Raw genomic sequence first — 68,244 nt, forward strand, 5'->3', positions numbered from 1 at the left:
ATGGTGAGCCCTGGCTCCTGGGGATGTAGGGAACGATAGAAGAGCCTGCATTTATTCACCTGCTTTCTTCCTCATTACACACACATGCCAGTCGCCTAATAACAATACTAATGCTGCCACCACCAACCATGATTAACAAAACCAGTTAGAAATGCGTGCATATGCTCTCCCCACTCACCATCCATTTTTAATCCTTTAATCTGCGCTGGCAGAGTAAATACCACTGCAGCTCATGCCCATTCCCCTTCACTCTTATTAGTTTGGGTTCCACAAGTAAGTGTACATTTAATACTCACTTCCAGTTTTCATTGCAATGTCTTTCTGAAATTGTGATTTTTATTTTCTAAAGCCTATTTTCTAAAAGATTTCTTAGAAAGGACTCAGGAGAAAAATGTTCCATGAGTTCTTGCATGTCCGTGTCGATAAAAGTTAGTCTGTGTTTTAGGATTAAGTCATTATTGTTAGATGAAAGATGTTTGGCTTATGTTTTCTTTTCTTAAGAACATAAGCTTAAATATGTTACTCCATTTTTTCTGGCATAAAGAGTTGCTGTCTGATGATAAACTAATTTTATTTCTTCCATGGTCTACATTGTCCTTTTGCTCAGTCATTTGGCAAAGCATTATTTTCTTTTTCTTTCATATAGAGTAATTTCAGAAGACAATGCCTTTGGTTCATTATTCTAGGTCACAATCTCAGGAGTATGGTGTGCTCTTTCAATAAGTAGTTTCAAAACTTTTTTCTTCTGTTTCAGGAGCCTTTTCCTGAAGTGTAGTTTTCAGTATCGTTACGAGTCTTTGCTTAGGTTGTTGCTTTGTTGTCCTTTTAATTCAGAGATACTCATTATCAGTCTACTGGGTCATCTTTACCAACCGGCATTGTCAGTTTCTCACAAATCTTTTTCATCTCTTTTTCTGCTTTTTAAATTTTTAAAGCTTTTTTCTTTCAACTTTTTGTTGTTTTCTGAGGCATTCTTTGTTGAGTTTGTTTACTCTTGTGTTTTTTTAGTTTAGTCTTCATTTCAGAAATGATTGTTTTCTTTAATTCTAATATTCTCTTGAATTCTGTCACTTCATTTCTGTGTGTTTTCATTAGGATTTATGTTGTTCTTTTATGTTTTGTATCATTCTCTCTTTTTTTTTTTTTGAGATGGAATCTCGCTTTGTCGTCCATGCTGGAGTGCAGTGGCGCAATCTCGGCTCACTGCAAGCTCTGCCTCCTGGGTTCACGCCATTCTCCTGCCTCAGCCTCCCGAGTAGCTGGGACTACAGGCACCCGCCACCATGTCCGGCTAATTTTTTGTAGTTTTTTTAGTAGAGATGGGGTTTCACCGTGTTGGCCAGGATGGTCTCGATCTCCTGACCTCGTGATCCGCCCGCCTTAGCCTCCCAAAGTGCTGGGATTACAGACGTGAGCCACCACGCCCAGCCTATGTTTTGTATCATTCTCTTCATGTCTTTTAACTCATTTTTAAGTAGCAGGCTACAATTCTCAGCTGTCTATGGGGATGTTTGTCTGTTGCGTCTTGATTGTCTATAGGGATATTATTCTCCTTTGCATCACAATTCCTTTCTGCTACTGTTTTCTTGTAGTGTTCAAGGTGTGATGCTTACTTGATGAGATTCCCAGGCTCTGCTTCCCTCTCCTCTTCAGCTCTGACGCTTCCAGGCTACTCAAGTTAATTCCACTCTTGGCAGTCTTTTCTCAGGATGGGATCTGCCCTGGCCAGTTGTTTCCGAGAGTTTCTGCAGGCAAGACCTCTCTAGCTTCTTCCTCCCTCATCTTGGACCCTTTGCATGACCCAATATCAGAGTAGGCAAAATCTCACCCAATCTCAGCTGCTGCTCTTAAATTAACCCACGCTTTTTAATGAATGTTTGTTTGTTGGCTACCTGGGGATTCTCCTATTCTTGAGTTTTTCAGATGTGGCCTTGCTTCCTGCCATCTCTTCTCCCACAAACTCCAGCATCGGCTACATCTTGGGGCTGTTGCTGGTTTGTCCTCACTGTTTCATACTTTAGGATCTGAAGTGATGTCTTGTCACCCGCGGTTCTGTGTATAATATCCACAGAGTTTGCTTTTGCAATCTAGTTTCTCTGTGTTTTATGTCAGCAGTGTGTTTCTATTATTATTATTTTAATGCCTGCATAGTGTAGACAGTATCCTGGAATTTAGCTTTGTTGTTCTGTTGAGTAACTGAGGTGATCATTTGTAATGGTCAAACTGCCCATGCACAATTGCATGATCCCTGTGTGCTCCAGATATGGGAATCCAAGAAAAATTCTCAGACCTCATGTAACCACAATTCAGGAAAACCTTTGAAAAAGATGCTCAAGGATTTCCAGTTAAGTACAAAGAAAGAACATGTGTGGTTATTTCTGATCGCACTTAAAAATCACACAAAAATGGCAGTAAGGGGATCATTAGCCAAAGGAGCAAAGCCAGAAGGATGAAGGGAATGAGAGCAGAGGCTCCAGCAGACAGGAGACCAAAGGATGGAGACCAAAAATAGATTCCCTCCAGAGATCAGGGAAACCTGAGAACAAGGTTTGCAGGTTTGCAGGCAGGGCTGGGAAAAAGAGAGGCAGAGAGTCAAGAAGAAATGAACCACTTTGTGCCTCAGTGCATCAGTAAGGTCCAGGAATCAAAGGTCTCTGGGACCTCTGCAGGGGGCGTGGATGGAGCCAAACCCAGCAGGGCTGGTTCGAGTGGGGGTAGGTATGGCCGAGAAGCAGTGAGGAGACTAGATCTCCTCCACCAAACCCCATGTCCCCCAACACCACACCCCATGTGCCCCCACCACCCCAGCACATGACCAAGGAACACCACACCCCATGACCCACCCCCACACCACACCCCATGTCCCCCTCACACCATACCCCATGTCCCCCCGACACCACACCCCGTGTCCCCCCCGACACCACACCCCGTGTCCCCCCCACACCACACCCCATGTCCCCCCACCATCCCAGCACATGACCAGGGAACACCCTGGAGAACATCCAGAGAACATCTGGAGATGCTGGGCCAGAGGAAGTCATCAAGTTCCTATGTAAAGACCCTGCACCCATCCTGGTTGTTTTAGTCTGTTTTCGCGCTGCTGATAAAGACATACCCGAGACTGGGTAATTTGTAAAGAAAAAGAGGTTTAATGGACTCACAGTTCCATGTGGCTGGGAAGGCCTCACAATCATGATGAAAGACAAAAAGTGCATCTTACATGGTGGCAGACAAAAGAGAAGGAGAGCCAAGAAAAGCGGAAACCCCATATAAAGTCATCAGACCTGGTGAGACTTATTCACTACCATGAGAACAGTATGATTTAATCATCTCCCACTGGGTCCCTCCCACAGCACGTGGGAATTATGGGAGCTACAATTCCAGAGGAGATTTGGGTGGGGACACAGCCAAACCATGTCACCAAGGTTAAGGTGTCATACTGTAAACAGAGATATTTGGTAAAAGACTATATACATATAGGTTTATAGACCTATATAGATTGTATATAAATGTAAAATAAATTTAATATCTCTATATAAGTATTAAATCATTTGTATAGAATTTATATATAAATTAGGGTGTGTGTGTGTCTGTGTGTGTAGGGTGTATATGTGTGGGGGGTGTGTATTAAATGGCAAGGTGTCTGGCTTCCGCCCACTACCTGAACCTCATTTTTTCATCTGTAAAATGGCGTTGTTGGCAGAAACCAACTCACAGGCTCACTGCAGGACTGAGTGAGTCAGTGTGGGAAAAGGGCTGGCATCTTCTGGGCGCTCAGTAAGGGGAGGCTGTCAGGTCAGGGTCCAGGCAGAGGTGCCATGGGGCCCCCAGGAAGAGCAGGGCACCTGCTCACCTGCTCAGGGTCACCCACAGCTCACTGGGTGAAGTTACTCCTGGGAACCACATTAGCTGACTGAGTTCATCAAAAGAACAGTTTTCTGGGATAATTTGGTTTGGAGCTGAGGCAGGAAAGAGGCCCGGCCTGCTGCTGTGTGGGGTCCACCCTGGAGGAAGCAATGGGAGCAGCTGCTATCCCCATGGTGGGGCAGGGGCTGTCAGGACCAGGGCTTAGAGCAGAGCAGTCAGGGGATGGTATAATTTGGATGTTTGTCCCCTCCAAAACTCATGTTGAAATGTAATCCCAATCATTGGGGATCACACTGGTTTGAATCATGGGGGTAGATTCCTCCTGAATGGCTTGGACCATCCCCATGGTGATGAGGGAGTGCTCACTGAGTTCTCCTGAGAGCTGGTCATTTAAAGGTGTGGCATCACCTCCTCTCGCCCCCAAACTCTCTTGCTCACTCCTGCATTTGCCATGTGACGTCCCTCTTCCCTCTTCGCCTTCTGCCATGATTGGAAGCTTCCTGAGGCCTCCCTAGAAACCAAGCAGATGGCAGCACCTTGCTCCCTGTGAAGCCTGCAGAGCTGTGAGCCAATCAAATCTCTTTGCTTTATAAATTACACAGTCTCAGGTGTTTTTTATAGCAGCACAAGAATGGCCTAATACAGAGGAGACATAGGAGACCTGGAAGAGGCTGATCCTGTGTTGGGGCAAGTGAGTGGCCTGGCTACACAACACGTGTGGATGGCAGGCTGCAGTGGATTGAACAGAGACCCACCCCAAAATATATGGCCAGGTCTTAACTCCTTAAACCTGTGCGTGTGACCGTATTTGGAGTAAGAGTCTTTGCAGATATAATTATGATCAGGATCTCAAGATGAGATCACCCTGGATTTAGGATGGGACCCAAATCCAATGACTGAGGTCCTTATGAGAGAAAGGAGAGGAGATTTGACGGTCTGACACACACAGGGGAAAAGGCCATGTGAAGAGGAGGCTGAGGTTGGAGTGATGCGGCCACAAGCCCAGGAAGCCAGGGGCCACCAGACACTGGAGGAGGCAGGAAGGATCCTCCTTTGGAGGGTACAAGATTTCTCCACCTTTGAGGCTGAAATATTGGCGAGGCTTCCTTGGGTTAGGGCCCATTTTAGCCCAAGGAAGGAGGGGTAAACCTCCAAGGCGGATTCCACAGATGCGCAATGGGGTCGCTAGCTGAGCAGCTCCTGAGGGGGATGCATCAAACCTGTTCGTGCCTTCAGCCCCTCTGCCTCTTCTCACAGGTCGCCTTGGCCCAGGTAGAGGCAGCTGTCTTGGTCAGAGTGTGTGTCCGTGCACCCATGAACACCCTCCTGGTCTCCCCTGTGTGCAGGAGGAGCCTCCATCCATTCAGCAATGACTGGCTGCCTCAAGAGCCAGAGTCTGGCAGTGAACAGGGAAGGGCCTGGTCACTGGCACCCACGCTCCTGGTCCGGGGTCTTCAGGTTGGGAGTGGCTACCTTCCAACACAGCTGGGAGACTTTGACACTGGCTGCCCAGCCCCTTGCTTCTTCCCTTTGGCCACGCAGCTTCCCATTCCAGAAGCAGGGCCACAGCCAGCTTCCAGAGCCAGGATTCTGTAGAGTACCCATTTCCCAGGCAGCATCTGCCCACCAGGGTCCTGAGTCTGGTGAGAGGGGCCTCCTGGTCAGCCTTCCCCACTCAGAAGCCAGGGATGTTGCCACGAGATGCCCTTTCCTGGGCGGGTGCCAGCCCCGCCGAGTGGGGGAGGGTGCTGCACAGAGCGGGGCCTGGGATGAATGGGGCTCTGTGTGGGGCAGCCCTGCGGCGGCAGCAGGGCCCGGCCCCCTCCCCACTCCATGCCTCAAAGGCAAGCGTGGCCTTCCAGTGTCTGCCCGGGATGGAGGAGGCCTTTCCCATGGCCAGTGGCGGGATAAGAGAGCGCTACATCTGCCGCTTCCTGCCCGAGGCCTCCAGCAACAGGCGCGGTGGGGCTGGGACATGGGTGCTGGCTCTGGAGGCCCAGAGGAGCCGCTCATGCCCATGGCTGGGTCCGGCTGTCAGGACAGGCCTGTCTTGGTGGCATACAGCCTGGAACCAGGAGGGAGGAGGCTGTCTGCCCCTACAGCAAGGGCCAAACCCACAGGGCTGGGTCCCCACTGCATGCACTACCCACTTCCACGAGCCCGGGGTGCCGCAGGGAAGGATACCCCAGGAGGCAGGGCCAGGGGTCCTCATCTACCTCTAGGCAGGAGACAAGGGGACGCCGGGCGCTGTGGGCGCCAGAGTGCAGCTGGTGAGGGGCAGGCAGGCCCGAGGGAGGCCAGTCCTGCATGTGGGGTTTCTCGAATCCCTTGAAGCTGGCTTTGCTCCCCGGAAGGGGACAGGCCAGCCTCACCGAGCCCTGGCATTGTCCAAGTCCTCCTGTGTGCCCAGCATGAATCCCTCCTAGAATCCAGAGAGGCTCCTGCTATCCCAGGTGACAGAAACAGAGGCCTGGGGCAGGGCAGGAGCCGCAGGAGCCAGGGCCCCACCCTGCGGAGTCGCTCTTGGGTCTACCCACCTGCCTGGGACATGCTGCCACCCTTCTTGTTAACCTGCTGTGATTTCTGATTATTAAAACAACTCTGAACATGGTTTAAAATTCCCTGCTGTTCTCATGGAGCTTCCCCAATCCCCTTATCAAAGCACAAGCCTCCAGGAGTCTCAATTCCCGGTGTCCCAGTCCCTGTCTGGTTCTCGGGGAGGACTGGCCAGAAGCCACAGTTGGGAGAGACCCGGGAAGCAGTAAGGAAGTTCTACCCCTGCACTTCTCATCCCAGCGTCAGGCTGTGGACCACCCAGACACAGGGCTTCTGACCCCAGAGGCGGGTTTGCCGGGGGAGCCTCTGCTCCACACCCCCTCGGGCAGGTAGCCTTCCAGGAGCCACTTGGGGTTTGCCTGCCAGCCCTGGCTGTTCTCTCTGGCTGGGTTCTGACCCTGGGCCCCGCCCAGGCCCTCAGAGCTTCCATCTGCTCTCACGTCTGTGTGAGGCCAAGCCCTGGCTAAGCCCCTGTTTCCTCTAGGATCCTAAAGCATCCACTTCACTGAGGGACTCCCAGAGCACTCGGAGAATGTGGAGACCCGGAGCAGAGTCCTGCACCAAGAAGGCAGCTCCTGTCTGTAGACTGTGCAGCCAAAGCCTCTGGCATCTCGGGAAGAGGGACAGGGCGTGTTTTTTCCCCTTTGGTGAAGGGTGCTTGGGAGGAAGCACCCAGGGAGTAGGTGCCGCCTTACAAAACCCTTTAGCTAAGTCATGTTTGCAATTTTATTTTCTTTCTTCTGAGGGTCCTCAAATTTAGCTTGAGACCTCTCAAAATCCAGATCCCAGGAAGATCACTTGAGCCCAGGAGTTCAAAACCAGCCTGGGTAACATAACAAGACTTCATCTCTAAAAATTAATTAATTAACTACAGCAAGTTTTAGAAGCCAGATCCACCCCTGCCTTTCACAGCCTTCAAGGGATTGCTCCCTTAAGACCTCCCAGATCACCAGGACGAAAGAAGAATATTACCCAGGACTCTGAGTGTTGCAGGAAACTGCAAACACACCTGCAACTCACGGAAGCACACGAGAAATATTGACCCTGTAGCTGAAAATTCCAAAAGGACGTTAAGCTTCAGGCATGGGTTGTACAGGGCTCTTTCTTGACTTCTCAGACATTCTTTCTGCTCTGTTCCTGACTTTGTAACAGCTTCATCTTTGGGTTGGCTTCCTGGGGACTTGAGACCAGCCCTCAGGTCTTGACCCCATCCCATCCAAAGCTGCACTGTCCAATAGGGTGGTCTTTGGCTTCCTGTGACTCTTGGGCACTTGAAATGTGTGTCGTCCACACTGAGAAGAGCTGGAAGCTAAATGCACAACTGATTTAGAAGACAGCGTAAAAAAAAAAACAGCGTACGCCGGGCGCGGTGGCTCATGCTTGTAGTCCCAGTACTTTGGGAGGCCGAGGCTGGTGGATCACCTGAGGTCAGGAGTTCAAGACCAGCATGGCCTACACAGTGAAACCCCATCTCTACTAAAAATACAAAAATTAGCCAGGCGTGGTGGTGCATGCCTGTAATCCCAGCTACTTGGGAGGCTGAGAAGGGGGACAGGAGAATCACTTGAACCCAGGAGGTGGAGGTTGCAGTGAGCTGAGATTGCACCATTGCACTCCAGCCTGGGCAACAAGAGCAAAATTCCATCTCAAAAAAAAAAAAAAGTGTAAAGCTTTTTAGTAGTAATTTTTTAATTGATGACACGTTGAAATCATAATATTTTGGGTATATTCAGTTAAATAAAATATTAAAATTAATATTATTTTTACTTGTTTTAATATGACTACTTGAAAATTATACATATGGCTTCCATTATGTTTCTATTGGGCAGCACTGGTCTAAGTCAAGAGAAGGAGGGTTCCTCTCCTCCAATCATAAACTCGGGCCATGCACTGAAAAGTCCAACCTCAACCACTTAGACTGTGGCTGAGGGAATTATGTGATGTGATTGGTTTAGGCCTTTGTTGCCCATCCCTGATCCAATCACTGTGTCAAGGACTAAAAGAGTATGCGGAGTGGCCTTCACCAATCAGAGCACACATCTGGAATGGGAGGTGGGTTGTCCCTGCCCACCTTCCATGATATATAAGATGAGGCAAAGTGTAGAACCCTGAAATGGACTGGGAGGTGTGGTAGATTCAAGGTACCTGCAAATTCTCTGACACTCTTCTTCTTGAGAGTTGGGTCTCAATGCCCTGCCATTGAGTCTGAGCTGGCCTTCATGACCCATCTGATCAACAGAATGAAGCAGAAGAGATGACCTGGGACTCCCCAGCCTAGGCCATGAGAAGTCTTGCAGCTTCCACCCAGGACACCAAGAACACCCATGCTTGGAGCCCACCAACTTGGCCAAGAAACCCAGGGGAGTCCGGCCATCCAGGTAATCCCCTGAGGCACCACACATGGGACTGGAACCGTCTTGCCCACACAGCCCACCTGGGCTTTCAGATGGCTCCTGGCCTAGCTGCTGCCTGATCACAACCGAATGAGAAGATCCCCAAGACAGAACTTCTGAGCTGAGTCTGAGTCACTCACAGAACCCCCAGAGACAATAAATTGTTGCTTTAAGCAACTGAATATTATAGAAGTTGGGACCAGAAGTGGGATGCAGCCATAAGAGCCATGGGGAATGGGCTTTGAACCAGGTGGCAGATGGAAGTTGAGAGAACCTTGGGGAAGACTTCCAGAGGAAGCTGGGGGGACAAGGAGGAAATTGTGATTACAGGCTAGAAAAACCAAGGATCTTGTTATGCAGAAAAGTTTGGCAACACTGACCCCTGTAGTAACGTAGAAAACAGAAAATAAACTTAATGAATTACTTGATTTGATTGAGGACATTTCCAGGAAGAGTGTTGAATAGTCCAACTAGCTTCTTTTAGCTACATAGTGTAAGATAGAGAAGAGCTAAAATCAAAATATTTCATTTACAATAAATTCAGAAAAAAATTCTAAATAACAGAATTTGCTGGATTTAGAATTAAGTTTCTTCTTCATTCCCATGCCCTTCAGATGGCAAATGCTCTCAAAATAAAAAATATAATCTTCAGAGTAAAGAATATCTAATGGGTATGGCTATAAGACCCTGTATTGAGACTTCAGAAGATGTAAGGGTGCGACTCATAGGCTCTCTCAGTAGTTCTAAGAATCTCAGGGCATGTGAAACAGCTACCTGATGCTCAGCCCAGGAGAGAGAGGCCTGTGTTGGAGAGAACCGTGAGGATAGTTTTTGCCTGATGATGTGAATCCCAAAAATATTCACAGGAAGTCCTCCTAGGAAGTACAAAGAGATTTACTCTCCAGAAGCTATGTCCATTTAAGGATACAGTAGGCCTCCTGGTCCACAGAGGAATACGTACCAAGACCTCCAATGGATGCCTGAAACCATGGCTAGTGTAGAACCCAGTTCCTGTGGATCAGAACATGACTCTGCTCAAGTCTTTCACCCACAAATTCAATGCCTTTTCCATCTTAACTAAGCACGTATCACACACTGTGGCTGTACCTGTATCATGCAGTGTGAGGTGTGAAAACAAAACTGTACAAATTTCTTTTTTCTGCTTCACAATATCCCAGATAAGAGATGCTTTTACTGTAGATCTTAGCAACCTTAGCCTACAATATTTTTTTCTTTTCTTATTACGTTGAGAACTTCCGTCTTCTCCCTTAAAGGAAGCACTTTATGGCTTCTCTTTGGCATGTCAGAATTGCCAGCATCACCACCATGCTGCTTTGGGGCCATTATTAAGTCAAATAAGAGTTACTGGAACCCAAGTACTGGGATGCCACGAGAATCCATCTGAAAACCTAGAAGGCTGCTGAGTGACCAATGTTCAGGGAGCATATACAGCGTGGATCCTCTAGACAAGGGAGTGATTCACATCCCAGGCAGGATGGGGTGGGATGGCTAGAGATTCCACCACACTACCCAGAATGACCTGTGTTAAAACAGGAAGCATTTATTTCCAGAGTTTTCCATTTACTATTTTCAGACCGTGATGAACTATGGGTAAGAGAAAGTAGGCTGCTCCACTGTGAAAGTGGGATGACTTAGAGGGTTGGACCAGGAACCCAGCAGGTGGAGCTGAGCACCACAGAATCATTCCTGGGGAACAGCAGGACATGGCCGTAATCAAAGACTCTGGATTTCAGAATTGCTATGGACCAGTGACTGCTATGGGCCTCCCACTTCTCTCTTGTTGGCCAGGGTAATTGATCACAGTTTTCCCTTGCCTGTGTCACCGGTGCATGTCAGGTGCATGAGTCTTCAGACTGAGGGGATCATACTCAAAAAACTACCCCTGAAGGTGATGGCATACCCAAATAGCCTCGTCTGCACCTGGACTTGATTTCTGTGACAAGATCCTGGACCTGAGAGTCTTTCTGAGCCTACTCTGGCTTGGGAGGCTGCCCGATTTAAGGACCTCAAGCCTAAGCCTGATGCCATAATGGGATGAGACTTTGGGCATCTTGGCAGGAAGGGTGAATGGTACTTCATGTGGTAGGAATGTAAATAATTTGTGCCGGGGTGGACTGTGGCAGTTTAAGGATAACCAGGAACACTTCAAGACTCCTCCTATCAAGAGACAGGGGCTTAGACCTGTCCCCTTGAATCCAGACTGGCCTTCAGGGATTATTTGACCACCCACAGTTCTACTTTCTGCCTTCTGATTCTAGGGACCTCAGATAAGTGGAATCACGCAGTGTCTGTCTTTTGGGGACTGGCTGTGTCAGAATTGGGGTGTGGGCAGGGCTGGTTCCTCCTGGGGGCTGTGGGGAAGATCTGTCTCTGCCTCTGACAGCTTTGCAGCACCCATTAGCGCTCCTCGCCTTGTGACGCCTCCTCTGGGCTCTGACTCCTCATCACGCAGCCGCTTCCCGTGTGTCTCCATGTCCCCTTTTCCACTTACACAGTCACCAGTCATTGGATCCAGGGCCCACCCTACACTCAGGGTGATCTCATCTTAAGATCCTTGCCTTATTATGTCTACAAAGACCCTGTTTCCAGGTAAGGTCCCATTCTAAGGTGCCATGTGGACATGAATTTGGGGTATACCTCACCTTGCTGTAAGCACCCACCACGCCCCACCCTTCCTTCTTCTATCGACCCTCCCATGTGGGAAGATTGGCACCATCCACCCCACTTTACAGATGGAGAAGTCAGGGGCAGGGAGGTGGGGGGGACCTGGCCGGGTCACTCCACAAGCAAGTGACTGAGGCAGGCACAGAGCCCCGGCAGCCAGGCCATGCAGTTCCAGCACTTCCCGGCCTCACGGCCGTTGGCTGGGCTCTGCTGGTGACCCCGAGTGCCGTTTCATGCTGGGCCCAACAGCCTGTGCCACAGCTGGACACCCCTCGGAGTCCAGGCCCTTGGCCACCACTCGAGTCCAGAGCAGGGCTGGGTGGCCCCTGCTTCTGGACACAGGAAAACGGACTCAGATTCAGACAGCCCTGGGTCATCTCTGACCCTCTTCTTCACCGCCACCTCCTCCCTCCTGTCTTCCTCCTCTCTGGGCACTCACGAGCTCAAGGAGTATGTGTGGTATACACATGAGATGTGCACACACACATCACACTGCACAGACCCCACAGGCCCCACACACATGCTGCATACACGCCGTGCAACCCACAGTCCTGAACATGCCCCCACACACAGGTCCCAGGTAACCCCCCACAGCCCTGCACATACAGGCTCCCCACACACACAGACCCCACACACACCCTGCACACACACACCCTGCACACACAGGCTCCCACACACACCCTGCACACACAGACCCCACACACAGACCCCACACACACCCTGCACACACACACCCTGCACACACACACCCTGCACACACACACCCTGCACACACAGGCTCCCACACACACCCTGCACACACAGACCCCACACACGGCCTGCACACACTCGCCCTGCACACACAGACCCCACACACACCCTGCACACACTCGCCCTGCACACACACACACAGACCCTGCACACACAGGCCCCGTACATGCCCTGCTTGCACACCCTCTCTGCAGCTCCCACAGCACCCCCGCATCCACAGTTTCCCACCCTGGCCTTGACGGGGAGGCTCCCAGCAGAGGGTGTCCATAGGGGCTGTAGGTAATGGACCCACCTTCTCTCCCGCATTACCTGGGGCTGCCCAAATCTGAGTTCACTTCCCTGCATCCAGAACCAGAGCCCCCGCCGCCAGCCCTACCGGGGATTCAGGTGAGTGGCCAAGAGCCTGGCTGGACTTCACGGGGTATCCAGCCGCGGCACAGGCAGTCAGGCCCGCCATGAAGTGGCACTTGGGGCAACCCGCAGAGCCCAGCCAAAGAAAGCACGTGTTTCGGTGAGAAGCGAGTGTGGTTGTTCTGCAGGGAAAGAAACCCTCCCGGGCGTGCAGAGCAGATGAGCTCACTGAACAATTCGGGGGTGATTTCAGCGCTAAACTAACCTGGGCTCTCTCCCACCCTCAGTGCCCCCCATCAGTCAGGAAAACAGGGCAGACAGACGCCCAAAGGGCTGGAAAGGGGAGACCCCCGCCCCTCGGAGAAAGACTTTGCACAACCAGGAGCCAAAGGGACCAGCCCGGCCCAGGCAGTCACTCTCAGGTCATGCTCTGCGGACGAGGACCCTCAGAGGGCATGGGAAGCTCTGGAGGCCAGGAGCAGGGACACTCAGGAAATGAGGTCCGGCCCTGGGACCCCCAGTGGGTTCAGGTCCCAAGGAAGCTTCCTTCTGGTCTGCAGAGCAGCAAGGGTAGAGAGGCAGTGGAGCAGGGGACAAGTGCTTAGTGACCTCACCATCCCTAAGTCACCTGATGGGAACGGCCCCAGGAGGGGAACATGCTGAGCCACGGCTTCCCGGACCCCTCAGTTCTGCATCCCAGCCTTTCCCTCCAGACTCTAGCCAAGCTCACAGCTGTTCAAGGACATGAGGAAAAGGGGTGAACTTGCCTGAACCCCTAAAACCCACAAAGTCGTCAGGAGGCCCCAGCAGGCAGGATCTGCCAAGGCCCATAGGGCCTCCTGCTCTGGACACTTGACTGGGGCTCCTGGAGCAAGGACTTTTGTGTTCTCCTGTCTGTGTCTTCCTTCCCAGTGACCAGATGGTTGACAAGATGACTGAGGTGCCCAGGGGGACCTCGGGGAGGCCCCTCCTACTTCAGAGCAGCCGATGCTCAGCACCCACCTGGCCAGCGGCCACATCACTCAGCAGCCATGGACCAAGATTCCCCGCCCTCTCTGAGCCAGCTCAGTGGTCAGTGTGTGCCAAGGGCTGAATGCAGGATCTCCAGCCTGACCCTTCCATGCAGAGGGGCCTCCTCCTGCAGGGATTCTAGAACCTTCCCCTGTGGGCACAGCTTACGCCTGCCACCTGCCCTGGATGGAAGAGGCACCAGGGGCCCTGATAGCCTCCTTCTGGAGCCCGCAGCTCAGGACCCTCCAAGAAGGATCGAGGACCCTGAGGGCAGTGGAGGAGAGGGCTGGACGGATGACCCCAGAGCCTCACCACACACAGTCACTGGTCCAGCCATCATGGGACCCAGAGAGGTCACCGGGGATATCCTCATGTGTGGAGAATATGCAAACAGCAAGAGAAAAACATTTTCTCTCATAAGGGGGCCCTTCCCCCAACACCTGGGAGGCTGCACAGGGAGCAGACGGCTCCCAGCCAGGAGAGTAAGTCCCCGGCTTCCGGCCATGCTGTCTCAGCTGGCCAGCTGCACAGCCTTCAGAGGGTCACCTGACGGCCACAGCCTGGCTTTGCTCCCTTGTGAAACAGAAACCACAATGCCGGCATCACAGGTTTGCAGCCAGGGCTACAAAACAGAGTGTGACACCATGTTCACTCACAGCACCACTCAACAGCAAAAGGTGGACACCACCCAAGTGTCCCAAGTGGAAGAACGGATCGGGTAACTGTGCCATGTGCATACAGCGGCATATCACCCAGCCCTAAAAAAGGAAGGAAACACTGATGCACGCTACAACATGGATGAACCTTGAGGACATCACGCTCGGCGACGCAAACCAGTCCTCAAAGGACAGATACTGTGTGATTCCACTTATCTGAGGTCCCTAGAATTAGAAGGCAGAAAGAACGGTGGGTGCCAGGGCCGCGGGGAGGGAGTGGATGTTTAATGGGGACAGAGTCTCAAGTTTTGCAGGATGAAAAGGGTCCTGGAGCTGGACGCTGGTGAAGGCTGAAGAACGCTGTGAATGTACTGAACGCCATGGAACTGGATTCATAAAAAGGATTGAGATGATATATTTGATACTATGGATGTTTTACCATCATTAAAATATATGCACTTTCCGTGTGTGTGTGCGCGTGTGTGCGTGTGTGTGCGCGTGTGTGCGTGTGCGTTTGCACGTGTGTCCGTGCATGTGTGTGCGAGTGTGTGCGCACGTGTGTGTGTGTGTGTGAACTTTGCTGTGCACATGCAAATGTTGTACAGATGCAGCTGCTTCATTGAAAGGCCAGGACCCGTGGAAAGGGCAGTCAGGAAGTAACCTTGTGTCCCCGGGCCTCCTGCCCACACCTGCCCTCCAGGGTCTCTTCTCCTTCTGGACAACAGATCAGGCAAAGCCAGGGCCATTCAGGCAGCAGCGGTTTGCACAAAGTCTCCTTTCCAGATGTCTCAAAGTCTGTCCAGTAGAAATCAGACCTCCCTGGCGCCCAGGAGTGTTTCTCTTCCCCCCGCTGGAGCCTCATGTCCTCCCCTGGGACCCCGGCTCCCCTGCCATGGGGTGGCCCCTGGTGTCCTCCAACAGTGGCAGGCAGACCTCTTGGGTGGGTTTTTAAGATGGCCCCAGTCTGGTCACCTCTGGGATGTGTTCTTACCCAAGGGAAAACGCGAACATCTGTGTCCTGCCACTCAGAAGTGCCTTTGGCTCCTAGGAACAGATTCATGCCCCACCTGCCAGCTCAGGCAGGCAGAGATGCCGCAGACTGGGGAGCTACAAAGGCATGGACACGGCGAGAAGCTCTCTCGAAGGACTCCCGGTGAGCCCACCTGTCCCAGTGGGCAACAATTCTTCCAACACACATTTCTTCCTGCCTCTCCTCTAGCCTGCAGGCTGGAGGCGGGTGATGGTGAAAGGAGGGAAGCCGCCTCTGCCCCCAGCATGTCCTGCGGATACGGGGTCCCTTTTCTCCGAGGGGCTCAGTGTCCACCACACCACCAGCTCTGGGCTTTGGCATAACTTCAAACATCAAGGGTGGCCAGGATGGGGCAGGAGCCTGGAGTCCCAGAGGGCAGCGGTTTCGGGGCACCCTGGGGCCTGGGACAGTGCCTGCGTGCAGTGGCCCTGGCTCAGCACTGGCTTATGGGCAGTTTGAGGATCAGGAGTTCACATAGGACTAAGGTACCTTCACCAACCCCACAGCTACAGTCAGAACCATGGCTGGCAGAATCACAGCCACCATAACCCACAAGGATGTGCACATCTTTGTCCCCAGCCTGTGAATGCATGACCTCATGTGGCAAAAGGCACTTTTCGGACAGGTTAAGTTGAGGATCTTGGGACAGAAGGTTATCCTGGATTATCTGAGTGGGCCCAATGTCATCAAGGAGTCCTCCCGCGGGGAAGAGAGAGAGACAGGCTGTGAAGACAATGGACTCAGAGAGAGAGGGTGCTGGGAGAGGCGGCGCGGCTGACGTTGAAGATGGAGGAGGGGCCCTGAGCCAAGGAATGCAGGTGGCTCTAGAAGCTGGAAAAGGCCAGGACACAGATTCTCCCCTGAGAGGAGCCAGCCCTGCAGACACCTTCATGCCAGGAGTCCTGCCCCCGGAGCTGTAAGAGAGGACACTTGTGCTGTTTCAAGCCCCTCAGGCTGTGGCAATCTGTGGCAACGGCAATGGGGAATGCAGGCAGTGGTGCGGATTCGTGCAGGTCACCCAGAGGTGCAGCGGCACCCAGCAGAAGCCATGCAGACGACTGTCTGTGCAACCCTGCTGCAGAGGGAGCCACACAGTGCCCGGGTGACCGCATTGCACATGAGCACGCGCAAACAGGGCCAGCCAGCACCAGGTCCAGGCGCATGCTTCCACATCCGAGTGCCAGCGTCCTCACGCGTCCCCAGGGCTGACACATTTGTTTTGAATTACTCTGGTAAGAAGGTAGGGGCTGTGGCATATTAATAGCAGCTCCCAATTGAGCCCATTTTAGCTAACACTGGAAAAAATGAGCTGCAGTAGCACAGGGCAGGCTTGCAGTAATCGTCTGACAGGCGTAAACCCCATTTGCCCGTCTGCAGACAGGCCTTGTCATCGCAAGCCACCATTTAGAAGACGTTATGTCAAGCGCCTCTCATTGACGATCATGTGCAAATGGTTTGCATCTTGTTAAAATCCAATCCTGGTTTGGATTTCTTTCTGCAACGCCCTTGATGAAGACAAGCTACGTCTGTTTTGTGTCAGCTGCTGTCTCTCTCCTGAAATCCGCTCCTTCTGCACCGAGTAACATTTCCCCCCAGACGCTGGCCGCTCTTTTGTGGGTTGGGCGCGTGAGGATCCCTGACTGCGCTGGGGAGCCAGCAGTGGGAGCCCGCCCAGACGGGAACAGGGGGCCGCCCCCAAGCAGAAGGCCGTGATCAAAGGGGCACACGTCTTCCCTTTGGTCTTAGGTGGTGAATTGGCTCTTGGAAGCCCCTGCCACGGAGAAGCCTCTGTTCCTTTGAAGTGTCAAGATGAGACGGCGCCCGGAGGATTTGTGTCAAAACGTGATCTAAGGAGATGTCACTCCTCGTGTCTCCAGTCAACACGTGGCTTTGTGATGGTTAAATTCAGAAGAACCTTATCACAGATAGAAGGCCTGCTTGGGGGGATTAGTAATCAGGCACACTCGGCCCTTTCGAAAAGCCTCTTTCTTCACTGGGACTCTCTTCCCCTTTGCTTGTATAAGCCTTTAAGAAGGGTACGCAAACAGCTGGAAGGCTGGTTCCCAGGTGACCGGGGTGCATCAGGCGGCACCCTGAGAGATGACTATGGGTGGGGCCTCCTGAGGGCTAGCAGCAGAAGCACCGCCCTTACGATGAATGCTGGGCCCCATCGCATTGTGAAGTAGTGGGTCTGCTGGCAAGGGAGGCATGCGAGCAAGGCTGGGTACCCACATGGCTCCTGCAAAGAGGGGTCTCCAGATGGGGTGGGCGGTGGCTGGAGGTCCTCAGCCCATCTGTGTTGGCTGATGTGTGCTGCCCTATCCTTGGCTGCCTTCCCAACTCTCAGGACCGAAAGGCATCATTGCTTTGAAAACAAGTGGTCCGTGGCTGAGAGCCATCCGTGCGTATCTTCCCTTTGGGTCTGTGCCATCGTCCTGCTTAATGTTGCAAATGGATGGCACAGATATTTAACCAGGTCACTGCAATCCCTACATCCTCATTCAGTGAGCTTCCAACTCAGAAGGCATCCCTGCTTTCAGAAATAACACTGAGAACTGTAAATGTCTGTCGTTTAAACCAAACACATGTCCTTGCTTTATGAAAGCCTAAGTAATTTGTGACCATTTTCTTCTGTTATCTCCAACCCAGGGTTTTATTTTGTTTTTGTTTGTTTTCATTAGCTTATTAGTTCATTTTCATGCTGCTGATAAAGACGTACCTGAGACTGGGAAGAAAAAGAGGTTTAATTGGACTTACAGTTCCACATGGCTGGGGAGGCCTCAGAATCATGGTGGGAGGCGAAAGGCACGTCTTACATGGTGGCAGCAAGAGAAAATGAGGAAGAAGCAAAAGCGGAAATCCCTGATAAACCCATCAGATTTCATGAGACTTATTCACTACCACGAGACTAGCAGGAAAGACCAGCCCCCATGATGCAATTACCTGCCCCTGGGTCCCTCCCATGACACGTGGGAATTAAGGGAGTACAATTGAAGATGAGATTTGGGTGGGGACACAGCCAAACCATATCAATTAGTCAAAGGACCAGGACAGAGGTTTTCAACCAGTCACCACTATAACCCCGTGGGTCTCCATGAGAGCTGAAGGGACCCATAATATGGGTAACACATGCCCCCATGGTGCCTATAGGGTCTGGAGCCCTGGGCTCATACACACACATGCAGGAGCTCCTGCACACACCTGGAAGATGAAGAAGAGACTGAGGGCCAGGAGGGGCCCCTGCTTTGATTTGCCCAGTGTGAGGCTGTACCAGAACTGGCCTCCAGCTCTGGGTCTGGGGTGCACTGGCCTCATGAGGGGTGCCCTGGAGGCCCCAGCAAAGAGAGCGGTGCTTTCCCAAGCAGCCACAGACAGGACAGGGACTGAGAATCCCAGCATCCACTTCTGGGTGGCAGCCAGCACCCTGCCCAGGGTCCATCTGGCATCTGGCAGGCCTGATAAACACCAGTGTCCTCCCCACTCAGGTGGCCCCAGAACAGCAGATGCCTTGGAGCATGGGCCTCGGCCTCAGGCACACCCACTCCAAGGCCCCAGCTGGCAGACCACGAGCAGAGTGGCCTTAGGGAGCCACTTGGTGGTCACCGGCCCCAGGTTCTCCAAGTGTAGACAGGGGCTATGGATTCCCCACTCTCAGGGAGGTTCAGAGGTGATGTTCAGAGGACACGGTGCCAGGTCTGAATGGGACGCGCATCTGCACCGGGTCCGAATGGGACACTCATCTCTGGCGGATGTGAGCTGTCGGCGGTGATGCCCAGCATCCCTCCCTCCCTCCCGCATGCTGCTCAAACAGGGTTTCCACCTGCACCCTCCTTTAAGTGTGGGCTGGACCGCCGCCCAGAGGCTGAGGGGCTCCTGGGCAAGAAACTACATGCAAGGCAGAAGGGGCCGCTCTGGAGCAGAGCTGGCCTCCAGCGCTTGTCCTTCCAGCCGCATCCTGCAGATGTGCTGACTGAGACAGGTGCCTGTCCCAGGGATAGACCGGCCCAGGTGAAGTCTCTGAATGGTGCTGGGGGCAGATCTTGATGGCAGAGAGGAACACAGAGAGCAGAGATTCATCCCCTGCATGGCCCTGTCCTCCTCATTGCCCACAACTCCTCTAGGAACTACTATGGTTGTTTCCGTCTCAGATCAAAAGCCCAGCATTCATACCGGGGCTGCGTGACCTGAGATCTCCTCCTCTGCTGCACCGTGGTCAGTGGCAGCCCCCGAAGAGCAGCTTCCCTAGGGCTCCCGCCCGGCCTGAGTCTGCCCTGGCCCCACTGCACACCCTGGCCACTTGGGCCTCCGTCTGCCAGGTCAGCCCTGCCACACACTGCATGGTGCTGTGAGTACCCTGTACTTCCCAGAAGCCCCAAGCACTGTCTTCCTTCTTCCCAGGGTCCTGAGAGGCCTTGGCACAGGGCAGAGGACACGTGGGGACTCTCTTGGATCACTGAGCTCTGCAGATGGGAATCCCCACCCTGAGGCTTTTGAGAGTGGAGAGAACTACTGCAAACCCCAGGACAGCTGAGTTCAGGTGGGAGACGGGCTATAACTTGGCTGAGTCCAGATGGAAGAGGGGCTATGACTCGGCCGAGTCCAGGTGGGAGAGGGGCTATGACTCGGCCGAGTCCAGGTGGGAGAGGGGCTATGACTCGGCCGAGTCCAGGTGGGAGAGGGGCTATGACTCGGCCGAGTCCAGGTGGGAGAGGGCCTATGACTCGGCCGAGTCCAGATGCGAGAGGGGCTATGACTCGGCCGAGTCCAGGTGGGAGAGGGGCTATGACTCGGCCGAGTCCAGGTGCGAGAGGGGCTATGACTCGGCCGAGTCCAGGTGGGAGAGGGGCTATGACTCGGCCGAGTCCAGGTGGGAGAGGGGCTATGACTCGGCCGAGTCCAGGTGGGAGAGGGGCTATGACTCGGCCGAGTCCAGGTGGGAGAGGGGCTATGACTCGGCCGAGTCCAGGTGGGAGAGGGGCTATGACTCGGCCGAGTCCAGGTGGGAGAGGGGCTATGACTCGGCCGAGTCCAGGTGGGAGAGGGGCTATGACTCGGCCGAGTCCAGGTGGGAGAGGGGCTATGACTCGGCCGAGTCCAGGTGGGAGAGGGGCTATGACTCGGCCGAGTCCAGGTGGGAGAGGGGCTATGACTCGGCCGAGTCCAGGTGGGAGAGGGGCTATGACTCGGCTGAGTCCAGGTGGGAGAGGGGCTATGACTCGGCCGAGTCCAGGTGGGAGAGGGGCTATGACTTGGCCCCTCATGCCCCTGGCTGCACTTGCTAAGGATGAGTCCATCATCCAAGCCACCATGCTGGATTCAAAAGGCATTCAGAACTGGGAGACCAGAAATTTCCATGCTGATTCAGAGGTCAAAGGTGAGACAATCTGGAAGAGCTGAGAGGGAGCCAGCAGCTGGTCTGGCACTAGGTATTGAGAAGTGATGCCAAAAAATGTCCGTGGACCTACTTTTGAATTCAGTAAAACATGGCAGAACATTCCGAGGCTTCCCTTGCAAGGGTAGCAGGCTCACTTTGAGAGAGGGCAATACCTGACTGGGCAGACCCAATGGCCCTGTCCCTTCCTCAACCTCAGAGGCCAGCTGCAGGGAGGCCATGCCTGCCTGTGTCCCCAGGGCTGGGGCCACCTGCCCGGCCAAGATCCCGCTCACTCTTCTCTCCGGAGAGGGCAGGCATCACATCCAGGGAGGCCCTCCCAGCCCAGAGGGCCATGCACACTCCACAGGTCCCCAGAGCAGCTGCAACCTCGAGGCCTCGTGCTCCCCGCCAGCCCTGCGTCCCCGGGGCTCAGCTCACCCTCAAGCAGAACAGCAGTGGCATCGGAATAATGTCAAAGGCGCCAGTGCTTCCTTCCTACACACCTACTATGCACCTGTCAGATCCCCATGAGCTCTGCAGAGACAAGCCCAGGAATTTACACCTCATGGCTGTCAGGGCAAGCAATGCTGCTCCACAGCTTAGCCCCAGGGACACCACAGAAGCCAGGAGGCTGACGTGAGAGCCGGTGTAAGTCTGAACACCCAGGGACAGTGAGACCAGCAACGCCTGGCTGGGCAGGGTGGGGGGTGGGGGAGGCCTGAGACAAAGCTGCCGCCCCACACGAACAGGGACAGCAGGAGGCCCTGGGACAAGACTGCCCAGGCCCAGGGGGTGACTCCCCGCACCCAGCACATTTCTCTTAACAGGTTCCCAGCAGGACCCCCGGCTGCACCCCATCCGGGTACCCATTTCCGGCCGTGGCAGCCGACACCCTCCTACCCCAGGGGAAAGTACATGGTCTGGCCGCTCCAGCCCCACAGTGCAGAGCTGACCCAGGAGGCAGGACAGGCACCGGATCATCAAAGCGGTGGAGAAGGCCCTGGGGATGTGGACTGAGGGCAAGAACCAGCCAGAAATGCCTGGTGGGGAAAACACAGACGTTGAGCCCGTGGGCCTGGCGGGTGGGTTTACGAAGGCAGCAACGTGCCTGGTGCGGTGGGGCAGGTGGAGGAGTCCCGTGAAGGTGTGCGGTGAGGCAGAGGTGTGAGTCGGAGCAGGTGTGGGAAGGGTGTGAAGAGGGTACTAGAAGCAGAGGTGCCCCAATGCGGGGCCAGAGTCACAGGGACAGAGAAAAGTCAAAAGGATCAAATATTTCCAAAGCAAGTTAATGAGAAAATCTTCCGGTTAAAAGCAGGGATGAGCCCTCCTACAGCAAAGGGCACAGGGAGAGGCAGCCAGGTGGCACACACACCTCCTGGAGAAACTCGGGGACCTCCCAGGGTAAGACAGGAGTCTGGAGGGTCAGGACACATCACTGGCCTCTGAGTACCAGCGTGAGATTCATCACCTTGCCCCACCGAATTCCAAGAGCCAGCAAAAAAGCAAAGCAATGGTTCAGAGCATTGAGGGACATGAACTTTAGACCTGGCATTTCAAGTCCTCCAAGCTAGGCTCCAATATGGGAGTGGATGGCTTCCCAGACTCGGATGTCCCGATCTGTGTCCGAGAGGCACTGGAGATAAACAGGGTCGGCAGGAGGGGACGGGCGCTGCTGCGGTGGCAGGAGGAGAATGCATCAGGAAAGTGCTTAGGACAGCCGAGAGTGTGTGGGATAACCTGGGATGAAAGCCACAGGGGCTACCAGCACAGGGCTGCTGAGGAAAGAGGGGTGCTGCCTCTTCCCTTCATCGGGCACCCAGGGCAAGCCCCACACTTTAAGAGGATGCCGAGCTTCTCTGGTCATTTTTAAAATTAAATTGAAGCAACACAAGAAGTCTTCTGTCCCCTAACCCCAGGAACAGCGCGATCGAAGCCTTGGCAAGTGGCATGGGCGGGGAGGCCCCACGGGGAGCCTCGCCCGAGGGCACAGGGTTCCTCAGTGTGCCTCCCTGGGAAGGCAAGGGAACAACAGACATGGAAGGCGCCCACAGGGCACAGACTGTTGCCATGAAATCCCATGGTTAGGAATCCATTGCAAGCAAATCATCTAAGTGGGGAAGGGCAGGGGTCCCAGAGTGCCCTCGGCCCTCCGTTTGCACAGGGAGATGGGAGGACCTGCCAAGGGCAGCAGTGATGGGGAGGACACCCCAATGCATTGCTTGAGGGGAGGCCTGGCCTGAGGCCACCTGGACGCCTGTGCTGCCTCTGCGTGGCATCTGGGGACACCGAGCGGAGAAGGGCTGACCCCACACGTGGAGGCAGAGGGATGAGGCTCAGGCAATGGCCACTGCCTCCCTTGGATGTTTCTGTATTTTCTGTGTTTAAAGTCAGCAAGTATCACTTTTATAAACGAAAAAATGCCCTTCCTATGAAAGAAAGAAAGAAAGAAAGAGAGAGAGAAGGAAGGAAGGGAGGGAGGGAGGGAAAGAGAAAGAAAAAGAAAGAAAGAGGAAAGAGAGAGAGAAAGAAAGAAAGAAGAAAGAGAGAGAGAAAGACAGAAAGAAAAAGAAAGAAGAAAGAAAGAAAGAAAGAAAGAAAGAAAGAGAAGGAAAGAAAGAAAGAAGGAAAGAAAGAAAAATAAAATGTTTAAAATGGCTCTGAGGGTGTTCCTAGTCACTTTGGCAATGGCGTTAACAAGAGCTAGGACAGGCGCTGAATCATCAAAGCGATGGGGAAGGCCCTGGAGATGCTGGTGGGCAAGAACCAACCAGAAATGCCTAGTGGGGAAAATGCAGTCGTCAAGCCCGGGGGGCTTACCTGGGACAACCTGAGATTAAAGCCATATTCGAACACCATGCCAGCCTGGTGGCCGTAGCCTCTGCCCTCTGACCCCTGTCTCCTGGGTATTGTGGTGCTGCTCCCTCTCCCCTCTCCGAGTGGCCCCTCTCTGCCAGCTGTGTGCAGCTTCTCCAGCGCCCCAGGGGCCAGGCCCAGGCAGGGAACACACCTGCTGCTTCATGAAGCATGGAGGACATGGGGAACCAGCATGGGGCTGGACCCTGCAGGGGCTTCAAGGTCCTGAATTGCCAGCCAGCTCCCACAGGCTCACAAAGGGGCCGGCACTGATAAGCACCTAGGGGAGGAGCTGGCGGAGAGGTGGGCTGGGCCCCTCAGCAGGGCTGGCTTCACCCCCACAGAGCTCCCACGAGGATCCCTCGCCATCCCCTCCTCACCAGGCTCCAGCCCTGCCTAGACGGAGCCTCCCTGTCCCTCCCTAGTCCTGAACACCCTTACCCACTTCTTCAGCTCCGGATAACTCAGCAGCCAACGTCTCTAGGAAGCCCTTCTAAGCCTCCCAAGGAGGGCCGGGGTCATCTGGGGCTGGCGCAGGAGAACGGAGACGGGACTGGACCGGGTTTGGGCAGGGTGAGGAGGAGCTGGAGGAGAGGGCCACAGGTGGTCCTGGGGTCCTCTGGGGTGGTGGCTGGTTGGATCGATTTGAGCTGTGGGGACCTCACATTAGGCATTAGGGAAAGAGAAATGCGTGTGATCTGGGCAATGACCCCCGACCCCTCGGGAAGGTTCCAGGCAGCTGCTGCTCTCCTGAGACTCCACTGACGCAGCTCAGCCTCTTCACTCCCTACTCAGCTCACCCTCAGAAGCCTCCGCTGCCTGCTGGGCATGCAGACCCCTCCTCAGCCCCTCCGGGACCCTCCCCACACCACACCCTGAGTAGGATGGGGTCGTGAACGGCCCCAGCACCAGGAGCGACCCACACCCCTGCAGAGTCCAGCAGCCACTCGGCCGCCTCTTCCTGGTTCTCTTGGTGGTGCACCCAGTAGGAGGGTGAGAGGGTGGGGGTTTGGCTGACAGATTCATGAGCGACAAGGGGATCACCTGAAGTACACCCCACCCACTGCATGCCGCCCTCATGCCACCAGGCCCAGACAAGCCCAGGGACACTCCTGCTCCTCACCCTCAAGGGAGAGGCTCTCCCCCTGGCCCTGAGCAGGGGTGGCGCCCAGATCCTGGCACCCAAGAGTTCTTTGGTTCCCCCAATGGAGGGATGCTTCCTCAGGCAGGGCTGACGCCCTTGGATAGGGCTGACCCCTTAGGGTGGAGCTGAACCCCTAGGGCAGGGCTGAGCCTCCTTGAGCAGCGATGAACCCCTAGGGTAGGGCTGACTCCCTTGGATTGGTTGATGGGCCTCAGTGCCTGCTCTCCCCTCAAACCAACCCCCACCCATCTTTCTCTCATTACCAAATCCAAGGGTGGGGTGGGGCAGGGAGAGCCCTAGGCTCAAGACAGTGGGTCTCAGGGGACTGAGGATCAGAAACAGAGAAATTCACACCCACCAGCCACCTGCCCTCCCCTCCGGGCCTGGCACAAGGGACAGGGACGTGGGTCCCTGGCGGGACAAGGAGGTGTCCCCTGCCCTCCCCTCTGGGCCTGGCAGAGGGGACAGTGAGGTGGGTCCCTGATGGGACAAGGAGGTGTCCCTGCCCTCCCCTCTGGGCCTGGCAGAGGGGACAGGGACGTGGGTCCCTGGTGGGACAAGGAGGTGTCCACCTGCTCTCTCCTCTGGGCCTGGCACAGGGGAACAGGGATGTGGGCCCCTGATGCAACAAGGAGGAGTCCTGGAGTGGCCAGGGCCACACTCCCTGTTTGGGGGTCCTGCAGTGAAGTGGGTTCCAGGGCAGTGCTGCCCCTGCCTTTGACACACTCCAGGCTGTCCCAGGAGCCTGGGTGCCCTTGAGACCTGGTATGAAGGGTCCCATGGAGAGCCCTGGATCTGTCACACAGGACAAGCGGGAGCCCAATCAGAGGCTGGGAGCACCCCTCCAGGAGAAGGCTTGGGCAGGGGTCTTCGGCATCTGCTGAGGGCCCTGAGTGTTCACAGGCTTCTCAACCACACAAGGAGCAGAGGGATGGGGCTGCTCATTCTTTTACATTCTGATTAGAAAGCACGTAGTAGCCCACAGAGTGGCTGATGAAATGCTGGTTCCCCCTTAAACACGTATTGATTTCTGAAACTGTATGTGAGGTCCAGGGACCTAGGCCAAGGGTATCTAAAAGGGGCAGTGAACCACTTCATGCTACTTAGAGATGAATCCTCTCTAGATAGCATGAGGCAGCATCAGGAGGAGCTGGCATCCTCCACCACCCCACTTTGGACAGATTTTTCTAAGCCACCAGAACTTGAGACTAAAGACCTAGGCTCAAACCCTCAAAGGAAAGATCTCAATCTCTTTACAGTATCTCAGGGATGAGGAGAGGACCCAGCAGGCTCTCAGTCAAACCCCAGAGAGACATGCTTAAGAAACAGGGAAGGACAGAGGCAGACTGAGTCTCATCAAAGACACCACTTGACTGGGACTCAGCTCCATTCCCAGCTAGGTTTATATGATAATCCTCTCACCCTATTCCCCTCACAGGAAAACACAAAAGATGATGCCATCTAGAGTCTCTATAATTCCTTTATACAGAGAGTTTGGCATAAAGGAGGTAAAGAAGCAGGAAAATGCAAACAATGATCTAGAAGAAAAAGGTCAATAGAAGTAGACCCACAGATGATTGATTCCAAAGTTGGCAGTGGCAGAGACAAGCACTTCAAAATAAGTGTGACTCATATGTCAGAGAAATGAGAGGAAAAGATAGGCAAAGCTGAAAATAGAAAATTACAGCAGAACATTGGAATCTGTGAAAAGTCATCAAATAATACTGAAAAACATTATTTTTGGAATTAAGAACCTATTGGATGTATTTAATAGATGTTTGAACACAGCAGATCACAGAATTATTGCACTTGAATCAGATCAATTGAAAACATCCAAGATGAAACACAGAGAAAAGAAATCATTTTTAAAGAAAAGGAAACATAAAAGGAAAGCAGAACGCAGCAGAAGAGATGCATGGGACCCGGTAACAGGGCATCTGAAGGCGCCCTCCACGGTGGACCAGGCTGTTCTGCTACAAGACCGTGGTGAGACAAACGCAGGGCAGTTGTGTAAACACACAGGAACCTTTACATCAGTTTGACAGAATACTTTCATGTCTGTTCAGTCTGGGAATCGGACCTAATATACATGTAACTGGAACCTCGGAAAGAGAAGAGAGAGAAGGAGGGAGAAGCAACATTGAAAGAGGTGATGGCTGAGAATTTCTTAGAACTGATGAAGACCTCAGCAGGGATTCAGGAAGCTCAACAAACCCAAGGAGAATGGAGAAGGGTGGGAGCAGGAAGCAAATGGGCAGGGGAGCCTCTCGGCCTCTGGGCCCTGCGGGGTAGTTGTTCAGCAAGCAGCCACACTCAGGGCTTCTTCCTCCTGCCCGAGCCTCTGCCCACTTCTGAGAGGGGCATTCCAGGGGCTGGTGGGATCTGCTGATCTATGATTAGGATTCCAGCACTATCACCAAAAGGAGGATACCAGAAGGAAGAAGAGACAAACTTTTCCCACAGTTGAGGAAACCCCATTCCAGACATCAACCCACCCCCATAGTGACCTGGTTGTACAGAACTCCGCACGCTCGCAGAAACATCACTGACCCCAGAGGCAGCAGAGACTGAAGGACAATGGGCTTTGTTGGACAACCCAGATATCCCTGCACAGGCAGGGTGTACACAACTACACCAGCAGCCGAGAATGTCTGCAGGGCCCAGAGATGTGTGCAGGCCCAGTGGAGCAGGTGCCGGGAGGCTGAGGGTGGCGAAGATGGGGGGAGGAAGTCGACATCACCATGCATGGAGATGTGGGCCTCGCTGCTGCAAGGGTAGGGCGGGGAGGCCCACAGGCTTCGAAAGTGCTCCCTGTGGGAACTAGCACCCAAGAGACGGATGTGTGTGGGTGTTCACCTGTATGGGTGTCTGTGTGACTGTGTGTGTGTGTTCATCTGTGTGTGTGACTGTGTGTTTGTGTGTGCATTTGTGTGTTCATCTGTGTGTATGCTGTGTGATATCCTTGGGCCAATCAGGAAAATTAATCAGGCAAAGCTTACCTTTCTGAAATAATGCTATTCATTTACACACTTACACATTCATTTCCTTGTTTGTTGTATTGACTTCTCCATAAGGAAGTGAGCCCTAAGAGAACAGAGACCTTGGGCATCCTATTCATGGGGTGGCCCCACACCTGGAGGAGCGCCAGGTCATCTCTGCAATGGGCACACGTGTGTGGACACCCCCGGAGGGTCACACCTGTGTCCTGACATCCATCCACGTGGTCTGGGACCTGCCGCTCACGTTCCCCAGGGCCTTGTTGCACAGAGTAACTCGCCCTCGAGGAAGTGCCCTGTGGAGGACAGGAGGTGCTGGAGAGGTCCCTGTGGAGGACAGGAGGTGCTGGAGAGGCCCCTGTGAAGGACAGGAGGTGCTGGAGAGGCCAGTCCCTGTGGAGGACAGGAGGTGCTGGAGAGGCCAATCCCTGCAGAGAAGCGGGGGTTTCTGAGAGGTGGGTGCATTGGTGTCTGGATGACGGAAGACAGCTCCAGAGGGCCTCACACCAGGCAGGAGGGAGATTAGGAACCCAGGGAGTCCAGGAAGGAGCACCCACAGAGGCTGAGTGTCTGGGTGCTCTTCCTGGAATAAGGAAGGAGTCACACAATGCAGGCAGCTTTAACCCTGCCCCCTCCTGCTCTGCAATCCCCTTGGGTTCTCACCCCCACGCTACTGGGGGTTTCCGACCACCTGCCCAGCCCTGGGAAGCCGTGTTGTGCACAGAGAGGCCGGTCAGGACCCGAGGCTGTGTCCGCCCACATCCATGGGGCGAGGGAGTGTCGTGGGGCAGTGCCAGCTCCCTACCAAGGGTGGCTGTGCCTGTGATGCCAGAGCCAGCTGCCATGTGATGGCTCAGGCAGGTGAGAGCTGAGCCTGGTGGCTGGAGGCCGAGGTGAAAGCTGAGGGTCTCAGGAACGCACAGGCTGCTGGTCCCCAGGGCCAGGGGCTGCAGCACGAAGCAAGTCTGGGCTCCTCTGGCTCTGGTGGCAAAGTCACAGGAAACCCTGGACAGCCCAGCTGCGGGCGAGCAGGAGGGCGTTTGCCCCTCAACAGTCCAAACAAAATGTTTTCCCAAAAGCCAGCCAGGAGTGGAGGCTTGGAGGTTGGACTGCGTCTGGGAGTGGCACTGCTGCTGCTGCCAGCAACGGGGTCCCGCTAAGCCAGGCACACTCCTGCCTCTGGGTGTGGGGGTAGGAGAGGCAAAGAGCCCCTCAGTGGCCCTGCTCCCCACCCCCCACCTTCTCCCAGGCTGGGGCACGCATCACAGGTCAATGACACATCGGGATCAGGAATTAGAAGCAATTCGGGTGCAAAGGGACCCTGGCGTGTCTGGCCCCATCCTTGGCAGTTGAGACGGTCATGGTACGGAGGGGGCACCTTGACCAAGGTCACAGCGGACGCAGACCACAGAGCCTGGGAGCACGAGCTCCTGGCCCACACAGCGCTCCCACGGCACTGCCCCCTGAGTTTCTCTTTCTGTGTAAACTTGGGGCTTAGAAGTAATTGGAAATTGATTTTCTTTTACTTTGTGGTCCTTGGATTTAAAAGGATATAGTTTCAGGTTATAGCTGGATCTCCCCGGCCAGCCACATCTCCCCAAGGACAGCAGCTGCACCTCGGACCCATCCCCCGCCTGCCTGTCCCCGGCAAAGAGCTGGACGCCCAGCATGTCCTCACCAGCACAGTCATTTGAGTTCCCAAACCCCACGTCCCTCATGGATGCTTATCGTGGAAAATCTTCCTGGCTGGCTCCCACCGCTTTTAGAAAAGAAACCATAAATATTAGCTGGGAATTTGAGGTCCAGCCCCACCTCCTCCACACCAGCACATCAAATGTAATAATTCAGGCGGACGCCCAGCACCTGGCGGGCAGATGAGAAGGTTTCGGCTCACAGGAGCTCCCGCACCACTGATGCTGCTCCAGCAGTGTCCTGCTGCTAGACCGCCCTCCCCCATGTCAAAGCGAAACGTGCTCCTGAGCTTTCCACCGCGATGCTTCCTAACCCAGATCCTTCCACCTGGAATGCCCTTGCTCTCCATCCTCCACTGGCCCGGCTGAGATTCTGCCATGGAACGGGGGCATCACACCAACCACTGCAGGCTGGGCAACCCCTCCCTGCTCGGCTCATGGAACCCTCACAGTAGGTGAGGTGAGAATGCCCCAGGTGCAAAGGGGAAGTGGGCCCAGAGAGGCTGAGCGACTCTGCAAACCTTGCACAGCGTCAGGCGTATCCTTGCTCTGCTCTGTCAGCTTTCAGAGACCTTGCTGATAACCTCAGCCGGACTTGAGTCTCCACCCACAGCCGGCCCGGCCCAGGCTCAGAACCTCCAAGCCCCCAGGCACCCCAAGAATGCCATTCCCCTCAGCCGTGTGCAACATGCTCATGGAGGCCTGGCAGCTGCAGGGGCTGGGGGTACTGGGGCATCACTGTTCATGAATCCGGAAGACAGAGTAGGCATGAAGCTCCCGAGCCGGCCTGTGCCAGCCCCCACACCCCCCTTCAGCCACCCCTCTGGGCGCCTCCCGCTTGGCTGGCAAAGCAAAGCCAGGAGCCCTGCAGCAAGCTGGCCTGCGGTCGAAACAGAACCACCTCGCCGCTCTCTGGAGGCTCCTGGGCTCGCCAGCCTGGTGGTGGGTAATTGGGTAGGACTCGGCCGCCAGTGAGGCTGGAGGAGATGAAGCAGAAATCCCCAGCCCCCACACCCAGCCCCGCACTCCCGCGCTGCTGCCTTGGGGCGGAGGGCCAAATCTCACTACAAGCACACCACGGGCGTCCCTTCTTTGTAGGGGATCAAAGAGAACCCCAATCTACTCTCTGCACCTTCACCACCAAAAGTCAGCCAGAGGCGACTTGCCCTCACAGGCCCTTGCCAGGCCCTCCCCAGCCCTCACTACATTCTCCCAGGGAACTGGGAACACCTTATTTGGGAAAACGGGAAAAGAGGAGTCCAGCCCCCTGAAAATGGGCCCAGGCCACTTCCTAAGACCCATGGCCCATGGCCTTTGTCCCCAAGCAGGCCTGAGCCCCGGCACCTCTGCTTCCCCACATGGGAGACAGTGCGGCTCTGCCCACCTCGCCTCTGCCCACCTCCCCTGGTCAGGAGCCCCAACCTGAAGGGAAACTGCGTCCTGCCCTGCCCCCTCCTGCTGTGTGTACCCCACACAGCATCCTGGGGTGGGCCTGGCGGGCCCCTCCTCAGCTCCCAGACACTGCACACGGATGTCTGGGCCGGGCGGAAGCTCCGGAGTGGCTCTGAGGAAGGCCTGGGGGCAGCGGCGTCTCTGGGCTCCACCAGCAGGATCTGGGGCACCATCCACAGCCCAACTTTATGGCTGCAGGCCCGTGGCCCCGCCTGGCCCAAGCATAAAGGAGGCACTCTCGGCTGCGCTCCCGCCGCTCCGCCCTGTGGCTTGGACGCCTCGAGACTGCACAGTCTTGGGGCCCGCTTGCTCCCTCCTCAGTGCTGAGCCTCGCAGGGCGGGCTTGGGGGCTAGAGGGGCCCTCGCAGGGCCTTGACCAAGCTTGGGCGAGATGGCCCTTCCCCGTGGGCACCCACCCCTCTCCTGGAGCAAAGCTGAACGTGGCCTGGGGGCCAATGCTAAGCCCAGGTCTCTTGAGTGTTATTTGGAAACTGAACCTGGTTTTGGTCTCTTACAGGCTAATCTGAGCCCTAAAAAGCACAGAAACTTGGGGAGCCTCTCTCCTGTCATCCAAGACGCCACCTCCATGAGGCCCAGCGGCACTGACCACAGGCCCGAGGACACCCTGTCACCTCTGACCACAACTTGGAGCCCAGACACTCCCACCAGGAGGTGGCCCCCAGCCAGAGAGCTGCTCCCCGGGCTCCCTTCATGCTCCCTGACCCCCAGGACCTAGAGACCCTCCTGACCTCAGCCTCCCACCCTCGCCATACCCTGGGCCCCCACCACGGGCTGACAAGGAGGTACCAAACAGCAGCCAAGCCAGAAGATGGCCAGCCTGCCCTCCCCAGCACTACCCTCCCCGGCCAGGCAGCACGTGCCCAGCAAGCTGAGCCATGTGGTCCTGGCAGCATGACCAGGGGGCCTGTCTCCTTCCTGAACTCAGAGGCAGAGCCTGCAGCAGGAAGCAGAGGCTCCCAGAAACCTGACATTCCAGTGACAGCCGGGATCACCAGGGCAGGACGGCTCCCCAACCCAGGCTCGTCCTGGGGGAAGTCGGGGGTATCCAGCCAGCAGCCTCTGCCCTGTGGGGACAGGACATCTCTGGTGAGAGATTTTCCTCATCTTCCTGTAGGGTGTTTCTTCTCCTCCCCAAGGCCAAGGTGGGTTCTGGGGACCCCTGGGCTCTGCCAGTGCAGGCTGCAAACCTGAACGTCCTGGGCTTGGGGCTTGGAGCACGGAGGACAGAGTGCTGGTGTCAATGTCGGGCAGGGGAAGACCCTGGAGAGCCTGGGTTGGCCTTCAGGGACACCCCCACCCAGAGGCCGCAGGGATCATCTGGAAGGCTAGCTGACACTCCATGGAGAGGGACCAGGCAGTGACGGGAGCCCTGGCAGGACTGAAGGAGACTTTGTCGGCAGAGGGGCCTGGGGAGAGTGAAGACCACCACCCGTTTCCCACACACAGCCGTCCAGAGGGGCTGAGCCTTGAAGAGGGGGGAGCGGGGATGTCTTGAGGCCAGAAACCACCCCAGCATGCACGCACATGCACCTGCATACATGCACACGCACATGCACACATGAATGCACGCACAAATGCACACACGCACATGCACACGTGAATACACACACGTGAACGCACACACGAATATACACATGCACATGCACACAATGTGAATGCACACACGAATACACACATGCACATGCAAATGCACACACACGAATGCACACACGCACATGCACATGCAAATGCACACACACGAAGGCACACGCACATGCACACACGAATACACACATGTGAACGCACACGCGAATGCACACACGCACACATGCAAATGCACACACGCAAATGCACACACATGAAGGCACACAAGCACATGCAAATGCACACACACACGAATGCACATGCACATGCACACATAAATGCACACACAAGCACACTCCCCAGCAGTGGGGATGCTGCTCTCCCTGTGCTGCAAGGAGGGAAAGCGATGGGTGTTTTGCGGGACTGGAAGTGAAGCGTTAATGTTGGCTGGATGTTCAATCACCCAAAAGGCCCAAAAGCCTCAGCCCTGGCCCAGCTGCCATGCAAGGCCAAGAAGAGGGGACTCAGCTGAGCAGGGGTGAAGGGAGGGGTTGGGGGGCACATTTAACCCCAGCCCTAAGTCAGGGCTCCTCCATGAACCCAGAGAGTCCACACAGGAGGATGAAGACACCGTGCGCTGTGCCTCAGACGGGGCCATCTCCCAGGTTTCTCTACCTGGCCCAGGCATCCTTTTGGTCACAGCCCCTGACATCTGCTGTGGGGCACAATCAACCCTCAAGGGGGGCTCAGGGCTTCCCCTCCTGAGAGGGTTGGGGTGATGCAGCCCAGCAGAGAACCCATGGGAGGCTCCCACTGCTTTCCACTGCGGAGCCCCACACCGGCTTGGCTCCTCCCTCTCCACGGGCATCCGGCCTGGGTCCCGCGGACGCCTCTTCTTACGCAGGGAGGGGAGTCCCTTGCTGTTTCTGCAGCCAGAGGATCCTGCTGGGCACGGGTGCTGCACGAGGCTCCTTGCTAGAGTGGAGAGCCACCGCTGTGTCCCCATGCCTCCCTAGAAACATGGGTGTGGCCGCACCTGGAGGCCCAGCTGGAAGGGGCCCAGCTGGGCACAGCCCCTACAAGCTGCTCGGGGGCCTGAGTGGGACTGAGACTGTGTGGACCTCCGGCCACCAACTCCCAGAGCCACCCCTAGGCTGGACCTCAGGGGTTGGCTGTTACGGAGGTGTGATGGTCGAAATCAGGAGTTGTCCAACCTTTTGGCTTCCCTGGGCTTGGACCACATTAGAAGAAGAATTGTCTTGGGCCACACATAAAATACACTAACACTAACGATGGCTGACGAGCTAAAGCAAACAAAAAAAATCACGAAACAACTCATAATGTTTTAAGAAAGTTTATGAATTTGTGTTGGGTCGAATTCAAAACCACCCTGGGCCACATGGGGCCCACGGGCCTCGGGTTGGACAAGCTTGATCTAAATATGTGTGTTCCCCCAAAATGCACATGTTGACCTGTCCCCCAGTGCAGTAATATTCAGAGGTGAGGCCTTTAGGAGGTGATTAGGTTGTGAGAGTGGAGGCCCGTGAATGGGACTGGTGCCCTTAGAAAAGAGGCCGCCCCTTCCACAGAGGGAGCACCCAGCGAGAAGGCACTGTCTATGGAAAGCGGCCCTCACCAGACACAGTCTTCCAGCACCTTCATCTTGGACTTCGCGACTTCCAAACTGTGAGAGATACATTTCTCTTGTTTCTACACCACCAGGTCTATGGTAATTTTGTTATACCAAGACAAACAGCCAAGACAGGCAGAGCCTGGAGGGGTGGGGTGAGCTCAGGGGTGCCCAGGGCAGAGCCTGGGGACAGAGTAAGCTCAGGGGCACCCAGGGCAGAGCCTGGGGGCACGAGAGGACAGGCCTGTTTCCCCTGCAGCGAGCATTCTCTGTCCCCCACTGCATTGCACAACAGGCTGGGCACAGGCAACCCTGGCTGCTCTCTGGCTCCGTGCCTGGCAAGGCCCATCACCTTGTGCCCAGGGTCAGGCCACTCCACGGGCAGAGTCTGAGCTGCTCTCAGCATTGTCTTGGGGCCAACTCCTGGTGTCAGGTGTCTCCCGGACCTAGGCTGGAACGTGGGGCCACTCAGGCGTCTCTGACAGGTAGGATCCAGGCACAGGTGGCTCACGATTGATCGACCGTGTGGGGGTTAAATGTCTCCCTAATAAGCCCTCCCACACCTCCTTTCCAGCAGCTGCTAAATGCCCTCAGGGCACCTCATCTGCACAAATTAAAGTCTCCTGACCCTTGTCTGTGCAACCAAACTTCCTGAAGGCAGCTTCTGTCTCGTGTCTGCTCAGAACACCACAGCGGGTCCCACCGCCGTGATGCTAAGAGTCATCTGACCTGTCCCCACCTGCCCTTCCTGCTTCACCTGCCCCACCCACGCTTGCATCCCCCATTCACCTGGTCCTGAAGCTGGGAACCCACCTCCCTACACTCAGCCCAACAAAGAGCAGCCATCCCCAAGCCCTGAGTGACTATGGCCCCCCCACCCGCCCCCCCACCCACATCTGGTTCTGCAGAGAGCTGCATGCCTCCAGGTCAGGGCTGCCTGCTCCAAGGTCACCGGTACCCAGTCCAAGGTCGGGGGCATCCTATCTAAGGTCGGGGGACCACATGCCTGCAGGTCAGGGCTGCCTGCACCAAGGTCAGGGCTGCCTGTTTGAAGTTGGAACCAGACCTGATTTACCAACACTGTGCCCAGTCAGGGCCTGGACACAGCAGGTTTTAATATCTGTCCAAGGAATGAAGGCAGAAGTAAAGGAAGCCTTCTCCATTCTTTCAGCAGCCTTGGACGTACACTGGGCAGGGCGAGGGACACTGGGCATGCTTTTCTGAGCAGCAAGGACTGGAGTCCCCGACCAACAACCTCAGGGACCAGCCTCAGGGCATGGGAGGACTTGAGGGAGGAGGACCCTGGGAAAACCTTCCAGAGCCCTCTCTGCCAGAGAGAGGTGTGCCTTGCCCAAGATCACTTATCCTGGAGGGACACGAGCTGACACAGACACGGCCCAGGACAACCCTGGCAGCCTCTCGCCTCCTGGACTCCCTGAGTCTCCAGCTTTGCCGTGATGCCAGGGTCCCGGTCCAAGGCCAGCCTCCTCTCAGCCAGGCAGCCCACCCCAGCCCAGCCAGGACCAGCTGTGTCTGGGGGAGGAGGGTGGCCCTGCGGTGGGGGCTGTGGGGAAGGGGCAGATGTATGACAAGAGGGGCATTGTCCACACTCCTGACCAGACTTCCAGGAGCTCCAGGGGCGGGAGCAGCAAGGCAGGCTCTGAGCTGCAGGATCCAAAAATAGCCTGGGGTGCGGCCAGTGGCCAGGGTTGGGCAGCTGACTTCACGCCACAAGCATCCCGGGAAGGCTCAGCTGTCTGTGGCCGCACCTGCTGGGCCTCTACCCGGAATGCTGCCCTCAGCGGGATGGGCCTGTAACGGGCCCCTGGGCCACCCACATGCAGAAAGCCCAGCTCCTCCTGAGGCCCCAGAAGCACCCTCGGGTGCCTGGAGGCTGCTGTGTTTCTCGCCCTGACTTGTCCATGGACCCTGGGACAGCCACGGCCCTCACCAGGCCTGGGCCACTTTGCAAGCTGTGGGGGGTGCTGTCTCCCCATTGAGAGTCCCTGGAGATTTGCCCCACGGGTTGGGGAATGACAGCATGACCCCCACCTACACAAGGCAGAGACCCTTGTTCTCCTGGAGTCAGTGGCCCTGTGGGCCCCAACGCTGGGCTCGGGAGAGATTCGCCACATCCAATTGAAAAATGAAGTGGGTGAGCCAGGCACAGTGGCTCATGCCTATAATCCCAGCACTTTGAGAGGCCGAGGCGGGCAGGTCACTTGTGGTCAGAAGTTTGAGACCAGCCTGGCCAACACGGTGAAACCCCTTCTCTGCCAAAAACACAAAAATCAGCCGGGCGTGGTGGTGTGTGCCTGTAATCCCAGCTACTCAGGAGGCTGAGGCAGGAGAAGAGATTGAACCCGGGAGGCAGAGGTTGCCGAGATCGCACCACTGCACTCCAGCCTGGGCGACAGAGTGAGAGCCTGTCTCAAAAAAAGAAAAATGAAGTGGGTGACAACGTTTCATTTCATTCCTGATGCAATTCACGTTTCCTCCGCAAAGGCTTCAGGGCCACGTGGACCATCCACAGGACCCTGGGTATTCCCTGCAGCCCCCAAGCCCCGCCATGGCTGACAGAGGGTGAGGGGCTTGCCCTGGAAGGGTTGGAGCTGGGGACAAGCATCTTCTGGGACCCGGCATCAGAAACAGCTCTTAAGGGACAGACAGTAAATTCCTGCAGCTCAGCCAAATGCTGTGGGGGACATGACCAGAGGAAGGCGGTTCCACACCAGGGAGGGCCTCTGGGAGGCCATGGCCTTTCCAGGGACGAGAAGCAGGCAAGGAAGCCTTGTGTACCAGGGGAGGTGCTCCCGACAGGCTAGCAGCAGAGGCAAAGGCCCAGGGCAGCAGCGGTCAGCTTGGGGTCCGAGGACAGCTAGGACATTGGTGTGGCTGCCGCTGAGGGAACCAGACAGAGGATGGCCACACGTGGGGACCCTGAATCTTATTCTGATGTCAAGCCGGTCAGGGTGTGAGCAGAGACAGGCGCTCCCTTCCCTTGCTTGGGATCCAGCCTTCCCCTGGAAGGGGCCCTGCAGGCTGCCGAGGGGCAGGGAGGAGGCAGAGGCAGATACAGAGGCTGACGCAGAGGCATAGCACTGCTGGCCTTGAGTGGCGGGTGCCCCGGGGCTCTGGGATCCATCCTGTTGGGGATACAATGAAGCCACAGCAGGCCAATGAGTTGAAGGACAGGAGTCAGGAGAGCAGTGAGGGCGAGGTGGGCTCGGGTGTGGCGGGCCCTGGACAGCTGGCCACTGTTTCTGGGACTTTGGATGGTGGCGTGGAGCCTGGCATTTTGTCCTGATGATGCCCGCCGTGCCTGGGGCTGGCCGAGTCTTCCCCGCTGGCCTGGGCCCCCAAGCTAGGGCTGCCCTCTCTGCCAGTCTGAGCTGAGTTTCTAGGCTGAGTTGGTGGCTGCCTCTCTGGGTCTTCTGAGACTTCACCAGGTAGTCTCTGCAGAAGCTTCTGGAACTTGCTGCAGCCATGACTGCCCCAGAAATAAGAGAGGTGCCCTTCTCTGCCCTTCACCCACCCTTGAACACTGGCCCAGCACCAGCCTGAGAGGGTCCTGGGCAGGGCCAAGCTTGCAGGACCCCAGAGGAGCCCAGAAGTGGTCCTGGTGGGGGTGCTGGGGCGTGGGGGTCCCCTGGGCTGGCCACCAGAGGGTTTCCTCCAGACCGCTGTGTGCCTGGGCTGGGGGAGGGCCTGGGCTGGGAACAAGGAGGATCTGTGCTCTGGGCCTGGGCAGGAGCCAGTTTGGGGCCCTCCTTGGGCCTTTGAAGTCCCAGGCGCACCCACCCTGAGGCCTGGGTAGGGCAGAGGCCTGGTGAAGCCCCACAGAGGTTTCTTGCGGAGGAAATCTCAAGTCCCTGAGAGGGGCAGGTGGGAGAGGGATGTGGGAGGGATGGGAAGAGGGGGCAACGAGAGCAGGCTGTGGTGGGGGGAGGGGCGTGGCAGAGGGGCAGGGCATGGAGGGGGCAGGGCTGTAGACAGGAAAAGGAGCACGGAGGAGGACAGGGCTGTAGTTGAGGGGCAGGGGTGTGGAGGAGGGGAGGTCATGGAGGGCAAGATGTGGAGGGGGGCCAGGCCATGGAGGGAGCAGGGTGTGGAGACGGCAGGACTGTGGTAGGGGTGAAGGGGCATAGAGGAGGGCAGGCCTGTGGTTAGGGGCATGGGTGTGGAGGATGAGCACGGCAAGGAGGGAGCAGGGCTGTGGTGGGGGGAGGGGCATGGGGAAGGACAGGGCACGGAGGGCAGGGCCATGGAGGGTGGGAAGTGGTGGGTGGGCTGTGGAGGTCCCCCCAGGGCCACTCCTGTTGGGGCTGCTGTAAGGAAACCCCATGAACTGCGTGGCTTGTAAACATCAGGAGTTTATTTCTCACAGCCCAGAGGCTGGAGGCCGGAGATCAAGGTGCCAGCCTGGTCGGGGTCTGGGGAGGGCTGTCCTCTGAGTTGTGGATTTCCGACTTCTCATTCCGTCCTTAAAGCGGCAGAAGGAAGGGGAAGGAGCCCTCTGGCCTCTTCTTACAAGGTCACGGGACCCATTCATGACAGCAGCGCCTTTGTGACCGCATCACCGCCCAAAGCCCCACCTCCTAAAACCGTCATATTGGGGTTCGATTTCAACATAAGAATTCGGGAGCTGGGCGTGGTGGCTCACACCTGTCATCCCAGAGCTTTGGGAGGCTGAGGTGGGAGGATCGCTGGAGCCCAGGAGTTTGAGGCTGCAGTGAGCCATGATTATGCCACTGTACTCCAGCCTAGACGACAGAGGGAGACCCTGTCTAAAGAATTTTGGGGCAACACAAACATTCAGTCCATAATACTCCCCATGGACAGGCCACGCTTCTTGCCTCAGCTTGGATCTTCTAGGCCAATGCAGGTCCCAGCCCAGCAGCCTCAGCGGACCGAGTCTCGGGGGCCGGCAGGGGTCTGTACCTGCTTCCCCGGCCCCTTTACCGCCCACCACTCTGCTCAGGTCTCTGGACCTGTGGGCTTTCCAGGCTCCTTAGACCAAAGCCCACCAGCCCGAGCCCAGCATCTGCGCAGGTGCTGTGGGGACCAGGACATGGGTGCTGGGGTGCACGGCCTCTGTGATAATCCGGGACACAGCACTCGGACGGAGCCTGCACTGTTTCTTAAACACACACAAGGTGGCCTGGACACAGATGCTGGAGTGCGCGGCCTCTGTGACAATCCGGGACACAGCACTCAGAGGCTGCACCATTTCTTACACGCACGGGTGGTAGCCCCTTCGATGGACAGTACTCATTCTCAGACTCTGGCTGGGCCCCTGGGGTGCTGGAACCAAGATGAGGAATCAAAAACAAGGGTCTGGGAAGTAGCCCAGGCTGAGGCTCCTAGGAGGGAGGGCGAGAAGTACCCGAGTACTAGGGCTAGCTGGACGTGTTGACCCTGCTTGGCCTCCCCTCCCAAACCCTGGACCTCAGTGAGCCTGGGTACTGGGGCTAGCTGGACGTGCTGACCCTTCCTGGCCTCCCCTCCCAACCCCTGGACCCAGGTGGACTGGGGTACCAGGGCAAGCTGGGCATGCTGACCCTGCCTGGCCTTTCTGGTCTCATTGTGACTCAGGCCTGGGGGTTCCCGAGGCTCCCAGCTTAGAGGCGGACATGGCTGTGAGGCCCTCGCCCTTTCCCACTCAGCAGGGATGAGTTCAGGGATGGCCAGGCCCCAGTGATGTCACCAAGTTGAGCTTCTGAGCTTCTGGTGCCTGTGTGGGAGCTGCAGCCCTCAGGAAGAAGTGTCCTCCCCTCCTCAAGGGACCAGAGAAGGAGGATGGGGAGGAGGCCTGGCCCGAGGTCGTCTGATGCCAGCCTGGGGCCTGGAGCAGCCTGGAGCCAGCATGCGTTCCAAGGGGAATTCCTGGGGAATGATGCAGCCGGCCTCGCTATCACAAGCTGTCATTTGAGGGAGAGCCGCACTCGGAACGCCTCCCAGCCCCAGTGCAGGAATCCATCTGGCAAGTCTGCCCTCGGACACTCACAGGACACTCTTCCAGGATCCCTGGGCCTCGGGGTGGGGCCAGGGTCTCAGGGGAGGAAGTGCCCAGATTCCTGGACGCTGGCCCCGAGGAGGGTCTGGTGGCAGCCACCTCGGTCAGGACGAGGACAGAGCGTCCAGCCCCGTGCCAGCTCAGTGGCCTCAGAATACCACAGCCACGTCCCTCCTGTCCAAGGCCCAGCAGTCCCCGGGACACTCCAAGAGCCATCCACTTTCTAGATTTGGGCTTCCCCTCCTCAGTGACCCCAGCTCCTCCCCAGAGAGCAAACCCTGAAGCAGCTCCTCTGGGGGTCTTTAAGAGGAGAATAGGACTCGTGCTATGCTCGGGGTGGACTGAAATCATGCTCATCACACTAAAGCATACTGCAACATAAAGCCAGGTGTTTGCAAATGAAATGCAAACAGTCACACAGAGCCAGCAAAGCTACCCTTCACCTCACTTGCCGAATGAGGCTGTTCGGCTGAAACTCAGTGTCACCGGGCCCTGAGTCTGCACACTCACGCTCTCAGCTGCTACAGAATGATGACTCGGTTTCCCCACCGCTCTTTGGATTCAAGCTGCTGCAAAGCCCTCCCCAGCCTGGGTGTCGAGAAGTTGCTTGGCCCAGTCGCATGGCACGCCCAGGCAGTGGGGCCCGCAGACAGCGTGGGCACCGTTTACGGATGAATCGACGAGCCCCTCTTCGCCTCCATCCCTACGCGATGCACTTCCCCATTCTCCTGACACCGCATGGGCTGTTTCTGACTTCCAGCTACCAGGAGCAAGGCTGCCATGACCTCCTGTGTGTGTACATCGTGCTGCCGTCACACGTGCCCCGATTTCCGCAGGGTGCCCACGTCCAGGGTAAAGCCGCTGAGTCAGGGAATCTACATCTTCAAGTTGACCAGGCGTTGTTCAGCCAGTTCCCAAAGTCACTTCAGTGACTTCCACTCAGAGTATGAAAGGCCCCATTTCTCTCCAGCCTCATCAACACAGTACTGTCAGCATTTAGCCCCTGCCAACCAGGAGATAGCATGGTGGAGACCCACTGCAGTCCTGATGCGAGTCTCCCTGGTTACCAAGAAGCTGGTCCCTGTGCACACATCTTATAGCCAGTTGGGTCTCCTCTCTGCCAACCACCTGTCCCAGTGCCCTGACTGCTTTTCTGTGCAGTTGCCTGTTGTTTTGTCATTGATTTGCCAGTACTCTTTACATATTTTAGATTCCAAGTCCCGTCAGTTACATATGTTGGAATATTGTTTTTCATTCTGTGACTTGTCTTTTTCAAGGTCTTGGGACTTTTCCTTCCCTAAAACATTTAAGGACCACTTACCAGACATGCTGGCCCATACCTGAGTGTGGAGAGAACAAGGCGTTGGTAACAGCCCGGCCTTTGGGACTCCACCACATGGAACAGAGCAGCCCCCTGGTGCAGCAGGAGGGCTGCTGGGGACATCACTGAGGAGTCACATCTTGGAGCTGGTGTAGCAGGAGGGATGCCACTGGGGGACCTCACCTCGGAGTAGGAGTGCAGCGGGCAGACTGGCTGGAGAGGTTTCGCTGGAGAGCGGTGCCCATAGAGGCATCTCAGGGCCATCCTGGCCTGCGTGAAGCAACATGACGCCCCATCCCTCCATAGAAAGGGCTGTGCCAGCAGCTCCCACTTGGCCTCTGCGTCCAGGAGTGTGAAGGGATGATTTCTCTGCCCCCTTTGAGAGCCTCCATCTTTATTACATGGGCAGAGGGCCTCCTGGGAGGAAGGTACATGTGTCCAGGGCTCCAGAGCACAAGGTCAGTTTAGGAAGTGCTGACTGCAGCCAGGTCCTCACCAGCTCTCCCACACTGGAGCTAACTTGGCAGTGCCAAGAAAGGTCCAGGAAAGTCAGGGCTGGGGACTATGGGCAGTGGCAGCCTGGGGAGCCCCGTTCCATCCCCAGCCTGGGAAGGGAGGGGAAGGCGCCCCACCTGGGACCCCCGTGGGCCTCACTGTCCAAGGTGTGCAGTGAGCGGCCCACCTGAGTGATCAGCCTGCTCAGAGAGCTTCAGGTCAAAACGCTGCCTGCCCCACAGCCCAGCTGCTTCTTCCAGTCCCGTCCTCAGACACCCATGAAGACACAAACACAGACACTTCCTATCAGGAGACGAAGATGGGCAGATGGGAACCGGAGCCTGGGAGGACCGATACTAATTACAAGGCGACAGAGCCAGATGAAACACCTAAGCACGCCTGCGAGCCGGGAGCTCCGGGAAAACCACCTCACAGAAGCCCACCAGCCCCTCTACCCTGGCATGGCTGGCATACCTGGCCAGCCACAGGGCGCCCCTCCCCACACCTCCTCCCTGCCAGCTGCTGCTCCCGGGCAGTCTGGGTGCTGGATGGTGAGTGGGTACCAGAGGGGCTGTGGGAATGGCAGAGCCTAGGAGGGGCCAGCAGGGGCAGCGTCCTCTCCAGGGGCCACCCAGAACCCCTACATGACAGGGGAGAGCCAGGGGCTCGGAGTCTCTGAGGGCAGAGCTGCAGGCTTGGGCAGGAAGCTGGGACCATCAATCCGTTTCCCACCCGGGCCAGCATCAGGATTCAACCTCCACAGAACTGGACAAAAACCAGGTCCCGGGGCAAGCTGTTCACCCAGGGGCATCGGGGCAGGACCTCACCGGGTTTGAGGGTGAGAAAGGGGTCCAATGACCAGCACAGTGCTTCGAAAAACACCAGAAAATGCATAAACTCCCCCCAATGACTTTGCACCAACAATTACATAAGGAAACTGTTTAAAAAGAGGGAAGAGAGCCAGGCATGGTGGCTCACGCCTACAGTTCCAGCACTTTGGGTGGCCGGGACGAGAAGATTGCTAGAGCCCAGGAGTTGAAAACAGCCTGAGCAACATAGTCAGACTCCATCCCTACAAAAAATCAAAAAATTAGCTGGGCATGGTGGTACGTGCCTGTGGTCCCAGCTATTCGGGAAGCTAAGACGGGAGGATGGTTTAAGCCGGGGAGGCTGAGGCTGCGGTGAGCCATGTCTGCGTCACTGCACTCCAGCCTGGGCAGCAGAATGAGACCCTGTCTCAAAAAGCAGCAGGGGTGGGGAGGAGTGACTAATCGTGGAGAAACAGATTAATAGTGGGGAAAGGTGACATGTGCTTCTTCTCTGGAAGATCAGAAAGGCTACAACTTAGCAGATGGGAATTACCAAGTTAGGAAAAGTATGCCACATGATGTGAGCCCCTTCCATCCATTCATTCCCCAAGGAGAGTCCAGCCCTGGCTCTCAAGACCCCAGAAGGCTGAAAAGCAGGGCTCCCGCTGCAGGGGCAGAGAGGGGGACCCTCTTAGGGGAGTGTGAGCCTAAGCAGCCAGCCCTGGGGAGCGGTCGGGCTTCAAGTGGGCCTAGGAGATAGGAGAAGCCATGGCCCCATCCCCATTCCCATCCCCTTGAGAAGCCCCAGGGAGGTGGGGCATTCACAGGCAGATGTCCTGGCCTCTTCTGGGGAACATGGAGATTCCCAGCCGAGCTGCCCCGCACCTGGCATGTGCCCACACCTGCCACGTGGATGGAAAACATCACAGGTGTTCCGGGCATCAAGGGACCTTCAGGGCTTGAAGTGAGCAGACAGGCTGGAGACGGCGCCTAGGGGTGGCTGAGAGGCAAGTTTCCACACCCGGAAACTATGTTTGATTCAGGAAAGCACAGTAGACTCCTTGCCCCTGAGTTTGTCCAGTTAAACCCGTTCAGTCACACAAAGATAGAGATGATTTTATTATATTTTTAATTTTATCCTCAATAAAATTTAAAATATGCATACAATTGTGTAAAACTTCGTGATGTCATATATTTAGTTCAACTGTATAATATACTTTGTGCTCGGCAAGCAGTGGATACACCTTCTTTTCCAACACCCATGTGCTTTTAAAAAATTAACCATTGGCCAGGCATAGTGGCTCACACCTGTAATCCTACCACCCTGGGAGGCCGAGGCAGGAGGATTGCTTAAGCTCTGGAGTTTGAGGCTACGGTGAGCTATGATTGTGCCACTGCACTCCAGCCTGGATGACAGAGCAAGACCTCATCTCTAAAAAAGAAATTAACTCTGTAGTCATTCACACCAAACATCTCAATAAATTCAAAAAAAATCACTTTATATAAATGAAATCATACTGAAAAGGTTATTTTGTTTCTTCCTTCTTTTCTAATCATTACAATTTTAATACAAAAGTTAGGATGTGGGTCCCTCTGGCATTAAGAAAAGGTGAGGGTGCACCTGGATGCCGTCAAAACTGTGAGTCAGGACCCGGTGGTGGCCACACAGGAGTCCACCGTATGATTTTCTGTTAAGCTGCACATTTTTGATTAAGGCACTTTTATCTCATATATTTTATCTCTCAATGTTTAAAACATGCTTCAAACTATTCTCCCCAAAAGAAGAAGTTGTAGGAATTACATTTTGGGTGACAATGTTAAAATTTTTTAAAGAAGAAAGGTAATTGCTTCGGTGTTTATTTAAACCAAATTTAGATAATTTCTAGATCATTTGGCTCCTCTATTTCTTTATTACTCCAATTCTAATTTCTTAGCAAATGCTCCTGGCTCCACCCCTGAAAGGTTTCCAGAATTGGAACATGCCTGTCGTCTCCACTACTCTCTCCACAGCCTGAATCACCACCACCTTCTCTCACGTGGCCCCCAAGCTCCACCCACAACACAGAAGCCAAGGTGGCCTTGGTAAACCTGAAGTCACATCATGTCGTCTTCCATTTGGCATCCACAGCAGATGTCAATCCCTCTTAGAGTAGAAGTCGAAGCACCGACCTGCAAGGCCCCACATGTTCTGACCTCAGCGTTCACGCCCTTTCCCTGCTCCTCACGCTCCAGGCACATGGCCTGGCACACTCCCTCCTCACAACCCTCGTGTGTCTGGTCCCTCTGCTAACATGCCCTCCTGTTTAAGCCCACATGGTGACCAAAACTGACACTGTGCTGGGCCAAGGAGCTGGTTCCAATACATTTCAAAGGACTGCAGTAATTCAGAATACATTCTCAGACTACAGTAGAATTAAGCTGGAAATGGATGCTGATAAAAGCAACTAAAAAGTCTTCCAAGTGTTTAGGAATTAAACAATATACCTCTGCATAACCCATGGGTCGAAGATGAACCATAAATGGAAATTAGAAAATCTTTACACTGACTGATAATACAAATATAACCTATCAAACTTGTAGGATCCAGTTAAAACTGTGCTTAGAGTGAAATTTTGTGCTTAGAAAGAAAAAACTTGCAACAATGTAAGTACAGCCTTGTGGGAGCATTAGAAAAAGAGGAGCGAATTAAACCCAAAGAAAATAGAAAGAGGGAACTAACAGGGATAAAAGGAGAACATAATTAATAAAACAAATGTCAATAGAAAGGTGGGTTTTTGTACAGATTAATAATATTGACTGCCCAAGACTAATAAAAAAATAGCACAAAATAGTCTGGGCACAGTGGCTCATGCCCGTAATCCCAGCACTTGGGAGGCTGAGGTGGGTGGATCACCTGAGGTCAGGAGTTCAAGACCAGCCTGGACAACATGTTGAAACCTCATCTCTACTAAAAATACAAAAATTAGCCAGGTGTGGTGGCTGGTGCCTGTAATCCCAGCTACTTGGGAGGCTGAGGCAGGAGAATCACTTGAACCCGGGAAACAGAGATTGCAGTGAGCTGAGATCATGCCACTACACTCTGGCCTGGGTGACGAGAGCAAAACTCCATCTCAAAAACACACACACACACACACACAAAATAATATGGCACATGCTGGCAATAGTAGAGATTAAGAAGGGATTACTACTAAAGACCCCACAGACATTACAAATATTATGAAGTATGACAAATGGCTTTCTGCCAAACAAATCAATAAGTCAAATGAAATGGACACATTCTTAGAAAAACAAATATAACAAGAGACACAAGAAGAAATAGAGTATGTAAGTAGTCCTATGCATAATAAATAAATTAATTGAATCATTAATTTTAAACCTTTCCACAGAAAAACTCTAGGCCCAGAACACGTAAGATAAATATTTTCAAATATTTAAAGATGAACTAACACAAATCTTATAAAATTCTTCCAGAAAACAGGAAAAAAAGAAATATCCCTTGTTATGGTTTGGCTTTGTATCCTCACCCAAATCTCATCTTAAATTGTAATCCCCAGGTGTTGAGGGAGGAACCTGGTGGGAGGTGATTGGATTATGGGGGCAGCTTCCCCCCATGCTGTTCTCATGCTAGTGAGGGTGTTCTCATGAGAGTTGATAGTTTTGTAAGAGACTCTTCCCCCTTAGCTCCCTTCGCATGCTCTCTCTCGCCTGCCGCCACGCAAGATGTGCCTCTTCCCCTTCTGCCATGATCATAAGTTTCCAGAGGCCTCCCCAGCCATGTGGAACTGTGAGTCAATCAAACCTCTTTCCTTTATAAATTACCCAGTCTCAGGTATTTCATTATAGCAGTGTGAAAACAGACTAATACACCCCCCAGTTCATTTTATGAGGCCATTATTAATTCACCCTAAAACTTGAGAAGAAAACTATAAAAAATGAGTATCATAGGTTAATCTGTCTTGTGAACATAGGCACAAAACTCTCATCAAAATATTAGAAAATTAAATCCAGAAATATAAAGTAGATAAAACATCACAACCAAATTGGGTTCATTACAAAAATAAAGAGTTAGTTTAATATTTGAAAATCAACAAATGTAATGCATTACATTAAAAGAATAAAAAAGAAAAACCATTTAATAATCTCAGTAAATTCAGGAAAAGCATTGATAAAATTCAACACTCTTCAGGATAAAAAGTCCGAGAAAATAACTTTGTGTGTGTGTGTGTGTGTGTGTGAGATGGAGTCTTGCTCTGTTGCCCAGGCTGTAAAAGTAAAAGAAGTCTGAGAAAGTAACTTTCTTAATATGATACAGATATCATCAAAAAGCCTAAAGCCTACAGCCAACACACTTCCTGATAAAATGTCAAAAGTTTTCCCCTGATGTCAGGAATGAGACAAGAGTCTGCTATTTTCATTTCTGTCAAATGTGGTGGTGGAGGCCCAGGCCAGGATGAGAAGGTAGGAAAGGAAAGCAAAAGTATGGGACTGGAAATAAAGACATGAAACTGTAATTAGTTACAGGTAACACAATTGTGCATGTAGAAAATCCAAAAGAATCTACAGCTAAATTGTTACAGTTAATATGAGAATTTAGCAAGACACAAGATATGTGGTTAGCATGAAACATTGTATCCCAATATACCAGTAACACAAATAGAAAATAGAATTGTTAAATGCTACTTATTTTTCTGAAGACTAATGGAAAGATGGAAACTTTGGACTTTGTTAAAGTTAAGAATGCCTGTTTATCAAGGGACACTGTTAAGAGAATTAAAACTAAGCCAGAAACTGTGAGTAGATATTTGCAATGCATGTGTGATGGTTGGATTTATGCCCAACGCCTGCCTGTGTTCACCATGAGACACGCACATGAACGCGGGGCCACACTATGCCCCACAGCCCTGAACTATGCAAAAGAACAACGCTGTTCATGCGTGAGAAGAGAGAGACCCTCAAGCAGGATAAATAGCGAATGTGTGCTGGGCTTAATACCTGGGTGATGGGCTGATGGGTGCAGCAAACCACCATGGCACACATTTACCTATGTAACAAACCTGCACGTCCCACACACGGATACCGGAACTTAAAATTAAATTAAATTTGTTTAAAAAGAAGTGTACTCAGACCATCGAAGACAGCCATGGAGAAAGAAAGAATTTCTGCCCATAATGATCTAGACGAATCTCACAAATCTAACTTGAGCAAAAGAAGCCAGACACTAAAGGGTCCATAGCTTACGATTTCATGTATGTAAAGTTCAATCCCAGGCAAACCTCATTCACGGTCATGAAAGTCAGAATAGCGGTTCCCTCTAAGGGGGCCTGCGAGATGGGGTGCTGCAAACACCATGTCTCTTTGTCTGGATGGAAGTTTCAGGGTGTGTCCACTTTTTAAAATGCATCAAGCCATACATCTATGATTTGGGAACCTTTCCGTATGTATGTTATTCCTCAATAAAAAGGCCACTGAGAAAAACTGCCCACAAAAACCACATGTGCACCCTCTGAAGTCCAATCCCAGCCCAGATGCTGCAGGTTCCGCTGTGTTCCACAGCAAAGGTGGCAAACAGTGGAGCCCAGAAGTGATTTGCTGCCAGCCCAGAGGACGCGTCTAAACCACCTTGAAGGATCCCATCTGCCTATGAGCTGTACGTGTCAGATTCCAATACTTACCCACATATTCTCACCGGTTCCTTGGAGATAAGAAAATGAAACAGCTTGGAAGATTTTTAGCATGCTGGACTTGGCTCCTAAACTCACAGTTCATATCCCCCATAAAGTGAGATATTGAAAGTAAATTTTGTCCTCCGTAGATGAAGCCATCTTTTAGCTCCACGCTCTGGTGCTCACGGAGATGAACCACAGCTCAAGATCAATCCATTTTATACCCAACGACCCCCGCATGGTCTCACCCACCGCCCGCTCTCTGAGACCACGTGCTGAGAAGGACAGCTCCAGGTCAGGAGTGCTGGCGTGCTCTTCCCAGCAGGGGAATCAGGCAGGCTTGAGGGGTGCTGAGAAGTCTGCATTTGGCAGGTGGGTGCACCCAGGGCAGCCAGAGAGTGCGAGGGCCGGACATCCTCAGCGGGCTCTAGTGCCTCTCCAGCCTCCTACCAAGCCAGGTGCCCTGGGCAGCTGGCCAAGAACTCAGTTCTGGGGTTGGCCAGCCTCGGACCCTCCCAGTTGTGTCTTTCAGGCACTGTCCCAGGTTCTTTTTCAAGGCAAATTTCCTTCTAATGCCGAAAAGTCAGCCTCCCCGGGGCACGCAGGACTCCCCCTCCTAAGCCCAGACCACAATCCTGCCCCTGCCACTCCCCATCCACACAGAGCATCCTTCCCAGGCTCACCCCCATGGGCTCGCTGCCATCGGGTCCTGGGCCATGAGCCACGAGGTTCAGAGGGAGAGGGGCCAGCGTGGCCTGGGCAAGGTCAGGCCTGCCTTGCCAGACAGTTTTCCCGGAACAGGCTGGGGGTGCCGGGCCTGGAACAACAGGGTGAGGCTCCTCCTGGCCCCAGCAGCATGTGCTGCACCCACCCATCTTCCTTTTGTTCTTTCTTCTTTCTTTGCTCATTGGTGCCCCCCCAGCTGTGAGTCCCTGAAGACGAGTACCCTTGGTCACCAATGGACCAGCGCCCACCACTGCCCTCGGTCACCACTGGACCTGGCATACACCACTGTGTCCCCACAGCTAACTGTGACTACCTGAGGACTGACACCCTCGGTCACCACTGAACCCAGCACCCACCACTGCCCTCGGTCGCCACTGGACACGTCGCCCACCACTGCCCTCGGTCACCACTGGACCCGACACCCACCACTGCCCTCGGTCACCGCTGGACCCGGTGCACACCACTGTGTCCCCACAGCCAACCGTGAGTCCCTAAGGACAGCCAACCGTGAGTCCCTGAGGACACTGCCCTCGGTCACCACTGGACCTGGCACCCACCACTGCCCTCAGTCACCACTGGACCAGCGCCCACGACTTCACAGTGCTCACTGGGTGCTTCCAAGTGAATGAATGAAGGGGTGAAGGATGAGCAGCACATGCAGCTCTGCTCACTTCGCAGATCGCAGAGGGCTGTCTGGGTGGGGGGGTCTTTCAGACTGCCACCTTGAATAGAGGACAGAAAGAGGGCCCTGCTAGGCGGCTGGCACCTGCGTCCGGCACCCCCTCGGCCCAGCTGTCCCCTGCTGGCTACCCTGTGCTATGGCCGCAGGCGGGTCTCTGAGTCCTTCATGCTCCCTGTGTTCTGGCCCCAGCATGGAGCCCAGCCCTCTGCAGATGCGGGCGCCAGGTCCTGGATGATGGGGGCCCCACTCCTCGAGGGCTAGGACTCAGCTTGCAGCTGGTCCAGCAGTCAGGCCACTCAGGGGCTGCTCCTAGTCAAGGTCTCCAATGCCTTCCAACAGATGATGCCACACGTGGCCAGCTCCAACTCCAGCTCCTCGCGGGGAGCACAGGTTTCTGTACCACCTGCAGCCCACAGCCAGGTGCCACCTTCCCCTGTGCCAACCAGTACCCCAGCATGGACAGGAATGGGGCAGAGAGTCCTCTGGGGGGAACATCAAAATACCCTAGTATGTTAGTGACTCGGCCAGTCAGCAATGTGCTGGTAATTGCTTAACAAGGGACTCTCAGAAGGGGCAGGGCTGGTCTGCAGCATCCGCACACACTCCCACCGTGGCTGGTTGCAAACCACTGGTGTTAGGGCTTAGAACGTGGAGCGAGAGCGATGCACACAGTCAGTGCTCTGGAGCCTGAGCTGCCTCCAGCAACCATGGGGACCACGTGCTGACCTGGGTGGTGTGTGGTCAACCCGGATTTTTTGCAGGACATCCCAGCACTGGCCGTGACCTGCGCCTGGCCCCACGGTGGGGCGCTGCTGGTGTAATCTGCCCAGCAGGTGGCTGCTGAGACCCAGAGTCACGCCTTCCACACTCGGGTTTCCACAGTTGTCTCTATGTCAAATCCTGTCAGCTGCACAGTCCTGCAAGTCCTCTCTGCTCTGCCTCGAGGCCCCCATATGTGATTCCCCAAATGCCACAAGCTTGAACCCACAAAGCACATCCTGCTTTAGAAGTCATGGACCTGGAGCTGGGCTGGCTGGACTGGGCTGGGCTGAGCTAGGCTGGGCTGGGCTGAACTGGGTTGAACCAGGCTTGGCTGGGCTCACCTGGGCTGGGCTGGGCTGAACTGGGTTGAACTAGGCTTGGCTGGGCTAACCTGGGCTAACCTGGGCTAACCTGGGCTGGGCTGGGCTGGGCTGAACTGGGTTGAACTAGGCTTGGCTGGGCTAACCTGGGCTAACCTGGGCTAACCTGGGCTGGGCTGGGCTGTGCTGGGCTGAGCTGGGCTGGGCTGAGCCGGGCAGGGCTGGGCTGGGCTGGGCTGGGCTGAACTGGGCTGAGCTTGGCTGGGCTGAGCTGGGCTGGGCTGGCCTGAACTGGGTTAAACCAGGCTTGGCTCGGCTAACCTGGGCTGGGCCATGCTGGGCTGAGCTGGGCTGGGCTGGGCTGAGCTGAGTTGGGCTGGGCTGGGCTGAACTGGGCAGGGCTAAGCTGGGCTGGGCGGGAGCTGGGCTGAACTTGGCTAAGCTAGGCTGAGCTGGGCTGGGCTGAGCTAGACTGGACTAGGCTGAGCTGGGCTGGGCTGAGCTGGGCTGGGCTGAGCTAGACTGGACTAGGCTGAGCTGGGCTGGGCTGAGCTGGGCTGGGCTGAGCTAGACTGGGCTAGGCTGAGCTGGGCTGAGCTTGGCTGGGCTGAGCTGGGCTGAGCTGAACTGGGCTGAGCTTGGCTGGGCTGAGCTAGGCTGGGCTGGGCTGAACTGGGTTGAACTAGGCTTGGCTGGGCTAACCTGGGCTGGGCTGGGCTGTGCTGGGCTGGACTGAGGTGGGCTGGGATGAGCTTGGCTGGGCTGGACTGAGGTGAACAGGGTTGCACTGGGCTAGGCTGAACTAAGCTAGAGTGGACTGGGCTAAGCTGGGCTGAGGTGGCCTGGGGCCTGCCTGGCCATTTTGCCTGAGCTCATAGACCAGAAAAGCTAAGAGGACCAGGCTGGTGGAGACCCTTTGTCAATGCCCCCTCCCTTGAGCTCTGAGGGCTGTTGGGGGATGGAGGAAGAAGTTGGGAGCAGGGGATGAGGAGGAGCCTGGGGGGACCCAGTGTTTCCACCCACACCAGAGCCCCCGCAGCAGATGCCAGCCCACTAGGACCTGGTGGGCCCAGAGGTGTGCAGAGGGAGCAGGTGGCACCATGTGGCCCCACCACCTACGTTGGTGACAAGGCCAACCCAGAGCCAAGGGGAGGGGCGACGTGGACCCTGCCGCAACTGGAGACCTGGCAGAGGAGCTCCGGAAAACACCACGGGGGCCTCCTTGAGAACAATCTGTTCTGTGATTTCGTCAAGCTGAGTGAGGGAAGCCAGGCACGGGCTGCATATTGCATGTTCCGCTTCTGTGAAATGTACAGAACAGGCAAACTCACAGAGGCAGAGGGCAGACGGGATCGCCTGGGGCTGGGGTAGTTAATGGGCGGGTGACGGTCGAGTATGGGGTTTCTTTTAGGGGTGAAAAAAATGTTCTGGGGTAAGATAGTGGTGATGCCACAGAACTCCACAAACACTTAGCAGCTATTGAATTGAACACTTAGCAGCTATTGAACTGAGTGCTTCAAACGGGTGATTTATAGGGTATATGAATTACATCTCAATAAAGCTGTTATTTAAAAAAAAAAAAAAAAAAAAAGTAAAGGCCGGGAACGGGTGTGGTGGCTCACACCTGTAATCCCAGTACTTTGGGAGGCCAAGGAGGGTGGATCACCTTAGGTCAGGAGTTCAAGACCAGCCTGGCCAACAGGCAAAACCCTGTCTCTACTAAAAATACAAAAATTAGCCAGGCATGGTGGCAGGTGCCTGTAATCCCAGCTACTCAGGAGCCTGAGGCAGGACAACCACTTGAACCCTGGAGGTGAAGGTTGTGGTGAGCCCAGGTCATGCCACTGCACTCCAGCCTGACAAGAGCAAGACTCTATCTCAAAAAAAAAAAGAAAGAAAAGAAAAGAAAAGAGGCGCAACCCGCTCAGGTCTCCTTCCACACTGTGGAAGCTTTGTTCTTTCGCTCTTCACAATAAACCTTGCTACTGCTCCCCAAAAAGAGAGAGAGAGAGAGAGAAGAGAAATACCAGCTCCATAGAACGGGCTTCTTACCTGCTTTTCTACTTGAACCTCTTGTCGTTTGTGCTGAAAACCTCAGGTCCTGATCCCTGAGCTGCTCACTTGGGTTATCACTACAACAGAAACAGAAACACACGCACGTGCGGCAGCTGAAACGAGGACTCGTTACTCACAATCACCCCTCAGATTTCTGGGCTGCTCCACTGCACTGGAAACAGGCACACCACTTGAGATCTCAGATACACGTAATCATCATAACATTTCAATCGGAATATTCACATTTCAGCCATATCTGAAAACTGTGATTCGCGGAATCTGCGCGTTCCCAACTCCTGCAGGGGGAGGCCAATGCATCACATCTTCTAAAACAGCCAAGTCATGGGCTCTCAAATGGCTCAGCTGTCAATCCGACAGTGCCTGAGTCATCTCCAGCTGCTGAGTCACGATGACCCCAATCCCAGAGTCCCAGAGCTGGAAGGGACCCAAGAAGTCCTCTCCCTGGGAGAAGGCTCGTCCGGAGAGCTTTCGCCCGCAGCGGCCCCATCCTGTCAGCTGTGGAGCGGGGGCATGGTCTGGAGAGGGACTTCAGGTCATTCGGGCTCCTCTCCAGCCACTGGGACCCTAGGCACTGTGCCTGTTCTGAACACACAAGAGGAGCCATTATCAGGCACAGGGAGAAGGCACTGCCAGGCCAGGGAGGCTGTGGAAGGGCGTGAGCCCTGTAGGGCCCAGGGTCAGCCCACCCCACATGGATCCTGCCTGTGGGACCTGGGTTCATCCCAGCAGGGCTTCCTGACCCATCCTGGCCTCCCTCCCCTTGAAGCCCTTCACCCTGCCCACAGGCAGGGCCCTCCTCCCGGGGAAAGCCACGGGCAAGGGCAGCCAGACCTGTAGCTCCCTCCACAGCCAAACCCCAGCCAGGATCCCTACAGGCTGGCCCTGAGACTCACAGCAGCCCCAGGCTCCTGAGTACACCTGGGGAAACTGAGACTCACAGCAGCCCCAGGCTCCTGAGTACACCTGGGGAAACTGAGACTCACAGCAGCCCCAGGCTCCTGAATACACCTGGGGAAACTGAGACTCACAGAAGAGACCAGGTCTCCAGACCACCCAGCGGGGACATGGGAGCTGTGACGTGGAAGCAAGTGTACCCTCGGCCAGCCCAGCCCTGAGCAAGGTGTCCCAGGGTGGTTCAGCCCGGAGCCTCGCAAGAGGGGCGTTGGTGTCCACCAGGCCATGGGCGGCAGAAAGGGGGCAGTTGAAGGGAAGCACGTAAAAGGCAGGACCGCGGGGATCCCTGGGTGGTCTGCCCCGGCTTGGAGGGAGAAAGGACTAGGAGGTCAGGCTGGCAGAGATAGGGCTCTGTCCTGGGGTAACTCGATGCAGGACGCTCTGCACTGGCATTTTGGGAGGGGGCAAGGGCCAGCCTGGAGGCTGAGCAGTGACCAGACTGAAACATGACAGGGGTTAAATCGGGCAGAGGTGGGGTTGGGCAGGAGGGAGGGGGACGGTTGCAGGAGGGAGGGGACCCTGTGCACCACCCAATTCTGGCTTGAGCAGCTGGTGGCATGGGACACTCCGGAAGACTCCTGGGGACTCCGGGGTCCTGAGAAGCATCCAGGTGAGATCCTGGGAGCCGCTGGTGGGTGGGGCTGGCAGGAGGGCAGATGTGGGGTCCCCAGCATCTGGCTGCCCCCAAGCAAGGTGGAAGTGGCCCCACCAGGAGACAGCATCCAAAGGGCCAGGTGTCCCCAGGCCGGGCCAGGCTGCCTGCGGGCCATGGGCAGCTGCGCTGCAGAGGCCTCAGTGTGGCTGGACAGGCTGCTCAGGAACAAGGGTCCTTTGGTCCAGGGGCTCAGAGCCCCCACCTCCCTGGAGCCCTATCAGGGAGCCCAGGCCCTGTTGCTTCCATAGAAAGGGAGGGAGCTGGAAGATCAGGCCCCTCGTTTACAGATGGAAAGACGAGGCCCAGAGTTGGGTGCCCCTGACCTGGAGCTGCCTAGTCCTGCAGGGCCTGGTCACCCCTGCACTCTCCTAACCATGCCTGACATGAGCAAGTGAGCAGCAGCTGGGCCTTGGGCTGGGCGCTTCCAGGCCCGCACTCTGTCTCTGCCCCCTCTGGGGCCTAAGTCTCTGTTCTGGGGGCCTGTGACCTCAAGCTGGAAGAGGTGTTGGGTCCTGAGGTCCAGAGGGAGCTGAGGTGGAAGCAGCACTGAATCCCTCTCTCTGGGGAGGACCTGGTCCCACAGAGGCTGTGTGTGAGCTGCTGGCCCAGGGAAGCCCCAAATACCCACCCCAGCTGAGCTGACCTTGTGTGGCGGACAAGGGAGGAAAGCATCCATGGGCTCCAGAAACAGCGACTGTGGGAAGACTTCACTGGGAGGGTGAAATGAACCTCCCTCCACTGTCCAGTACATGCCTGAGCATCTGGGGGACCTTCTAGAAGTTTCCATCTGATGGCAACCCTCCCAGGGAATGCTGAGGTGGCCTCCAGTTCTCTGCCTGTGACCCTCATCTGGTCAAAGGCCAGGTCGGTCACATGTCCATACCCCCACAGCGTTGTCTACAGGTTAGAAATTGCCACACAGAAAACCAAAGATGTCTAACATTTGGTCACACAGCCGTGCAGCCAAGTATCACAAGCAGATGTCCCGTAAACAGGACAGAGTTTATCCTGACGTTCAGTGGTGGATGTTTTAACAGATCTGAACTGCAGTGCCTGGAACTCACAGAGGGCGGGATCCCAGTTCCCCTTGGCTGGGGGAGTTCGCTCGCTGAGGACACACTGGGCCACTGGGCAGCACTGGCTAAGGCAGCTGGGCCGGAGGGGGAACATTGGAGAGTCCCCTCCTTCTCCATTCTGCACCGGATGTGGGGACAGGCATTGAGACTTCCAGAGTTTCCGGTTTATTCTAGAGTACACACTGAACAACCACGCAGGTGGCTGCTGAGCCAGGGGTCTCCCCTCTCCCCACAGAGAGCTGAGGTCTGCAGCCTCGGGGACTGAGCGGAAGCTCCAGCCTGGGTCTCAGGGTCTTCTGACCCCAGCTCCACGGCCTCAGCACTGCCACCCAGGAGTGGCCTGGACAGCTCATTCATGGGAGGGTGTCTTCCAGCCCCATGGGCCATCGCATGGGAGGGGAGCCTGTGAAACTCAGTGGTGCAGGAACTAGGGGGCAGGCATAGAGAGGCCGGTAGGGGACACTAGAGCCAGGCCCCAGGGACAAGGATGACCAGCCACCTGGCAACCTGGAGACAGAATCCCGCAGGCAGCAGGAGCCGTGCACGGGCAGGGCTCAGGCACCAGTGGTGAGGGGCAGCGCCAGTATCTGCCTCTCTCTTGCCAGGAGCACAAGGGCTCCTCTGCACCCTCCCTGCTGGACCAGCCCCTCCCATCCACCTCCCACTGCAGCCTAATGCTCCCGCCCAACTGCACAGCCATCCACACCTGCGTCCCCAGCCCCAGCAGCTCCCCTGCTGTCCCAACCTGGGCCAAGCCCCTTTCTGTGTCCCAGAGGCCCTTTCGCCCAGGCGGCCGCCTCTTCTTAACGCGGGCCTCACGCTGTGGCACCCAGCACCCAGACGTGGACCTTGAGGTTCCAATGAAAGGCCCTGGGCCCGTCCACTCCCCGGGGGAGCCTGCATCCCCTCCAACCGGGATTCCAGCCTGGGGGGTGGGGGGGGTCACAGCTCACCAGGCAGACAGCTCAGCATTGCAGGTGTCACAGCAGCTCTCGATGCAACCGGCTCCTCTGGGTTTCTGTCAAGCCCAAGAGCCTTCGCCCCACGCACAACAGAGACAAGCCCAGCGTAGACAGATATGATAACACAGGGTTGTTCTAGACAGGGGCTTGGACATACTCTGCAAGCAGGGTCGGGCCACCTTAGCCGCCTGACAGGGGAGGAATCACCGCTGAGGGCGGGTTCGGGGTCAGACAGGACAGGAGTCTGGATTTCCTCCTGAAGCGACAGAGCCATGGAAGGTTCCGGATGGAGTCGGAGACCAAGCTTGGGGCACAGAGAGGATGAAAGGACGGGGGTCGGAGATCTCACCAACATTCCCTGACCCTGGACACAGACCCCCCAGGGTGACCAGCCCAGGGCCCGGGGCCTTGGACCCACCCCCTCTTCCTCCAGGACTGAGGACTCCTGTCCTCCACCCTGACCTAGAGGAATGTCCTGGGCCACCCCACTCAGCTGGTGGTGGAAGCCTCCTCCTGGGCCCATGGCGGGTGCCCCCAACCCATACAAAGAAGGGTAGGGTCTGCCTCTGGGTAATGGGATGTCACCTGCCCAGCCCTGCAGCCCAGAGCCTCACAAGCCCAGGGGAGACAAGGGCATGTGAGTCCCAGCCCCAAAGGCCCGTGGACGGCCCCAGGGCAGGCAGGACCTCTGAGTTCTGTGGCCCACCCTGGACTCTCCTGGGCGCCCCTCCTAGAGACAGAGGCTGCCCCAGGAATGAGCACCCCCGGGGTCCAGCAGTAGGTGGGCGATGGGAGGCAAAGGTGCTCAGGCCGGGCCCCTCTCGGCTCCAGGCTGCCCCTGCAGCCATGCCCCTGGCCTGAGGTGCCCCTCTGAAGGAGAACTGAACCTCCGCAGTTCGCCTAGAATTTCCTGGGACCCAGCCACATGGAGCCATGAGCACACAGAGGTGGCCAGATTTCATTCAGAAGCTGGGTTTCCACCTCACCTGTTGTGTCTTCTGTCCCATCTCCTACCAAGTGAACAAGGAAAGGGAGGGGCTAAGATCGTCCACCCCACCCCTCCCTCTCTTCCCACTGTCCACCGTCAGTGCCAGGGCGAGGCCAGCACAGTCTCCAGGCCCATCAGGGCACGCGCTGGTCATGACTGGCCCCAGCCCCGGCCGGGCTCCGTGCCTGCACCCTCCACCCTGCCGCCTGGCCGCCGTGTGGGCTATGACCTCCTACAGCCCCTCCTGCCTGGGCAGGGGCCTAGGCTGCACCTGTCGGTGAGGGCAGCTGGGGTCCTGCCTGGGGTCATTGGCAGCAGCTGGCACACAGCCCTTGGCTGACCCAAGGCAGAGCGCGAGGACACCTGCGGGAAGGGCTTGACGAGGGTGCAGCCCCCTCCTACCTCCGTGCTGGATAATGGCACCCCCAGACCCTGCGAAGTGCTCAGCCCTCCTTGCCCAGGTCGTGGTGGTGCAGGCGAGGGGCAGACATGGTCTCGGACAGACCACAAACAGACTCCAGACAGACAGGCAGTGAGGCCGAGGCAGCAGCAGGCCCGGGAAGTCGTCCCCTGTGGAAAGTGGCCCACCCCTGCCACCGCAACAATGACCCCAGCTGCCTCCATCCAGACTCAGGGTCCTCACCCCTCATAGGTCCTCACCAGGCCCTGCCTCGTCTGGAACGCAGGGGCCAGACAGGCCCAGATGCCCCTCCCACACCACAAAACACTTCCTTTGTTTTTAGTTCTTCAAAGAGAGCACAGGAAATGCCCCGGGCGCTCCCCTCCCTGGCCAGCCCCTCACATCTTGAACCACTTGGAGGAGTCCAGCCCTCATCATCCACAGTTTGCTCCCCGAAGCCCAGCTCCGGCCAAGCCTTCCCAAGGAAGCCTCTAGAAACAGGGCATGTCAGGTGGACATGGATGGGTCCTTGGGTCTGTCCCCAGGGCCACTTTGAAAGGAGGCCTTGGAGCTGGGAGGGAGCAGCCCCTCCATGATGTCCTCCCCATGTGTTGCTGCATGGGGCCTGCCCCGGCCCTGGAGGCCATGAGGGAGCCCTTCCCTGTCACCTGGTCACTGGGGACGAGTGTGTGGCTTGCGTGTGTGTGTGTGCATGCACAGGATGGCACACACGTGTGCATACGGGCATGGGTTTATCCACGTGGACGTTCATGTGTACACACACACCTTGACACACGTACACACACATAGACTCGTACACACACAGTCTCACAAGAAGGTGTCATGAATGCAGGGAAAGCTGTGGGTCATGCTGCGGTGACCAGGGCGGGAGAATGGGCAGACGGGGCTGTGAAGCTGTGCTTGGTTGCTCAGAGGCCCCGGCCCAAGCTCCAGAGCTCCCACGGCCTGTAGAGGGGAGGACAGATGCCCACTGCTGCCCCAAAGGTCCCTACTTCCCTCAGGCAGGACACCAAGCTACCGAGTCGCCTCTGGGGCTTGGGGCTTGTCTTTCAACCCTGGCCTCACGTGGGTGGGCAGAGAAAGGTCCCACAGGAGCCCACTCCCCTCCCCCTGGCCATCCCCCACCACACCAGGCACAGAGGTTGTCTGCTGCTTCCAGGAGGGCATCTCCTTGGCCCACTCCGTCTCTCCCAAGCACAACTTCCACCATGCTTCTTCCCGCGAAGCACAGTGCCATGTCACAGGTCCTCAGGGGCCACAGGCTCGACACCCTCATCTTGGCATTCGGAACCCTCCCACTGTCCTGCAGAGACCCTGACATGGAGGCCTCAATGTGGGACACGCTGGTATCCAGCACACAGGCTTTGACCCTCGGTGGCCAGCATCAGGCCCCTGCACCGCACCTTGGCAGCTGTGTGACTGCCTGCGGGCAGTGTGTGGCATTCACTCCACGGCACAGCCCCCCCCGGCACCCACAGGGCTCACAGGGAGTGGAATCAAGCGTGTGGTCAGTGGTGGTGCAAATGGATGGCTGTCAGGTTCGGCTGGCTCAGGGAGCAGCAGCTGCAGCTCTCACTGTGAGCCCGAGCAGCCGCCCTGGCCTCCCTTCACCCTGCCACCCACTCTGCGACCCCGTGCATCAGCACCCACGCTCACGAACATGGAGAAGAACCCCCGGATGCTCACTCATGCTTCCTAGTGTGAACAGCTGACTCAGTCATGTCTGTGGAACGTCAGGGCCAAAAGTCACACTCTCAACAGGCAGGAAGGCACATTCGCTCCCCAGGCTGCAAAGCAAAACACCACAGAGTGGGGAGGTGGGGATGGGCTTAAAACATGGGAATCCTTGGGCCAGGCGCGGTGGCTCACGCCTGTAATCCCAGCACTTGGGAGGCCGAGGTGGGCAGATCACGTGGACAGGAGTTCGAGACCAGCCTGGCCAACATGGTGAAACCCCGTATCCACTAAAAATATAAAAATTAGCCAGGTGTGGTGGCGAGTGCCTGTAATCCCAGCTACTTGGGAGGCTGAGGCAGGAGAATCGTTTGAACCTGGGAGGTGGGGGTTTCAGTGAGCTGAGATCACGCCACTGCACTCCAGCCTGGGCGGCAAGGGGATACTCCGTCTCCAAACAAAAAAAAAAAAAAAAAAATCATGGGAATCCTCACAGTGCCAGAGGCCAGATGTCTGAAACCCAGGTGTGGGCGGGCTCCTTCCCAAGGCTTCAGGGGACGGTCCTTCCTGCCTCTTTCCTTCTGGTGGCGGCCATGCACCCCTGGCTTGTGTGCCTCCCTCCCATCTGCCTTTGTCTTCACAGGGTCCTCTCCAGGGGCACTGGCCAGGTAACCCAGGATGAGCTTATCCTGAGAGCCTTCACCTGATTCCAGCCGCAAAGCCCTTTCCAGTACGGCCCATTCACAGGTTCCAGGTGCAAAGCCCTTTCCAATACAGCCCCGTTCACAGGTTCCAGGTGCAAAGCTCTTTCCAGTACGGCCCATTCACAGGTTCCAGCTGCAAAGCCCTTTCCAATACAGCCCCGTTCACAGGTTCCAGGTGCAAAGCTCTTTCCAGTACAGCCCATTCACAGGTTCCAGCTGCAAAGCCCTTTCCAATACAGCCCCGTTCACAGGTTCCAGGTGCAAAGCTCTTTCCAGTACGGCCCATTCACAGGTTCCAGCTGCAAAGCCCTTTCCAATACAGCCCCATTCATAGGTTCCAGGCACAAAGCCCCTTCCAATATGGCCCCATTCATAGGTTCCAGGTGCAAAGCTCTTTCCAATACAGCCCCGTTCACAGGTTCCAGGTGCAAAGCTCTTTCCAGTACGGCCCATTCACAGGTTCCAGGCACAAAGCCCTTTCCAATATGGCCCCATTCACAGGTTCCAGCTGCAAAGCCCCTTCCAATACGGCCCCATTCACAGGTTCCAGCTGCAAAGCTCTTTCCAATACAGCCCCATTCATAGGTTCCAGGCACAAAGCCCCTTCCAATATGGCCCCATTCACAGGTTCCAGGCGGATGTGTCTTTTTAGTGTTGGGGAGGTGGCACGTTTCACCCAGTGCTAGTGGCTGGACATAGATAATGGGGGTGACGGCCTCTGTGAGCCGTTACCAGCCCCACCTACTGCGGCCCTAGGCCCTGGAAAGGCCTCCCATGCTGGCAGCTGAGTCACCTGTTCCTGATGGTTTTGTGCCACAGTGATGGCCAGCTCTCCTCCCAGTGGGCAAAGACGGTCCTCGCTGGCCCCTGAGGAGCCCTGAGCACTGGGCAGGCTGCGGGAGGAGCCAGGCCAGGGCAGCCACTTTCAGATCTGGGTACCAGGCTGCCCCACTGCTTCTATGAGCAATACCTGATTGCTTTGCTAGTAAAGATCTTATTCCACTTGACAAGGAAGACTGGAACCCAGAGAGGTGAGGAGATTTGCCCAAGGTCACACAGCAGCAGTGCAGGAGTCAGACTTAAGCAGCTGCCCACAAGTCCTGCTCTTGTAACAACCACCCTTAAAGGATCTGTTGTAAAGAAAATCCAAACTGGAGTTGTATGGTGCTCTGTGAAGCCACCCCTGCCCGCCCCCGGGATCCTCAGCTGCTGCACTCACAGTACTTTCTGGGAATGTTCTCCACCTGCCTGAGGTCATGGACCTGCCAGGGGCAGCGGGCTTCAGTAGCCATCCATGGAGGTCTGGCCCAACCCCGCCATTCAGGACAACTCTGAGGGCCAGCCCAGCTGCAGCCCTCCCCACAGATGGGCAGAGCCACTGCTGGACATGGGTCAGCTCAAGGCCTCCCCTCAGAGGCTGCTCCCAATAGCACCTCCATGAACCTCAGCCCATCTCTTCCCCAGAGTCTGTTCCAAGAACTTCAGGCCCAGTCAAGCTCATCACAGTGTTATTTAAACTCGTAAAAGGAGAGGAACAAGTTAAAACTCCTCCCTAGGGAAAGCTCAGTAAATGGTGGCACATCCACCAAGAGGGGCCCCTGCAGGTCTGCACCTGTTCAGGTGTGTGGAGACTGTCCAGGTGTGTGTGGAATCCAGTCGGGCGTGTGTGAAGACTTCGGGTCTGCATGGAGCCTGTTCAGGTGGGTATCAGCCTATCCAGGTGTACATGGAGCCCGTTCACGCCAGTGCAGAGTCCTTCCAGATGTGTGTAAAGACTCTTCAGGTGACATGGATCCTGTCCAGGTGTGCATGGATCCTGTCCAGGTGTGTGTGGAGCCTGTCCAGGTGTGCATGGAGCCCATTCAGGTCAGTCCAGAGTCCTTCCAGATGTGTGTAAAGACTCTTCAGGTGTGCACGGAGCCCATTCAGGTCAGTCCAGAGTCCTTCCAGATGTGTGTAAAGACTCTTCAGGTGTGCACGGAGCCTGCTCAGGTGACATGGATCCTGTCCAGGTGTGCATGGAGCCCATCCAGGTGAGCATAGACCCTATGCAGGTGTGCATAGAGCCTGTTCAAGTGTGCACAGCCTGTCTAGTCTGTGTGGAGTCTGGGGCTTGATGGAAGAGCAAGTTTCCCAACTCTACACACCAATTACAGCTGAATAAAAGTGCCTCATCAGGGTAAGGGATTAGCAGTAAATTCCCCGAAGATGCTGAGCTTGCTTGTGTTCAGCTAGTTTTCTCTTCTCTCTTTCCAGATGTTTTGTAACCAAATTTGCATTACTTTTAGAATAAACATAAGTATAGAAATACGAAGTGAAGACTGAAGGTCGGAAGGGCACCAGCAGGGGCCCCATGTATTGGCCAGACCCTGGGGATGAGTCAGGCCCGGCACCGCCTAGTGCCCAGCGGGAGCCCACACCCACCCTCCTAACCAGAGTGGGACCAGCTCTCCTGACATCACAATGCAGGGGCAAGACACAGGCTCCACCGAGAGTCAGGGCCAGGCTGGCCAGGGCCAGGGCACTGCCCACTCCATCCTACAGGTGGGCCCCATGGCAGGCCTCTGGCAGGTAGGCCAGTGCAGCATCGTCCAGACTCCCTGCCTCATGGCGTGCTCCTGGCAGACCCTCTAGGCCAGGCCACTCTTTTTTTTTTTACCAAACCCCAGGTGACCCGGGACTACCCCTCCAGCACCCCCTGCACTGCCCAGAGTCCTGTGAGCTCTGGCACAGTCCAGGGGCTATGACTCGGAATAGGGATGTTACCAACCCCTTTCTACAGACGAGGACAGTGAAGTTCAAAGAGGGTTGGCGACTTGACTGAGGACCACAGCCAGGAGGATGGGCCAGGATCTAGGATCTAGCCCAGGTCTGGAGGCTCCAGACCCCACCTTTGGCCTGCTGCCACCGGGTGTGTGGGACACAGCAGGAGTCAGGGTTCCAGCACCGTGGAGTCCGCCTGCCAGGGCGAGGCCCTGCCTCAGGCTCGCAGAAGCTGAACAAGACGTGGCAGAAGTAATTGCAGATAATCTTCAGGCCCAGAAAAGACAGCAGGCAGGAGGGTCCTCCTGGCTGTGGTCCTTGGTCAAGTCACCAACCCTCTTTGAACTTCACTGTCTGGGCCTGTAGTGTCCCCACCAGAAATACCCTAGCCCTGAACACAGGATGGTGACAAGCACTAAGTGACAGGTGCAGTGCCAGTGCCTTGGGAGGCGCTGCCGAAATGCTCTCTGACCCTCGTCGTCGTCCAAGGACTCACTTCTAACTGCACCAGGGGGACAAGTGGCCACGCCTCATCACCAGCTCCTTCCCTTCTTCTGATTCTAAAGAAAATACCGGAAATTCAGAAATTGCAAAAAAGCAAAAATTACAGAGAAAAATATTTAAAGCCAGCATAAATCACTGCCAACAAAATCTGAAATATCTGTCATGTTTCTAATTCAAAACAAGTTTGGATGGTTTTTCCCACGTCTGGCCACCGGTGCTTCTTCCCTTACAGACCGCAGGGCCCCACTGACGCCAGCGTCCATCCCTACACTGGCCTCTGAGAGCCTGGAGAGCCGCGCCACCAGCCACCGTCTTTCCCACGGGCTGCGAGCACTGCTCCCACCGGCAGGGCCTCTGCCTTCTGCTGATGGTGTTTTCTGAAATGCAGATGTTTGTAAATTTCCAGGCTTTCCAATGGAACATCTGTGTCTCCCTGGCTTCTTCCTTCACTTTGTTACTTTTATGCTGTCCCTTAGAAGTTTTCCAGAAGTTTAAAATGCCGTATTTCACAAGTGACTGCTAATACACATGTGAACATGTTAGGACCCAAAGGCGGAAGGAGGTGCAGACATGGGAGGCGCCCACCCCTCCCTCCCTGGGCTGCTGGGGCCGGGTGGCCGGAGCCCAGCGAGACTGGCCCGGCAGGCTGGGCTTGGCCTAAGCAGAAATGGAGCCCCTCTGGGACAGCACAGCAGACCCCTCATTTTCTCCCTCTGAGCAAGGTCTGTCCAGCAGGCCACGGGGCAGCCCGCAGGCGCCAGGGTGTGGGGTGCCCCACTTCATCTTTTCACATCCACTCGGAGTGCATCCCCCCAAAACTCTGAGCGTGTGGGGCTGGTGGGGGCATTGAGGCTGTGCTGCCTCCCCAGGTCCCCCCAAAAGCGAGTGCTGGGTTCCCCCGGAGCCGCGTGGCTTTATGAGACCCTTCCCCAGGAGGTGACCTCAGCAGGGGGATCCGATGCCTGGGTGACGCCCTTTCCAGACAGCAACATCAGTGACTGGTGGGTGTCAGGGTGTGAAGCCCCAGGCCCAGCCGTGTCCAGGATGCAGACACCTGGGAAGGGAGAGGGCAGGGGTCTCGGGAAGCCTCCGGGCAGCTGTTCCCAGCCCCACCTCTCTCTGCCCACACTGCTGCCCTCACACCAGGATATGGACCCCAACGTGTCCCCAACAGGCCTCCACCCTAGAGGTGTTTCTAGACCCTGACCTAAGACACACGTCTTACCTTAGAATTGGCCGTAGTTTTATTTCTGCATTTAACTTTCTAATCCACTTAGCCTCACTTGGGTTATTATCTGAAGCTGGAATTACCCCTCCCATCCATTTGTCTGTGTTTCTGGAGCTAACAGTGGTTCCAGAAGTCACTTTCCCAGGCCCCTGGCCCTGAGGGGGCTGAGAAGGCCATCCTCCCTGTCCCCTGCCCTGCCCCCCGCTGGGCAGGGATTCTGTCCTCCTGATCTCTTGTCCATCTTTCCAGGCAGCCAGGCCCAGGCTGGTCCTGCCCTGAGGGGAGGGCAGGGGACGGGAGCAGGCAGGTTCCTCCATCCCACCCTGGAGGCCAGCAGTGAGGATGCCCTCTCCAGCTTCCCTAGCCTTCCCAGGGGTGTGTCGTTTGTAACCGGGAGGGTCGGTAAGGTGAAAGGATGGGCTGGGAACTCACCAAGTGCTGGCTCCATTCTGCCAAGGGCCCTGACCAGCGCACACCAGGGACCCACCAGCCTACAGTGAGGGCCACCCTGCTGTGACCACAACACGTCATCTTTTCATAGGAATATATCTAGAGAATGGCCTCAGTCCATAGAAGCCTGCTCTGGAAGGTAAGGGGTGATCAGGGCAGCCTGGACACAGGCCTCGGGTGCCCACCAGCCTGGACACAGGACTCAGGGACCCACCAGCCTGGACACAGGACTCAGGTGTTTAACAGCCACCTGTGGGAGGTGCAGGGCAGGCGCAGGACAGGGAAGGGCGGGGCTGGGCAGCCTCTCTTTTGGCACTGCCCAAATTTGGGAACCTTGACTAGATGCCTACCCTCTCCAGAACTGCACCTGTCCGAGGTGAGCCCACAACTTTGAGGCGCAGCCTTCCCCTCTACAAACCAGCCCTGGGCGGTGCTGCCACCAGGACAGCAGGGCTTGCGGGGCTAGAGAGAGGAGGGAGCACAGGAAAGGGCCAGGGGTTCTGTTCCAGCCACAGGCAGGGCTGGCAGGGCTCCTCTGGAGACCCCTGCCCCAGGCCCTGCCCACGATTTTTCATGTATGACTTGATTTTTTCAGCCTCAGTTTTTCCATCAGAGGATTGGGGGCCAGGTGGGGAGGGTCCCGGAGATCGAAGGGGAGAAGGAACAGGGAGATAAGGGGTCTGAGCTCTGGGACGGGCAGGTGCAGGGTCTCTGCAGCTGCTGGGTCTCTGCAGCTGCTGCACCTGCCCCACTGCCCTCAGGGACCCACAGCCCAGGAGGTGGGACGGTCGATGCCTGCCCAGACAAGGCCTGTGCAGCCAGGATGGAGGATGGCACATCAAAGGGGACAGGCTGCAGACGGGAGGTACAGAGCCCGGCCCCAGAGAGAAGGGTAGTCCCTGCAGCTGGGAGCCACCCTCCACAAGCGCCACCATCACCACACCCCCCAAGGCCTGCATGAGCCCAGAGGAGGCATACAGACCACTCCGGGCTCTGGGGAGGGCCCAGCGGGCTCTCTGCTGGGATGGGGAATGCAGCCTCGGGGCGTTTGGCTGGGTGTGTTTATGAGCTGGCGTCTGGGCGCACATCATATGAGCATGCAGGATATCCACAGGGAGGGGCCGGGGAGGGACCGTGGGTGCATGTTGTGTGTGGACATGGGTCCCAGCCCTGACCGTGCATAGGCACGCGCACAGTCATGTGGACGGCCACAGGTCATGCCATTTTGCTGGGAGGATGGAAGCTCCCAAGGGTTTCTGTGACCCCATCCATTGCCCCTCAGTCTGTAGATGAGGATCTGGGTCGGGCTGGGGGTGGATGAGTACCTTGATATCCATCCCACTGCCCACAGCAGGACCATCTCCTGGGAGTCAAGAAAAGACACCCCAACTCACCCTGGAAAGGTCAGGAAGCTGACTCTGTCCCCTAGAGCCTCAGAGGAGCAGCCATGGGACCCCTGCACCATGGGACTTCGGCCCCTCAGAGCGGCAAGGGAATTAACTTGTGCTGTTTTAAGCCACTGGTTTGAGGGTCGCTTATTACAGCAGCCCTAGGAAACTCGAACAGTGGCCGGCTACGAATCCTGTGCCCATGGAGCGGGGTGCGGGAACCCCTGTGCCCACGGAGCAGGGGTCTATGAACCCCTGTGCCCACGGAGTGGGGTGCTTGGAAACCCTGTACCCACGGAGCGGGGGGCAGGAAACCCTGTGCCCACAGAGCGGGAGGAGGCAGGGGCGTCATTTCTCAGAGGAAGGCAGTGCAGCAGCAACCCTCCCACCAGCAGCCACAGCCCTGTGCATCTCACAGCCTCAGGGACACTGAAGCACAGCCTGTAGCACAGTGGCTGGAACCTCAGACTGATCCCAAAGATCCCCTCTGTGTCTGTCTCTCTGTCCCCATCTTCCTCCCAGAGGCAGTTCTGGGCCCAGGTATTTAATCAGAGTCCAGGAGAGGGGGTGAAAACTTCCCTCAGAGGAGCCCAACACCTAACGTGGAGCCTCCGACCAGCAAAAAGCAGACGCCACCCCACACCCGGGATCCCCGCAAGAAGGGGCGGGAGCCCAGGGCCTGGGAGAAGAAGGAGAAGAAGGAGCTCTTTAGAGACAAGGCCCTTCCTCTCCCAGCACTCTTCATTCCAAGTCCAGGGGGGAGGCACCCGCTGCTCCCCAGACAGTGCCCACCCCGCCCGGCAAAGCCCTGACCTGGGCTCTCCAGGTCCCCGCCAGGAGGCTCGCCCACGTTCAGGTCTAAGCCTTGTGTCCCCCTGAGTCTAGCCACCTGTCTGTCTCATAGTGCAGAGGATTCAGGAGAGAACCTGCTGCTGGGGCTCCACCCTGAGGAGCGGTGCAAGGCCCCTCCCTGTCCCTGCACCCCAGGATTCCTGCACCCCACGCCCAGAGCAAGGCACACCCCTCCCCGCAGGCTGAGCTCCCCACTCTGGGTTCTGATTCCCAGCAGGAGCCCCCTTTCCTCCGTTGCCATTGCCTCTCTGCCCCCGCCTCCACCTTCCTCTGCCCCCAGCTCAGGGACCCTGCCCTGTACCAGCCGGGCCCTGGCAACTTGCCCCTCTGAGCCCCCACCTGCCCTGGCCTTTGGTCCTCCCTGACTCATTCTCATTGTGTCTTTACTGGGCTGGAAAGGGATATAGACGGTGCCTATCGCAGCCGAAGTCCTCGCTCCTCTCCTGCCCCACCCCTTCCAGATTCCAGAGGACTCAGGGGAGCCCCTCCTCACAGCCAAGGCCCCTGGCTGGATCCAAGCTCCAGCCACACCCCGACCCCAGACAGTCTCCCCAAGAACATGGCCCCCAGACCCATCAGACTCCACATTCTCCACCAGTGCCCGAGTCAGCAGAGGCCTGCCCTCAACCAAAGCCCCAGCGGATCCCCTCAGTGCGGCACCCAAAGCCCACTGGAGCCCACCTTCACCTCTCCTTCCCACCACCCATTGCCGCCGGGTCCCACAGCCTTGCT

The 68,244-nt window shown here is 56.0% G+C and overlaps 1 long non-coding RNA gene across 1 annotated transcript, besides 12 other annotated features; it reads right to left on the reverse strand.

The window, feature by feature from the left end:
• Window positions 19,455–20,102: an enhancer, noted in NCBI's record as "H3K4me1 hESC enhancer chr2:241293407-241294054 (GRCh37/hg19 assembly coordinates)". NCBI's record gives its function as "activates a minimal SCP1, AML or CMV promoter by ChIP-STARR-seq in naive H9 embryonic stem cells {active_cell/tissue: H9 hESC(naive)}" and the evidence as "EXISTENCE:reporter gene assay evidence [ECO:0000049][PMID:30033119]".
• Window positions 20,103–20,750: an enhancer, noted in NCBI's record as "H3K27ac-H3K4me1 hESC enhancer chr2:241294055-241294702 (GRCh37/hg19 assembly coordinates)". NCBI's record gives its function as "activates a minimal SCP1, AML or CMV promoter by ChIP-STARR-seq in naive H9 embryonic stem cells {active_cell/tissue: H9 hESC(naive)}" and the evidence as "EXISTENCE:reporter gene assay evidence [ECO:0000049][PMID:30033119]".
• Window positions 27,294–27,451: a silencer, noted in NCBI's record as "fragment chr2:241301246-241301403 (GRCh37/hg19 assembly coordinates)". NCBI's record gives its function as "represses an EF-1alpha promoter that drives an FKBP-Casp9 reporter gene in an ReSE screen in K562 erythroleukemia cells {active_cell/tissue: K562}" and the evidence as "EXISTENCE:reporter gene assay evidence [ECO:0000049][PMID:32094911]".
• Window positions 34,027–39,042: an enhancer, noted in NCBI's record as "VISTA enhancer hs1937". NCBI's record gives its function as "enhancer in: hindbrain (rhombencephalon)[6/9] | dorsal root ganglion[9/9] | limb[8/9] | branchial arch[7/9] | heart[8/9] | other[8/9] | ear[7/9]" and the evidence as "EXISTENCE:transgenic organism evidence [ECO:0001131][PMID:17130149]".
• Window positions 35,095–35,984: an enhancer, noted in NCBI's record as "H3K4me1 hESC enhancer chr2:241309047-241309936 (GRCh37/hg19 assembly coordinates)". NCBI's record gives its function as "activates a minimal SCP1, AML or CMV promoter by ChIP-STARR-seq in naive H9 embryonic stem cells {active_cell/tissue: H9 hESC(naive)}" and the evidence as "EXISTENCE:reporter gene assay evidence [ECO:0000049][PMID:30033119]".
• Window positions 39,493–40,047: an enhancer, noted in NCBI's record as "H3K4me1 hESC enhancer chr2:241313445-241313999 (GRCh37/hg19 assembly coordinates)". NCBI's record gives its function as "activates a minimal SCP1, AML or CMV promoter by ChIP-STARR-seq in naive H9 embryonic stem cells {active_cell/tissue: H9 hESC(naive)}" and the evidence as "EXISTENCE:reporter gene assay evidence [ECO:0000049][PMID:30033119]".
• Window positions 42,652–43,152: an enhancer, noted in NCBI's record as "H3K27ac hESC enhancer chr2:241316604-241317104 (GRCh37/hg19 assembly coordinates)". NCBI's record gives its function as "activates a minimal SCP1, AML or CMV promoter by ChIP-STARR-seq in naive H9 embryonic stem cells {active_cell/tissue: H9 hESC(naive)}" and the evidence as "EXISTENCE:reporter gene assay evidence [ECO:0000049][PMID:30033119]".
• Window positions 43,153–43,653: an enhancer, noted in NCBI's record as "H3K27ac hESC enhancer chr2:241317105-241317605 (GRCh37/hg19 assembly coordinates)". NCBI's record gives its function as "activates a minimal SCP1, AML or CMV promoter by ChIP-STARR-seq in naive H9 embryonic stem cells {active_cell/tissue: H9 hESC(naive)}" and the evidence as "EXISTENCE:reporter gene assay evidence [ECO:0000049][PMID:30033119]".
• On the reverse strand, window positions 46,705–53,254 carry LOC102723825 (uncharacterized). Its single transcript, XR_001739239.2, has 3 exons — window positions 53,116–53,254; window positions 52,870–52,949; window positions 46,705–52,118 (listed from the first exon to the last, which is right to left on the reverse strand). It is a non-coding gene; the product is annotated as an uncharacterized LOC102723825 (long non-coding RNA).
• Window positions 53,203–53,347: an enhancer, noted in NCBI's record as "145 bp enhancer 30 fragment used in the MPRA reporter construct; PK_construct_3927". NCBI's record gives its function as "activates an SV40 promoter by MPRA in HepG2 and K562 cells {active_cell/tissue: HepG2 | K562}" and the evidence as "EXISTENCE:reporter gene assay evidence [ECO:0000049][PMID:23512712]".
• Window positions 53,270–53,280: a transcriptional cis regulatory region, noted in NCBI's record as "NFE2L2 motif; enhancer activity is reduced when this motif is scrambled". NCBI's record gives its function as "necessary for full MPRA enhancer 30 activity {active_cell/tissue: HepG2 | K562}" and the evidence as "EXISTENCE:site-directed mutagenesis evidence [ECO:0005528][PMID:23512712]".
• Window positions 64,311–64,949: an enhancer, noted in NCBI's record as "H3K4me1 hESC enhancer chr2:241338263-241338901 (GRCh37/hg19 assembly coordinates)". NCBI's record gives its function as "activates a minimal SCP1, AML or CMV promoter by ChIP-STARR-seq in naive H9 embryonic stem cells {active_cell/tissue: H9 hESC(naive)}" and the evidence as "EXISTENCE:reporter gene assay evidence [ECO:0000049][PMID:30033119]".
• Window positions 65,590–66,228: an enhancer, noted in NCBI's record as "H3K4me1 hESC enhancer chr2:241339542-241340180 (GRCh37/hg19 assembly coordinates)". NCBI's record gives its function as "activates a minimal SCP1, AML or CMV promoter by ChIP-STARR-seq in naive H9 embryonic stem cells {active_cell/tissue: H9 hESC(naive)}" and the evidence as "EXISTENCE:reporter gene assay evidence [ECO:0000049][PMID:30033119]".

Source organism: Homo sapiens, chromosome 2 (assembly GCF_000001405.40).
Source record: "Homo sapiens chromosome 2, GRCh38.p14 Primary Assembly".
NCBI lineage: Eukaryota > Metazoa > Chordata > Mammalia > Primates > Hominidae > Homo > Homo sapiens.